The 60,857-nt window shown below is 41.0% G+C and overlaps 9 protein-coding genes and 2 pseudogenes across 11 annotated transcripts; 9 read left to right on the forward strand and 2 right to left on the reverse strand.

Moving 5' to 3' along the window:
• Nucleotides 1–3,810: 3,810 nt before the first annotated feature.
• LOC148153952 (E3 ubiquitin-protein ligase TRIM21-like) lies at nucleotides 3,811–8,667 on the forward strand (annotated as a pseudogene). The gene is made up of 2 exons (XR_015766218.1): nucleotides 3,811–4,124; nucleotides 6,311–8,667. The product of XR_015766218.1 is annotated as an E3 ubiquitin-protein ligase TRIM21-like (transcript).
• A 2,470-nt stretch (nucleotides 8,668–11,137) lies between these two features.
• Nucleotides 11,138–11,897, forward strand: LOC106912758 (histone H1 pseudogene; annotated as a pseudogene).
• A 496-nt stretch (nucleotides 11,898–12,393) lies between these two features.
• Nucleotides 12,394–13,497, forward strand: LOC106913369 (histone H4). The gene has a single exon (XM_014980052.2). It carries the CDS (start codon nucleotides 12,424–12,426, stop codon nucleotides 12,733–12,735), a length of 312 nt encoding a protein of 103 aa, XP_014835538.2. The 5' UTR covers nucleotides 12,394–12,423; the 3' UTR covers nucleotides 12,736–13,497.
• Nucleotides 13,498–13,836: 339 nt separating this feature from the next.
• Nucleotides 13,837–14,503, forward strand: LOC148153953 (histone H2B 1/2-like). The gene has a single exon (XM_088016094.1). The coding sequence runs from the start codon at nucleotides 13,868–13,870 to the stop codon at nucleotides 14,240–14,242; it is 375 nt and encodes a 124-aa protein (XP_087872220.1). The 5' UTR covers nucleotides 13,837–13,867; the 3' UTR covers nucleotides 14,243–14,503.
• Nucleotides 14,504–15,595: 1,092 nt separating this feature from the next.
• Nucleotides 15,596–16,052, reverse strand: LOC148153954 (histone H2A-like). Its single transcript, XM_088016090.1, has one exon. The coding sequence runs from the start codon at nucleotides 16,020–16,022 to the stop codon at nucleotides 15,636–15,638; it is 387 nt and encodes a 128-aa protein (XP_087872216.1). The 5' UTR covers nucleotides 16,023–16,052; the 3' UTR covers nucleotides 15,596–15,635.
• Nucleotides 16,053–16,355: 303 nt separating this feature from the next.
• On the forward strand, nucleotides 16,356–16,830 carry LOC148153955 (histone H3). The gene has a single exon (XM_088016091.1). The coding sequence runs from the start codon at nucleotides 16,383–16,385 to the stop codon at nucleotides 16,791–16,793; it is 411 nt and encodes a 136-aa protein (XP_087872217.1). The 5' UTR covers nucleotides 16,356–16,382; the 3' UTR covers nucleotides 16,794–16,830.
• A 177-nt stretch (nucleotides 16,831–17,007) lies between these two features.
• LOC106913287 (histone H2B 1/2-like) lies at nucleotides 17,008–17,833 on the reverse strand. Its single transcript, XM_014979994.2, has one exon. The coding sequence runs from the start codon at nucleotides 17,809–17,811 to the stop codon at nucleotides 17,437–17,439; it is 375 nt and encodes a 124-aa protein (XP_014835480.2). The 5' UTR covers nucleotides 17,812–17,833; the 3' UTR covers nucleotides 17,008–17,436.
• Nucleotides 17,834–22,874: 5,041 nt separating this feature from the next.
• LOC106912504 (uncharacterized) lies at nucleotides 22,875–31,130 on the forward strand. Of its 2 annotated transcripts, none has more exons than XM_088016082.1 (12): nucleotides 22,875–23,185; nucleotides 24,792–25,266; nucleotides 25,343–25,581; nucleotides 25,727–25,770; nucleotides 25,874–26,223; nucleotides 26,884–26,979; nucleotides 27,057–27,378; nucleotides 27,460–28,222; nucleotides 28,308–28,514; nucleotides 29,273–29,574; nucleotides 29,722–30,191; nucleotides 30,284–31,130. In XM_088016082.1, exons 2-12 carry the CDS (start codon nucleotides 24,794–24,796, stop codon nucleotides 30,783–30,785), a joined length of 3,768 nt encoding a protein of 1,255 aa, XP_087872208.1. In that variant the 5' UTR covers nucleotides 22,875–23,185; nucleotides 24,792–24,793; the 3' UTR covers nucleotides 30,786–31,130. The 2 variants fall into 2 exon arrangements, with proteins under 2 accessions (XP_087872208.1, XP_087872209.1); XM_088016083.1 differs by having other exon boundaries at nucleotides 22,875–23,181.
• Nucleotides 31,131–32,153: 1,023 nt separating this feature from the next.
• On the forward strand, nucleotides 32,154–42,768 carry LOC106912505 (uncharacterized). The gene is made up of 12 exons (XM_088016084.1): nucleotides 32,154–32,844; nucleotides 33,555–33,760; nucleotides 33,849–33,991; nucleotides 34,078–34,172; nucleotides 35,010–35,356; nucleotides 36,433–36,528; nucleotides 36,606–36,927; nucleotides 37,009–37,771; nucleotides 37,863–38,069; nucleotides 39,628–39,929; nucleotides 40,074–40,519; nucleotides 40,625–42,768. Exons 2-12 carry the CDS (start codon nucleotides 33,633–33,635, stop codon nucleotides 41,106–41,108), a joined length of 3,333 nt encoding a protein of 1,110 aa, XP_087872210.1. The 5' UTR covers nucleotides 32,154–32,844; nucleotides 33,555–33,632; the 3' UTR covers nucleotides 41,109–42,768.
• Nucleotides 42,769–43,027: 259 nt separating this feature from the next.
• Nucleotides 43,028–54,640, forward strand: LOC106910206 (uncharacterized). Its single transcript, XM_014976789.2, has 8 exons — nucleotides 43,028–43,407; nucleotides 45,034–45,696; nucleotides 47,504–47,612; nucleotides 49,279–49,374; nucleotides 51,718–51,951; nucleotides 52,205–52,227; nucleotides 53,300–53,445; nucleotides 53,531–54,640. Exons 2-8 carry the CDS (start codon nucleotides 45,068–45,070, stop codon nucleotides 53,842–53,844), a joined length of 1,551 nt encoding a protein of 516 aa, XP_014832275.2. The 5' UTR covers nucleotides 43,028–43,407; nucleotides 45,034–45,067; the 3' UTR covers nucleotides 53,845–54,640.
• Nucleotides 54,641–55,562: 922 nt separating this feature from the next.
• Nucleotides 55,563–59,262, forward strand: mrpl48 (mitochondrial ribosomal protein L48). Its single transcript, XM_014976794.2, has 8 exons — nucleotides 55,563–55,759; nucleotides 56,008–56,060; nucleotides 56,154–56,185; nucleotides 56,264–56,349; nucleotides 56,899–57,068; nucleotides 57,773–57,875; nucleotides 57,965–58,054; nucleotides 59,030–59,262. The coding sequence occupies exons 1-8, from the start codon at nucleotides 55,739–55,741 to the stop codon at nucleotides 59,105–59,107; spliced, it is 633 nt and encodes a 210-aa protein (XP_014832280.1). The 5' UTR covers nucleotides 55,563–55,738; the 3' UTR covers nucleotides 59,108–59,262.
• Nucleotides 59,263–60,857: the final 1,595 nt, after the last annotated feature.

The raw sequence follows: 60,857 nt of genomic DNA on the forward strand, positions 1-60,857 counted from the left end.
AGCACCCGGAGTGAACCCACACCTACACGGGGGGACATTCCCACCGTGCAGTCCTGTCTTTTTAATATTAAATATCCAATTAACAACAACAGCAGCTCTTTTTTCAATTCCTTTAGTTTCTACAGAATTTGAAACTACAGGAACTGGAAAAAGAGTTGCTGACCTGTTACATCTTAAGGTTTTTCAATGGATTTTCCATCCATTGAAAAATCTTACAGTGGATGAACTTGTTATTGAACGTGGGGGAAGCCGGAGCACCCGGAGTGAACCCACACCTACACGGCTCTTTTTTCAATTCCCGCCAATTACCCAAAACACACGTGGCCCCACCCCCTTTTAAATCTAATGTATTGAGACGTAAGTTGATCTCTGTGCTGTTTTGACTTAACGCCTGTCTTTGAATTGGCGCAGACATGTTGGAGTCAAAGCCTTTTTGATTCTCCTCCACAGCGAGATATTCTTTCTGGGGCGCTCTTCTTGTTCAGACACATTCTTCTGTTCAGCTGACTCTTCAGCTCCTTGAAGTTCTGATTCCTCAGGTGTTGTTTGGATTATGTCTTCCTTTACTGTGACCTTCATCTGTGGAGGAGATGTTCTTTGTTCCTCCGTTAGGCCATTCTCCCATTCTGTGGACACTGCATGAACTTTACTTGTTACATCTTCTGAAGTTATGCAAAGGTTTGTGACTATTTTTTCACAAACTGTCTGAGGGATCTCAAAATCAGTATTTGGTGTCTCAATGTTTGTCTCATCCTGCTGGTCCCCATTTTGTTGTATTCCCATTTCGTCTTCAGTCGGCTGCTGTAGTTTGTCAATCACTGTTTTGTTTTCACAAATCTCAATTATGATGGTGGCTCCCTGATCCTTGACTATTTCCGGTATTGAAACTTCTTCTTCCATGTTTTCTCCAAGAACTTGATCATTATTGGTTGTTTCCTGTTCAGAGGCAGCTTTCAATGCTGCCTTTCTCTTCTTCTTATTCTTATATTTTTTTGATTGTTTCTTCATTTCATTAACGCCATTTTGTTGTCTTTCAGACATCATGTCCTCTTCCGAGATTTGCTGGGGACTGCAGATTGTTGTTTCAATCATATGAATATTTTTGACTGTGGCTGTCTGATCCCCACCTGTTTCTGGTACAGAAGCTTCTTTTTCACAGTTTTGTCCAGAAACGTTGTCCTTGTTGGGGTTTTCCAAATCAGATGCAGCTTTCATTGCAGCCTTTCTCTTGGTCCTCCATTTAGCTTTCCTTGATGGCTTTTTGTTATCTTGCTCGTCCCCATTTGGTTGGTTTTCAGACATGTTATTTTCCTCAGTGATCTGCTGTTCTTTAACAATCACAGTTTCTTTTGCATGAATCTCATTTTTGATGGTGCCTGTCTGATCCCCAACCGTTTCTGGTGCTGAAATGTGTTGTTCTTCACCATTTGATTCAGAAAGCTTTTCTTTACAGATGGTTTCCAATTCAATCATTCCATGGACTGGAAACCGATAGCCGGTTTCCAGCACATCCATTTCTGTTTGAGTTGATGTCGTCCGACTGACTGGTTTCACTTGACATTTGCTTTCCAGCACATCCATTTCTGTTTGAGTTGATGTCGTCCGACTGACTGGTTTCACTTGACATTTGGTGTCCAGCACATCCATTTCTGTTTGAGTTGATGTCGTCCGACTGACTGGTTTCACTTGACATTTGGTTTCCAGCACATCCATTTCTGTTTGCGTTGAAATTGTTCGACAGTGTGGTTTTAACTGGTAGCTGGTTTCCCGTATATCCCTCGCTATTTGTACTGAACCAGATCGAGTATGGACGGTTTTCTGCCATGAGCAGTCTTGGGAATCTTCCTGAATTTGAACAGAAGTCTTGCTTTGGCTTCTCTCTGAGAGTCCTTTCCTCGTCACCTCTTTCTGCTGTCTGAGTTTAGCACTCAGTTTACGATTAATATCGAAGAGCTCATCAAGTTGTTTCATTAAATATTTCTGTACTTTTATATATTCCAATTCAGAGGCTTTAAATTTGGCTTCACAGTTACATTTTCCTTGACTTGTCTTTGCAGAGGAGTGGGGCAAATTTTGAATTTCTCTTAAACACTCTCCTTTAACATTTAATGATGTTTGATTTTGTTCTTGTGCTGGCTTTGACACTTTTTGAGTTTCAGTATTCTCAGCAATAAAACTTATATCCATGTGAGGTTCAGATTTGGGGAGCACTTTCCAAAATGACTTTTTTCTGCTGGGCAAAGCTGCCTGATAACTATTTTCAGTGAAAAATGTAAGATCTATAGAAGCGTCTGACTCTGGGAACGATTTCCAAAGCAATGGCTTCTTCTTGCTGCGCTTAGTTTTTGAAATCTCTTTCTCCACTTTTTGATCCTCTCTCTGTTGTGGTTTGGAGATTGATTTCTTTTCAGTCACCAGCTGTTTTGTGGAAATGACAGGGTCCTCTTTGCGAATCTCCTTTAAGGAATCTTCCAGATTACCTTCTTCTTCAGGGGGAGAAATGTCTTGCTTATTAACGTTTTCACCACAAGACTTAAAGGACTTCTGTGCTATATTGATAGTTTCCTGCAGTCCAGAGATCTGTACTTTTTCGGTAACTGGTGAATCGTCTTCCGTTCCAGTACCTCCTTCAGCTGAAGTCCTTAGATCAGCAGGGGCATATTTCTCCATCCAGACTTGAAACGGTATCTTTTTCTTTTTGTTGCGCCTTGTCTTTGGTGGCTGTTCTTCAGACTTGGAGAGCTGTTCCTTCTCTGCTGTATTGCTTGTCTCCTGCACTCTAGTGGTGGTCAGTGAAGAGTCCTGCTGTTCCATATTTTCATCAGGTATCTTTAGGTCCTTAGGAGCTTGCAACTCCAACCAGACTGCAAATGGGATCTTCTTCTTGTGCTTGGGTCGCTGGGGAATCTGTAATTCCCTTTCAATGTCCTCGAATGTAACCTCTTCTACTCCAGGCTGATCAGAATGCATTGTGGCTTTTGCTTGTTTCCGGTTCAACAATAAATCCCTTGTCTAGAAACTCGGTAAAGATTTCACGTTAAGTTTCAAAAGAAATGTGCACCAAACAAGTTGAAAATCTAACTTTAAACTGCTAAGCAAATTCTCAATAGAAACTATTAACAACAGCTGCTAACAGGTTGTGATGAAAGTAGATCACTGTTCGGAGCTTTTATAATCGCTGGTGATGTCAGAATTCTGCCTTTGAAGTTATATTGTGATGTCACAGTGTCATTTGAAATTCAGAGCGGGCATGTCTTATGGATGTTTTACTAACACAACGGATGCGCGCGCAAAGGGCCAGCGAGCTTTTAAACTGTCACTGGTTTCCATAGTTACAAGCCATTACCTTGTTGTTTTGACGTTGGCTAGCATGTTGTCAGCGTAGCTAGCCTGGGCTACTATGACTGTTTAAAATTGAGTGAGAAAATAAGACCACTACCAAATTGACATTAATGAACGGGATACTATAAATGGCTAAGAGTTGTATGGTGGTTAGAATTTTATGCTCTTATTTTGAAGAATGGTATATTGTTATACGTGTGCATTGTGACATGCTGCACTTCCTTGGGTCTAGTTGTTTTGTTTTTTTCTGAGAGAAAAAAAAACGTTTTAATTTGAAGAACGTTTATGTATAACTTAGAGAGAAGTGCACTAAAATAACTTTTGGATTTTTGTTTCTTTTTCAAAGCTGAGTTCACTGTCCTCGAAAAGAAAACTATCAATAGTTTATAAGAAAATGCGTAATTTTATTTCACTATGTTTCTTTTGTACCTTTTCTGTCTTTACCTGGCTTTTTTGGGGGGGTTTTCTTCAGTTCTCTTGCTGTAGTTTAGGTGCAGGATTCATCTATCAAGGAAATTGTTTTGTTAACTTTTCAACAAAAATCTTTTGTTTTATTATTATTGAAAATGGACTAATATAACCGTGTATCACTTTAAGAGCTCAGGAAGTCGTCTGAGTAATGTTTGCTGTGATTGGTTCAATCTAATTTCAAGCTGCCAATAGCCGTCGTTGCTGTAAGAGCACATGTTCAGTGTTAGATGAACAGAAAGTTGACGAAGTAATCGTTGGAGACCGTTCAGAGCTTTTTGTTCAAGAGACTGGGAGCGTGCAAATGAATAAATGTAAGTTTTGTTAGTATTTAAACAGGATTTGTATATATGTGCAACTTAAATACATATATATGACAATTTAAAAACTTAAGATTATGATATGTGGTTTATTTGTGGTCTCTTGCTGCCATCTGCTGGACAAACCAGAGGATTTTGTGAAGAAAGATCTATGGTCAACAACCTATTAACTGCCCCTAGAAACTTCTCACACATACAACGGTTCTTCTATATATTTGTTGAACCACAGCCACGCCCAGTGGCCACACCATAACACACCGAATATTTTATGACTCTTACAATACAATCAACGTAATTTTTTTTTTTATAAATTGAACAAACAGAGGGAAAAGACTGACAAACCAGGTACATTATGCAGGACATTTCTGTTGAGTTTGTCCCTGTGTCCAGCAGCAGACTTAAATTATTTGGACAAGACATTGCTGTGATTTATTCAAAATGAAGTTATGCTGTAAAGATGACATGGGAACAGAACATGCATTCTTAAAAATCCTGAATTAAAAAATATATATCTGAAGGGTTCTGTGGTTATATTAGGTTATGTATTAACTTTTTTGTGAATTGATTGTGGTAATCTCTTAAATCTTGATTTATTTGTATAGCACATTTCAGCAACAAAGCAGTTCAAAGTGCTTTACCTGATGAAACACAAACATAAAACCTCATAAAAACAACAGTTACCATCTTAGAAACTAGTAACAGACATTACATTTTGTCGAGTGCCATCATCAAAATCATTAACACCAACTAAGAAAAGCGATCTCCATTAAGTTGAAGATAATATTCTGTCGGATCATGTTTTTAATGTAATGCAATAACCATGAGAGCTAAAATAAACCATTAAAGTACAGGAGGAGCAAAAGCTGAAGGTCAAGTTTAAGAGTCACATTCCTGAAATGACTGAGTGACGACAAAACAATCACTCTGTCATTTTAGTCGTCAAGAAGAATACGTTTCAAGTCAATCTCTTCTTTGTTAAAAACTCACTTTAAAACTGGTAAGTACAACTAACATTATTCACTGTTTTAGAACAACCAGCATCAACACAAAGGTTTGTTGTCTTACTTTTAGACTAAAACTAGAGATCTTCCAATCAGAATTGTACTTTAAATCGGTTAAGAAAGCAACTGTGATATTCTGTCAATGTCTCACCTGAAACATGTAAAGCTTTATCATTACACCATACATACAGTCTTTAATAAACTCTGCTCTAGTTTTTGTTTTGATGCTCAGCAGTTATGCTAACTTTAGCATATTGGCTATTGCATTTTTTTCTCCAGCAGCAGAAACTGCTCTAACAATGTAAGATTTAACTGATGAATGTTTTAGCTATCAACAAACTTATGGCTCACAAACTATGATACAGATTCATCTAAACTAATAGTTCAAAACATGTTTTGCATCCCTTTGACAGTAAGTCTGAAATTCCTAGGCCAGCACCTGCTAACGGGAGTTTAGTTTCATCAGGGACTCCTGACACCTATTGTTTAAAAATACTGTGATCATGAAGTTACTTCCATTAATATTTCCCTTATCTTTAGTAGACAGATGTCACATCATTAGCTAATAGGAAGTTAAATGATTAATCTGAGTATTTAATGGCTAAATCTTAAAATATGCGTTTCTTTTAGCTGTCTTTCAGACAGCTCAAGCTAAAAACATTTATATGAGTGGGATTCATCTCTCTTAGTAGAAATAAAAAAATCTACTATTTCATAATGGATGCTGTTGCATTTAGTGCTGCTTTGTTTAGCTGGACAGTGTCTGTGTTTCTACGTAAAGTCATGTGGATTGAGCCTGTTTGTATCAACCCTCCATGTCTACTGTGACTCATCAGTACCCTTCAGCTCCATGTTCACATTAGTTGTGAATGTTCAAAGTCTTAAAGGTGTTTGACAATTAGTCACGCAAACTCCATATTAGCTGACAGGTGTAATTTTAGTGTACATCTGGTTAGCTTGTTTAGCATTCAACACCTTGACGGATGGATGTATCTGATTGTCGAAAAAACTGAAGGCGGTAGGACTTCTTTCTACCACATTTAATAAAATAATCACCCTCCACAGAACCTTAAATCAATAAAACCAAATCAACTGTTTAAGTGTAATAAAACTGAATTTCAGGTTGTATACAGTAGATCATTGTTAATCTTTATTTATTATTTTTTTTACACACTGCAGACATGTTCGCTGGCCAAACCTCTCAACTTATGGATCAGTTTCAGTGCTCCATCTGTCTGGATGTGTTCATCCATCCAGTCAGCACACCGTGTGGACACAACTTTTGCAAACAATGTATCGACAGACATTGGGACAGTAGCATTCTGTTCAACTGCCCGGTGTGCAAGGAGCATTTTCCCACCAGACCTCGACTGAGCATCAACACCTTTATCCAGAATCTGATTGCTCAGATCAGCAGATCTGAGCAACAAGCTATACAGCCAGGAGACGTTCCCTGCGATGTCTGCACTGAAACCAAGCTAAAGGCGGTGAAGTTCTGCCTTGTGTGCTTGGCTTCTTACTATGAGACTCATCTGGAGCCCCATTTGACGGCATCGCGTCTGAAAAGGCATCAGCTCATGGAACCTGTGGAGGACTTGGAAGAAAGGATATGCGCACAGCACAGTAAACTGCTGGAGCTCTTCTGTCTGACGGACAACACATGCATCTGTTCTCTCTGCTCAATTTTAGACCACAAGTCTCATGAGTTCATTCCTCTAGGTGAGGAATGTGACAAAAAGAAAGCGGAGCTGGGGAGGACGGAAGCTGAAATTCAGCATGATCCAGACTAAGCAAGAGAAGATTCAGGAAATTGAAAAGTCTGTGAGGATAAGTAAGGAGGCAGCAGACAGAGAGAAAGCAGAAGATGTTCGGATTTTCACTGCCCTCAAGAGGTCTGTTGAAAAAGGCTTTGAAAAGCTTGTAACGGAAATCGAAGACAAACAGAACTCTGCAGAGAAGCTGGCTGAAGTTGTGATCAAGGATCTGAAACAGCAAATCTCTGATCTGATGCAGAGGAGCTCTGAGGTGAAGCAGCTCTTGTGCTATGAGGACCACCTCCAGTTTATTCAAAGGTTCTCCTCCCTAAACTTTGCACCACCCACTAGAGAGTGGGAGCATGCCGACGTCAAACCGCTATCATATGACAGGACTGTTGTGAACGCTGTGGCACAGCTGGAGGGCACTCTTAGGACGAAGATGATTACGTTTCAGTTGAAGTGGATCCAACAGTACGCTGTGGACGTGACTCTTGATCCGGACACATCACATCCTAGACTCATCCTGTCTAATGATGGAAAACGAGTGAGTCACGGTGATTTGAAGAAGAATCTTCCGGAATACCCAGATAGATTCTCTTACTGTGTTTGCATTTTAGGAAAGCAGAGTTTCTCTTCAGGTAGATTTTACTTTGAGGTTCGGGTTAAAGGAAAAACTGACTGGGACTTTGGAGTGGCCCGGGAGTCGGTCAACAGGAAGGGAGATCTCATAGCTTGTCCTCAACATGGCTACTACACAATAAGTTTGAGAAATGGAAATGAGTATACAGCTGGTAGTGTACCTTCTGTCCGTCTCTGTCCTCAGCCTGGTCCAGAGAGGGTGGGGGTGTTTGTGGATTACGATCAGGGTCTGGTCTCCTTTGGTCTTAATGTAGAGCCTAGAGTCCTCATCTACTCCTTTACTGGATGTTGCTTTACAGAGAAACTCTATCCTTTCTTCAGTCCCTGTAAGAATGACGGTGGTAAAAATTCTGGACCTCTGGTCATCTGTCCTGTCAATCCTACAACTGTTGATTTTTTAGATTTTGGAGATAATGTTCCATGAATAATGAAACTATTTCTGAATAGCTTCAGTGTATGTTTTCCATTTCTGGTGACAGATCCTTATTTCACCTTTCTTCCAGGTTGAAAGTCTGGGTGTCATCCTCAAATACATCCTTCCAGTCCCACTTAAAAATCACTTACTCCCATTTATGTATCATACATCCATACCTGCCTCTCTACTGGCATTCTGATCCATTCTTTAGTCACAACCCTCCCTTTGTTTTGGTTTACCTGACAAATCCTCCCACAGATTGCAACTAGTCCTAAAACTCTGCTGCCCACATTATTTCCAGAACCCTCTCCATCATCTTATCCCTGTCCCGTAGGAAATCCATTTGTAAGTTACGTATGATTTATATCATATATCATTATGCATATAGCGTTGCTAGTCTGTATCATTGGATCTAGTTCCTTCAGCTTTGAACAGGCATATTCATCTCATCCTTGGGTTTGAAAAGACCTCAATGATGTACTCTGTAGTTGTTTCTGTAATATTTTGACCATTGTGTTTGACCACGGCGATTTATTTTCCTGTCTTCCATAAACTGACCTTGAGTGTCCTTTCTGTTGAGTTGCTTGTATTAGATACAGTCTAACCTGTTATAATTTTTTTAAATCTTTGTAAAAGAGGAAAACTATTTATAGATCTTTATGACACATTCAAAACCCGTGTATGACAAAAGGAAAGAGTTTGTTTTCTTTTAATAAAGGAAAATATTCAGGATTGATGTGTCTCTATATGTAACACTTGTAGATGTGCATGTGTCTGATTTCCTTTACGGCTCTTTACTTTAGTTACAGAAAATACCTGCCAGTCAGATAATCTTGCTTACTGTAACTGGTTGGATTTTATCTGCCCAGAATGCCTTGATCTCATTGATAGCATTGCTTCAAATGGACGACTTAGTTAGCCAATAATATTTTGTTTTACTTACTACTTCAGTGCAGTCTAGCTAGCAGACGACAATACTTGTTTGTCATCAATTATTTGTCTCCTATGTTCACATGAATTTCCTGTGTTTTTCTCGGATGGATGGGATTTCCTACTTCCCTTTGTTCCTCCACAGCAGATTCCACACAAAAGATCTGAAAGGATGTAATGATAGTTCAAAATTAACATATGAATAAAACAAGAAAAGAAAAACTGTTAACAAAGACTAAAATATTAAGAGTGTAGGACGACTTAACTCTGGTTTGTATTGCATGGTTGTAATGGTTTTGACAAAGAAATATATGTTATTATGAGGATAATTTTATAACAACAAAATGATACTACTATGACAGATTTCTAAATGTGGTTAAAAGGTAATTACAATTTCAAACTCTAAACACTAGGTGTCACCAGAGGGCCTTGATCATACTAACGTTACAGGTAAAATGTTAGTAAGTTAAATATGTTACATTTTAATGCATGTGAAAGAATTTGAATATTGTGGAAAAAATTGACTTTTTGTCACTTCGTTCTGAAAGTAAAACTCATATATTACGTAGATTCATTCCACACAGAGTAAATATTTTAAATCTTTTTTTGTGCAATTTTAATGATTATGGGTTACAAATAAATAAAACCTCAATTTAGTGTCTCCAAAAGTTATACTATGAGATAGGGTCAATAAAAGTGAACATTTTTCATTAATTGATCTTTTAAACACAAATGTCACTTCATTTCTATGCACTCAATACTTGGTCGGGCCTCTTTTTGCACAAACTGCTACAGTGGTATCACACTCATTTTCATTTTGGGATTCATCAAGATCATGAATGCCGTCAAAGTTCTATTAAAGAACCATAAATAGGTTTCATAAGCCATGAGGTAAAAATAATGGGATTTAAGGGGGTTATCAGTTTTACAGTGTACCAGTGACCTCTTCCTGGTTGTAAAGTCACCGATCTCCACCATCTTCATCTTTAGTTTGTGTAAATTCTTACGGTTAGTAAATGTGTTCATCAGACAGAATAGCATAACCATATCAGAGGATCCTGGTACGATGAATGATGAGAACTCTCCCACAATAGCTGTGAAGATAAACAGAATAATAAATATAAAACTGAACTTTAGTGTAGCAGTAATGTGCTGTTTAAACTGTCCGATCCTCTCATGTTCCGAATCGATACATTGATCATCAGTCATCATACATCCTATTGGTTCATTTTGTGATTTTTACATACAGTGAAATGATCTTAGTCTAACTTTCAAAATATAGATGGTCAGAGATTCTATCAAATGGTTTTTCAAATGTTTTAGTGTTATTATATTTGAATGTACATTTAAATGTGTCATATTTATTGAAACATCTTGAAGGTTAATTATATGACTACTTATGTTCCAGAAACCACTGTGTTGATGAAGACACCCTATGGAACTGAGGACATGAAAAAATGAGGGGTTCTAACAGCAACTATATGATTACCTGAATGAATATGATTTTGGTTTCATCAAAATAAAAGTAATTTTAATTTTCTTAAATGTCCTGATTTTAGAATATAGTATATTAGTCATGACCTCGTGAAAGAAAATCTGTCTGCAAGTTAATTCAAAAACTATGTTTAAAAGGGGAGTGAGAGGTCGTGCGAATGTGTAAGGTAACAAAAAAGATGTTTATTTGCTGATGAGGACTAGCCATGATATTGTTTTTCGTTGCATCTGCTGCTGAATCCATATTTAGCGCAGATGGGACGTTTATTCCAGCGGATCTTCTGGGAGCAGTCCGCCTCAAGCAGCGGGGAAGCGGTGTGTTTACATCCGCGGAAAACGCTCCTCTTAAAAATCACTGGATCGCTTCAGCGCAACGTTTTCACCGTGATTATGTCTCTTCATTTGTCTGCTATTAGAAACGTAATTATTACATGCAACTTAAGATAGTTTGGGATGTTTTTGGAGGCGAAATTCGAAGAAAACTCCCAGCGAGAGGCACAACGAAGGTGAGAATCTGGCCGCTTTAAAGGCTCCTGGAACAAAGGAAAAACATGATGGGTGTCAAACATGAGCTCAGTCTGAAGAATGGAGACTTTTATATCTGCTTTAGTAACTTTGGTCTTGTAAGATGTTTGTTTTCGGAGTATTTTGAGACTAAATGTTGGCGGAGAAAACACAAAGTGGAGCCGCTGTTCGAGGCGGCAGCAGAGCAGCGGACCGAGTTGTCTCTTCACGGTTCTCATGTGTGTTATAAGTCCCGCCTCCCGCTCTGAGCTCGGTACGTTCAGAGGAACAACCCAGTCCGACAGACATGGCAGAGGAAGCTCCAGCAGCCGCGCCGGCCAAGGCTCCGGCCAAAGCCCCGAAGAAGAAGTCCGCTCCCCGGCCCAAGAAGGACGGACCCAGCCTCCCGAAACTCATCGTGGACGCCGTGGCCGAGTCCAAGGAGCGCAAGGGGATGTCCCTGGCGGCCCTCAAGAAGGTGCTGGCCGGGAAAGGAGTGGACGTGAGCAAGGCCAACAAGCGCATCAACACCGCGGTCACCAAGCTGGTCACCAAAGGGACCCTGAGCCAGACTAAGGGCACGGGTGCCTCCGGCTCCTTCAAGCTCGCCAAGAAGGAGCCCAAAGCCGCTAAACCGGCCAAGAAGGTGGTGAAGAAGAAGGCTCCCGTCAAGGCCAAGAAGCCCGCCGCCAAGAAGAGCGCAGCGGCCAAGAAACCCGCCGCAAAGAAACCCGCAGCGGCAGCCAAGAAGTCCCCGAAGAAGGCTCCGGCCAAGAAAGCGGCCAAGAAACCCGCCAAGAGCCCCAAGAAGGCCGCGCCCAAGAAGCCCAAGGCCGCCGCCGTCAAGAAGCCCAAGGCCGCAGCCAAGAAAAGTCCAGCAAAGAAACCTGCAGCCAAGAAGGCCGCAGCCAAGAAGGCCAAGAAGTAAACAGCTGCTTCAGCCCCGCATTTCACTGACCAAAGGCTCTTTTAAGAGCCAACACACATTCTACTGAAGAGCTCCTCCTTTCATTAGAAAGTCTCAGCAACTTAAAAAATCAATGCCACCTTTTACATCTGTTACATAAACACCATGTATTTTCATTAACTGTTTATAGAGCCTTATGTAATTTTCCCGCTTTTTTCCTAGTGGTTATCTCATTTCAAGCGTGTGTCGGCCGCAACAGACACAAAGCACTCAGCGTTTTGACTGAGGCGGAAGAGCATACTCCCAAAGAAACTGCTATATGGGAGAGTTCCAGAACACTGTTGGAATTAATTATATCCAGTAATTATTTTAATGGTGCTATATAATATAACACAATGTCTGATATAAATTTAAATATGATAAAAGTGAGATTAGTCAGTGGAGAGAGGTATTTTTAGATTTTTTCCATGTGTGCGGATTTAAAATCCGCTTCAAGCTGAGATAAATAAACCACAGTCTGTCATAGTCTTGTAGGAGGAGCTGCTGAGATCGGCTCCTCATAGGTCCGCAGCTCACACATAAAGCCCGACACTCCGCGGCTCGGGCTCACATTCATCTTTGTGTTTGCACAGAAGAACAAGACAAAATGAGCGGCAGAGGAAAGGGAGGCAAAGGACTCGGTAAAGGAGGCGCCAAGCGTCACCGTAAGGTTCTCCGTGATAACATCCAGGGAATCACCAAGCCCGCGATCCGCCGTCTGGCTCGCCGCGGGGGAGTCAAGCGTATTTCCGGTCTCATCTACGAGGAGACCCGCGGTGTGCTCAAGGTCTTCCTGGAGAACGTCATCCGTGACGCCGTCACCTACACCGAGCACGCTAAGAGGAAGACCGTCACCGCCATGGACGTGGTGTACGCTCTCAAGAGGCAGGGCCGCACTCTGTACGGCTTCGGAGGTTAAACGGTGAACTCTACTTACTAAACCAAAGGCCCTTTTCAGGGCCGCCCACTTATCGGTTAATGAGCTGAATTTCTGTGTGATACAACATGTGTAAAGGTAATCTAGAAAATCTAAAGAAATGAAGTTTACTTCTGTCTCAACCTGCATAACAAAACATAAGAAATTAAAATAGCTTGTTCACACTGTGTAAAGTGTTTTGCTTCCACATATTCTTACGGAAGTTTTGAGGGGTTAAACTGGCAACACATGAACTCATTGTTTCATCAGTAGATGACAAGTAAATTCACGGGGAGGTACTTGGGCTAAGTTATCAAAAGTGGGGTTTATGTGAACTTGAATGTATGCTTCTCTTGAAAATGTAGAGGAAAAACTGTGTGAGTCTTAAAAAAACAGCCTAGTTGTTACAAGTTATTGGGGAATTAATTTCTTCTGGAATTTTTATTTTTCAGTTTTATTATGGAAGAACCCTAAAGAAATATATTTGAAAGAATTAATCGTATGTAAAGTATGACAATGAAAAACTGACTTCTGTTATATTTTTTTTCACCCTTTTCATTTTTTATCCAGGGTTAAATCTTTCTTTTTGTAGGCCAGGCATTTTGTTCTGTTTTAAATTTGAAAAGATTAAGTGAAATTGAAAGGTTACTCACTGTTTCTAAACAAAAAATGATCTGCATGTTTTATTGTCAAATGAGTTTTTAGTGGTTTTTGCTCTGTGGTTTTTAATGAGAATTTATTAAATGGTTATTTTGTAAAAGTGAAGGGTAACAGCATTTCTTTTCATCTATGAGAAATACACTATTTTGACAGTATTTGTCTCTAAAGAAACCTTGGAAAAAGTTTCTGTGGTTCAACAAATGTGGACAGAATAAGCAATAAATAACAAAAAGCAGTGATGAAGTGTCTGCTTTTATGGTTTCACTTTTAAGGAGAACGTTGGCGATTCCCGCCCTTTGTCTCGACTGCGCGCAACATTTGAAAAACCACGTGGCTTCAATTCAAATACCTCCTGATTTACTGAGCCATCCAATCACAGCCAGGAAATGCAACAGCTCAATTTCCATACAGCATGTATAACATCAGCGGTTCCTGTTCAGCAACACATTCGTCGCTGTAAGTTTCCAGAGACAACATGCCCGAACCCGCAAAGTCTGCGCCCAAGAAGGGCTCCAAGAAAGCGGTCACCAAGACCGCCGGCAAAGGAGGCAAGAAGAAGAGAAGGACAAGGAAGGAGAGCTACGCCATCTACGTCTACAAGGTGCTCAAGCAAGTCCACCCCGACACCGGGATCTCCTCCAAGGCCATGAGCATCATGAACTCCTTCGTCAACGACATCTTTGAGCGCATCGCCTCCGAGGCCTCCCGTCTGGCTCACTACAACAAGCGCTCCACCATCACCTCCAGGGAGATCCAGACCGCTGTGCGCCTCCTGCTGCCCGGTGAGCTGGCCAAGCACGCCGTGTCCGAGGGAACCAAGGCTGTTACCAAGTACACCAGCTCCAAGTAAACGGCTCTGCTGTTTACACACAAACCCAACGGCTCTTTTAAGAGCCACTCACTACATCTGAAGAGCCTTAATTCCTAATGTTGGTACTAGAGCTTAATATTATTTTTACAGATTGCCTACTGTAAAAACAGTAGGCAATCTGTTTTACCTGGTCTATAAAGTGTGCTCCTGTCTTTACGGTTGGATTTAATTAAAAATGTAACCTAGAAATGGACATTGCATGCACATCAACATGAATCTAACAAATCGATACTGAAACCTGACATTTGACCCTTTAATGTTCATTTGATGTGCTTGGTGTGTGAACATATGTAAAGCTTTCAGGCAAAAGTATTTCATACCAAATATGCCAACATTTATGTTGTGCATAATCTGAAGGATAAGATCAGCTGAGAAAAAAGACTATCACCAGATTGCTCCCATGCTCCATTTGCACTAGGGGGTGCTATAGCTCCCCCTAGTGCAAATGGACCATAGAACCCCCAAGAAAATATAAGTCGAAGCTTCAGCACAACACGTGATTTATCATATTTTTAAAGAATCTGAGTCGTTTCTCAACTGAGGTAAAAGTGTTGGATGCAAATTGTTTTTAGATGGAAAAAAAATGATAGACGCAATGCACAGCCACAGGCTGATCTCTACCAGAGTTGGCAAAAGAACCAATTTTGGTGTGCCACCCTAAAATTTTCACTGGTCCAATCTGAATATCACTATGAAAGATGTCTGGCGATGCCACAGATTATTTCAGCTTTTGCTGCTGATCAGATTCTCCTGGTTGTATAGCACATTTTTTCCTGTTGCATTTATTACTGGGCATAACAGCATATTCTTTCCAGCTATAGCCAGACAGCAGCAGTCAAAAAAAAGACTGCCATTGTCAGAAAAATAAAAAAAGTTTTTAAAATGTGTTTAAAATATTCATAATGAGCTGTAAGAGAACATCTGGTTGAAGATTAAAGATAATTTAGAAGATTAAATTACTATGGGTCTGTTCAGCAGATTTCTTGGCAGTATTCTGTTCATTTGTTTGTTAAATATTACAGAAACACAAGAATGTCTCCTTTCATAACAGAATAGATAAAATTAAGGAAGTATAACATTGAATTGAAGAGGATTTGTCATGAAACATTACTATTTGCAAATATATGGGACTGGAGATGAGAACTCATTAAGGGCCATTTTGGTCATTTTGAAATTCCCATCACTGCAAAGCAGCTTGATTTTCCATTGTAAAGTACTTTAAAACACCGTTGGCCGAAGTGATGTACACCCGAAACCGATCAGGACAGAAAAATGTGCTAAAGAATGAGGATTTGATGCTCTCATGATGTAATGAGTGTGTGGCTCTTAAAAGAGCCGTTGTGTTTGTTGCTGAGCAGCAGCAGCAGCAGGTTTACTTGGTCTTGGCGGCCTTCTCTGTCTTCTTGGGCAGCAGCACCGCCTGGATGTTGGGCAGCACTCCACCCTGAGCGATGGTGACTCCACCCAGCAGCTTGTTGAGCTCCTCGTCGTTGCGGACGGCCAGCTGCAGGTGACGGGGGATGATGCGGGTCTTCTTGTTGTCGCGGGCGGCGTTCCCAGCCAGCTCCAGGATCTCAGCGGTCAGATACTCGAGCACAGCGGCCAGGTAGACGGGGGCTCCGGCACCGACCCGCTCCGCGTAGTTGCCTTTGCGCAGCAGCCTGTGAACACGGCCCACTGGGAACTGGAGTCCGGCTCTAGAGGAGCGGGTCTTGGCCTTAGCTCTGGCTTTTCCTCCGGTCTTTCCGCGGCCACTCATTTTCTTATCGTTTGTTCCTGGAGAATGAAACTCAAGAAATGAGAAGCAGCGGCTGAAAGCTGCTTTATATGTCCGCGGAGAGGCGCGGGACGATGCTGGCGACCAACCAGAAAAGCTTCCAGCAGAGCGGGACGGAGAGGCGGACTTTTTTAAACGCGCCTTCCTCCAATGAGCGGCGGACATTAAGCCGGGAGGAGACGCCTCTGGGCGGCGCCGAGCTCCAGGAGGAGCCGCTAACCAACCAGGATCCGGAGCGGAGCCGCAGCGTCACAGAGTGACGCCCAGAGCCTCGGCTTAAGAGCAGCGGAGCCTCGTCGGTTTGCATCATTTCTCTCCTGATCGTGATCAGAGAACAGAAGCATGGCCAGAACCAAGCAGACCGCCCGTAAATCCACCGGAGGCAAAGCCCCCAGGAAGCAGCTGGCCACCAAGGCGGCCAGGAAGAGCGCTCCGGCTACCGGCGGCGTGAAGAAGCCTCACCGTTACAGGCCCGGTACCGTGGCTCTGAGAGAGATCCGTCGCTACCAGAAGTCGACGGAGCTGCTGATCCGCAAGCTGCCCTTCCAGCGTCTGGTCCGAGAGATCGCTCAGGACTTCAAGACCGACCTGCGCTTCCAGAGCTCCGCCGTCATGGCTCTGCAGGAGGCCAGCGAGGCCTACCTGGTGGGTCTGTTCGAGGACACCAACCTGTGCGCCATCCACGCCAAGAGGGTCACCATCATGCCCAAAGACATCCAGCTGGCCCGCCGCATCCGCGGAGAGAGAGCTTAGAGGCTGCAGCTCCAACTAACACACAACGGCTCTTTTAAGAGCCACACACCTTCATTAAGAGCTCTTCCTGTTGCGTCTTAGACTTAATTTTTTCTGTTTGTACAAATCTAAAAATGTATTCATAAACAAAATAAGCAGTTTTATCCCATACTATCACCACTGCCCATGAAAACAGAATATCCATAATTTGTGTGAATCTTATTTGTCCTGCAGATTTAATTTTTTTGGCCTTCTCAGTTTAAGGTCTTCAGTTTATTTTTGGGCCCCTCTTCATATTAAGCACAGCATGTTCCCAAAACAAAATGGATTTTTACAATTATAGGTTTATCAAAATACTAACTCCAAACAAGTGGATTAATACCGTCATAAATAGGTTTATTTTGCATACAATGCAGAAATGAACAAGGCTCAAATGTTAACAGAATATTTTAGATTCATGTTCCTGCAATGTCCATTTCTAGGACTTTTTTAGTTAAATCCAACTGTAAAGACAGGGGCACATTTTGTAGACCAGGTAAAACTAGTAGGTAATCTGTAAAAATAATATTAAGCTCTAGTACCAACATTAGGAATTAAGGCTCTTCAGATGTAGTGAGTGGCTCTTAAAAGAGCCGTTGGGTTTGTGTGTAAACAGCAGAGCCGTTTACTTGGAGCTGGTGTACTTGGTAACAGCCTTGGTTCCCTCGGACACGGCGTGCTTGGCCAGCTCACCGGGCAGCAGGAGGCGCACAGCGGTCTGGATCTCCCTGGAGGTGATGGTGGAGCGCTTGTTGTAGTGAGCCAGACGGGAGGCCTCGGAGGCGATGCGCTCAAAGATGTCGTTGACGAAGGAGTTCATGATGCTCATGGCCTTGGAGGAGATCCCGGTGTCGGGGTGGACTTGCTTGAGCACCTTGTAGACGTAGATGGCGTAGCTCTCCTTCCTTGTCCTTCTCTTCTTCTTGCCTCCTTTGCCGGCGGTCTTGGTGACCGCTTTCTTGGAGCCCTTCTTGGGCGCAGACTTTGCGGGTTCGGGCATATTGTCTCTGGAAACTTGCAGCGACGAATGAGTTGCTGAACAGGAACCGCTGATGTTATACATGCTGTATGGAAATTGAGCCGTACCGTCCCGTGGCTGTGATTGGATGAGGCGCTCAGTGGAGGTGGACTTTGTTGTAGTCGCTCCCTGTCGGTTAATAGCGGGAGAAGGAAAGGCGGGAATCCCGCAGCTCCCCGTTTGTTACTTAATGTAACAAAGTAATAAACACCATTGATACATTTTAACCATTTGAATCGTTATTTTTCGCTTTTGAACACTTTTCTCTTTTTTTATGAAAAACACTTTTGTTTCATTATAAAATACAAGTGCAGGATGTACAGTATGGTCCTTTGAAAACTGATCAATATTGTGAGTGATTATGTCCATGCAGCTTAACTTAAATTATTAAATACAGTTTAACCTTTACTTTTATACATGAAAAAGGTACCTTATGTCATGCTACTTCATGAGACCTTAGTGATCACATTTTTTAAATCTATTTTGGGTCCACGGCTGCTGCGGTTCAAAAGAACTCATGATTAGAATAATACAGTAATTTTGCTCTCCGCCGTTTTCCTCCAGTGAGTGACATATCACATTTCAGAGACTTGTGACAAAATAAGTTTATCATTGATATTCACACAGAATAAAGTTTGACACAAGTTAATCACGTTTTGACCAATCCACTGGATCGGATCAAACGAAGCTCAGATTATTCCAAAGCAGCAAAGCAGAAATTTACAATCATTTATCTTTGGTGATGAGTTTCAAGTCCAGGCTGGCTTGGCACGTTGATTTCACCTGTCATCTAATCACGGATTATTACAGATTGTGGCTATATGATTACCGTATTTTCCGCACTATAAGACGCACCTAAAAACCTTCAATTTCCTCAAAAGCCGACAGTGCGCCTTATAATCCGGTGCGCCTTATATATGGACAAATATTGAGCCACAACAGGTCCAGCAACGGACTTTACCACAGGGGCCGCGTTTCATTGGCTAATGCCCATTTTAGGTCACAGTGCAGCTACCACGTGCGTGACCGTCTCACAAACACAAGCTACAGTAGTAAACATATGCTAATGTACATTCAAAACCATGAATGCCGACTTACCCAGCCTTGCAAGAACAATAGGCATCAGTGATCTTGTCCACAGCTATATTTATGCTGAGGGTGTGAGGATCTGCTGTTTTCCTCATCTATCGGTAGCTTTTAGCTGTGACGCGCACAATGTTGGAGGCATCCAGTGGCTCAAACACCTTGATGTCGTCCAAAAAAGATGACATGAACTTGTTGGTTCCCCTGTCCATTGTCGTGGCTGATATGTTGTGAAAATCCGGCAGAAATGCTACGCTAATTAACTCAGATCGAAATGAAAGACGTCATGTTTACAGACATGCAGTAGGCTGCTTACGTAGTTGGTCCACTACGGTAAGCAGCCGCCTACTTCTTTTTCCCCCTAGAAGAAGTGGTGCGCGGTGCATGCTGGGATAGTTGTCAGAACACTGGTTTGTTAATAAAGTTTGATAATACATTTAAAGGGGGGGAGGGGCAGGGGAAGAGAGACAGAGACTGCAGCGGCAGCGTGTCGGTTGGTCTGTGTTACCCAGAAAGCAGTTGGGCATAATATCGCAACACCAACACCGTGAGTGAAACAACGGCTGGGCCAGCCTACTATATAAAGTACTCGGGGACCATTTCTTTATTAATGTGGATGTGTAATAATAGAGTATGAAGCGTCTATTCTATGCGCCTTATAATGCGGTGCGCCTAATGTATGAAAAAAGTCCTAAAATAGGCCATTCATTGAAGGTGCGCCTTATAATCCGGTGCGCCTTATAGTGCGGAAAATACGGTACATTTGAACTGCCACTGACCAAAGGTATAACCAGATTTATATAAACCATTCCATGCTGAGATCAGTAACTCAGAGATATTCCTTCTTCTTAAAGACGTCTCCATCAGGCTGCTGTCTCCATTTCAAGGTGGTTACACTCGGCCCATTCTCATTCAGTCTGTCCTGCAGCTGGTGAAGGAAGTATGGGTTTGGGAGATTAGTGTTCCAAAGAAATGTAATTTTTTTTTTTTTTTTTAATTTCCAAAAATGACCTTTTTCAGGATGTTTGCCCTCAGAAGCGGATCATTCAGATTGACAGAGTCCTCAGTCTTCAATCTCAGTTTCACAACCTGTTTCATCTATACTTTTTAAACAAGATGAAAGAAAGAAAAATAAAGCTGCAGCTCATGTTGTCCTACATGCATATCAATAAGGGAAAACCACTTAAACACTTACCTGGGAGGCTGTGGCAAACAAATGAACTTTTTTTTTCACCTGTGCGAAAACTCCAATCACCTTTATTCCATGTCACACCACAAAGTACTCAGTTGGAGCCTATTATTTTTAAAACATCTGCCCACTTGCTGTAGACAAAGCTGCTCCTATCAGACCAGTACAAATTTGGATCTCTAAATAGGCCAGTCCATGCTATGGTCCCACTAGGCACCAGACTTCGAGCTCTCTGGTTTTCTGTGTCGTTCCTGATGGTAACCAGGTCTCTGAAGTTCTGCCTGCAGTACGTCTGAGCATCGGACCAGGATCTGGGTTCATTGACCAGAACATATTCAGGATTCTCCTGTGTGCCTGCAGTATAGGATGAAAACGAGCAGCATTTGCACATTTTATGATGAAGTCTTTGTCAATACTGAAATGTAGTAGTTGTATATCATTACCGTTGTAGCAGATAAATGGGTATGAGAAGCTGCAGGAATCATCCCAACATTTTCCACTGTGTGTTTCTCTCTGCAGTCGGCCTGAGCTTCGCTCCAGGTGAAAGATCCAGAGACAAAGTGATACTGACGCTGGATGCATGTGGAAAGGATGAACCTCTCTATTAGGAATAAAACATAAAACATTCCTCATAAACTCTCAAGGTCTTATTCCACCAATGTAACTTTTTCCACAGCATTAAAGCAATTACAACCCATTTAACCCCACCAGCAACAATTTTTGGTAGGACATTTTTTTTGAACTTCTGGAAGCTCTAAAAGAAATTTGACTTTTGGCAGCTAATTGAAGTTTTTAAATAAAAATAATAGTGTCTATTCTAAGCAATATCAATTTCATGTAGCTAGTGTGAAAGGTCACATGACCAGACCTCTTTATTTCCTGCCTGTAATGCTGGAGGCAAATGTCAGTCACAAAGCTGTCCAAGAGGAAGTCAGCAAAATATTTAAATAAACAAATATAAATAAAATATTTTGAAGTGTCTTCTACTGATATATAAAGAAAATTGTATCCCTTGATTCATCTGTTGATCGTAAGAAGAGTAACAACTGTTGCTACTAGCATAATACATAGCACTGTGCTATGTCTAAATGGTTTGCCTGTTTATTCTATATAGATTGCTGTTTCCCCATAGCTTAAATTATCAGATATTTTAGACCTTCTAGACCTAAAGGAACCTCAAAAAGATGTCTCCTACATCAGTCATTCCCACAGTTGAACCCCTCCCCCAAGTTCAAAGGTCACTTGGTTAGCACATTGAGACAATGACATCTGCAGGGTGTGGCATTGAATATATGTACCTAAAATATTTCTGAACACTCTTATAACTGTTCTTTGTTATAAAAGTTTATGCATGTCATAATTTTTCTTATTTTTTTTCTATGTGTAAATTGGCCAGATTTGTGTAATTTAGACTATGCAGTTTCCTGCCGGCAACAATTGTTGCAGAGTATAAAGCCTAAATTTTCACTTAACATAACCAACATAAAATGTACCTACCTGAGAGAAAGAAGACCAACAAGATCCTCTACATCGTCATTCTGCTCTGTAGAGAGCAGGGGCAAAACTCTGATTTTGTTGCACAAAAAATAAAAAATATGCAAACATTTCTGACGCGTTCGGCGTATAGGAATACAGACATGCAATGGTTGTAGGCAAACATGGAAATGCTTACAGGGGCCTTTGTTCAGCGTTCCGGATATTAATGTTATGACATGATGCCTAAGCAAATTATTTTTAAACATTAATCTTCAGTAATCATAAGTGTCTGCAGGCAGGAGGCCGTCAGGCTGAGCTTCTACCAGCTGCAGACTGGAGGAGGATAGAAGGAGAACAATCGCCAGATTGTTCCTGCATGTTCAAATCTGACCACCTTCCGTATTTTTGTCTCTGTGTGACAGATCCCAGAATGTCAAAGCATGTTGCAGATTTTCCTCCATTTTCCCTCCACTGTTTTTCTGAAAGGCTTTTACAACCAACATAGCCACTTCTCCTGAGTTTGTTTCTGTAGCGTGGCCACTGAGTTTCTATGCAGTGGCCATAGAAACAGCATAGAGACTTCCTTCAGTTCGCCTCCAAAAGAAGTCCAGTTTTCTTGTACTTGACTTGAGCATTTAGGAATGTCTCAAAATGACTGATTGCAGTTGAGTGGTTGCTCTATGAATTTGAAAATACGGTCATGTATTTTTCACACAAAGTATGTCAGGATTTGTGCAAAATGTGCATGGGAGATTGTTTTTTTTTTTTTAAACATGGTTTAGTCACTACAGAATACAGAGCTTCAATCCATTAAGAACATTTGGGATTTTGCAACTCTGGACAGAAATAAATGCTGTCATTGTGAAAACACAGCAAGCGCATCCCATAATCAAGTCTGGAGGAAGTACAATGAAGAAATTGAAGCAGGTCAGTGTTTTTTTTATTTTATTTTATTTTATTTTTTTTATTGAGTGTGCAGTGCAAAATGCAGAAATTTGAGCATCTATAGGAGTTGAAACAAGAGATAAAGGATGAATATTTTATGTTTGTCTTCAAGAAAAAACATGAAAAAATAAAATCTGCAAATGGTCAGGTAAAGTCCAAACAGAAGTACTTAGGGGGCCTTTATGAGAAATTGTGATTATTATGTATATTTCTACCTTCAAAAAGAAGTACTATTATTTGGACATAGATGCTGCCCAAGTAAAAGTAAAAAAAAATGTGCCTAACTCTTCACAATATTTTTTCTTTTTGTGTATGTATCCAATTATTTCGGAGAAGTGTTAAAAATCTAGCGCACAGTTAGCAAACTAAATAGTGGCTAAACAAAGAAAGATGCTACAAAATAAAAGCTTCAGCGGTGGTCACGTGACAAACTTAGCTCACGTGCTTTCTGTTGTGGAGGTTTTCCAGGTGTTTTGCGACAAAACGTCGCTGTTAGGTTGTGTCATTAGGAGAAGTTGTGCAGTGTTGTTTGTTGGTCTCATTTAGCTCTCCATATATAGTATAGTGTAAATGTAGTACCTTTTACGCCCTGACGTCATAGGGACGAGTCTTTGAGATTGTTGAATTTCTCCGCGGGAGAACTGAGCAGCGCTACAGCAGTAGGTAGTTTTTTTTTTGCGTAATTTTCACACACAAAAAAGTAATACTTCTATTCGTGGTTCTCTCAAAAGCATTAGCCGAAGTTTCTGGGAGAATGTCTTTGGAACAGTCGTCGGTTGTTTCACTTTTTCGCTTAATGAAAATTGTGTGAGAGTGAGTTTTTTTTTTTAATTGAGCTGTTTTGCGAATGGAGTTAGGCGTGAACTGGTTTTTCCAAACTGAAATTCCCACCATCTGCACTGAGACGAGGGGACATTTTAGGACACAACTGGTCTTCGTAGTGAGCACATCCAAGCCTTTCCTCTCATATAGCTGCTGCTTCAACATATTACACTATATAAAACGGCTTTGCAACTTATGGCTCTTCTGCAGTTGCTGCTAATAGTTTTTCCATGAAAATTAAAAGCAACCAGTTAAGCTTTTCAAATACATATAGAATAAAACATAAAAGTTTTTAACAGTTTTTCCCCCAAAAAAATTCTAGCAGTATTTGCAAAGATTGATACTAAAAGTAACAGTCATATGTTCTAGATATATTTTCCTTGTCATGTGTGTTTTTTTAATGGTATCCATGTGCTTTAAAAAATTCTTTCATGTTTACCTTCACTTCACATCCTAAAAATAAGAAATTTCAAAAGTCATGTGACATTTGCAGCTCTGAACAAGTTTTATTTGGCTGTCCTGAGCAAAATGGCAAACGTTGCCGTCTCTAAGAGCAGACTCAAGACCCATCTTTTTAACTGTATTTCCTTAATTGAATAATTTCTGCTTAGTTTGTGCATTTTCCATGCAGTTGTGAGTTTTTCCATGTGTGGTTAACTGTTTTTATTGATCTCTACAGCACTTTGAGCTGCTTTTAGTATGAATGGTGCTTTATAAATAAAATTGATTGATTGACTTAGGTTGCAAAGGTTGCAGAGCAATGCTATAGAAGTTGGCTGACTCATAAAAAAAGTTTGTTATTGTACACTTTTTTCATAGTTGCACTTTAGAAAGGGATTCTTTGGTAAAGAACTTTCAGTCATTGTTTTAGTTTTATAATTGTTGAGTAGGGCTTTGTCAAAAGGCACACAGGACATGAGTAGACTTCAAACTGTTTATTTTAAACATTATTTGCCTCACTGCATCATAAATGGAGAACCTAAGGAGTACTAACAAAATGTTCTCAAAACTATTCACTTAAGTTTTTTTTTTTTTTTTATGTTTTGCATGCATTTGTTTAATTAAAACCTGGTTGTGTGTTCATGTAAGTGTTGTATTTATCTGTATATCTCATTAGTTTCTTTGTTGCATACTGGCTCAACAAAGTTCCTTTGGAAAAAAAAGAAAGAATGTTTGGAAAGGAAATGGAACTGCTTTAAAACAAGAGCATTAATGTAAAGTGTCTACTTGAAAAACAGTTGATAACTGAAACTTCAATACAAACGTCAAACTTTATTCAACTGAAAGTTTGCAAAGCAACCAAGAGAATTAGAACTGATCCAGAAAATGAATTTAATGGAAGCTAAATGTGTTTTCAAAGATGGCAAAAACACTAAGCAAAAAATTAGCTTCACTATTAGCACATTGTGTGTCTAACTCCATCTTTTTTTTTTTCCCCTCCCCACAGATATGAATGCACCTCAGTTGTCCCTCCGGCCTGCTAGCCCTCAGAAGCAGGTTCAAGTGAGCCATGCGGCTGGTAAGGCAGCCCAGCCACAGACACCGGAGTCGCTGGTGCAGGTCGCGTCACAAACACACGAAGGCGTTGACCATCGCTCTATGCTCGGAAAGTTGAAGGTGCAGTTTGGTGTGTACAAGGGAAAGACTTTCAGCTGGCTTTTAAACAATGACCGGGACTACATGGTGAAGGTTCTGGCAAGCCATGAGGCGGAGCAAGAGTGCGACAAAAGCACCACCTTGCTCCAGAGATACAAGGACGTCCTGCTGAGGTACGCTCGTTTGTTCCCAGAAGTGACCGCCGCCATATCTGCCAAGAGGCGGGCAGAGATGGAGGCCGTGGGCCACCAGGTGGTTGGTTTCGGCACATACAGTTCCCTCACCTACAGGGAGCTGTATGAGAGCAGAGAGCAAAAAATACGCAGGTGGGAGCATTCCTGTCATGACTGCTGCACAATCTGTGGTTTGCATTGCTAAAACGTCTCCATCTCCGTGTCTCAGCTACAGGAACTTGATTAGGAGGCTACGGGTTCGGAATGTCAACTCTCAGTTTAGTAAGCTAAAACAGTACGTCCTCAGTATGGACATGGACTGTACTCCTGCTCAATCCACTTCCTGCTCACTGATGTGCACCACCAACGCAGATGTCCAGTCCAACACCACCTTAAGGATTTTATCAGTATCATCGTTGTCCCCTCAGTGCCAGGATACCAATCTGGGGAGCGCCACGGTTCCTTACGGTAAGGTTTAAGACCAGGGTGATTTTAATGTTCCTCAGGGATGAGGAACATCCCTGAGGAATGCTGGCTAAGTGCTGGCTAAGCTGCTTCTAATGTGGTCACGGTTTGATCTTAACAACCACGTTTGACTGTGTGTGGTTCACAGCATCCAGCACCACTCCTGGTCCTCCATCACATCCCACAGCTCAGGTTGGTGGTGTTATTTCAAAGCAGAATCAGGTAGTTCAGCTGCCAGAATTCCTGCTCTCTCTTTCTAAAGTTTGGAGCTTTGTTGCTGATGCTGTGTTTCCAGATGTTCCCGTTGGAGTCCTTCAGGATTAGCCTTCCTCCTGAGCAGAGAGAGTGGATAAGCACGGTCCTGTTCTCTACGGGTGCAACAGGAAAGTGTGTTCTCTCTGAACAACTGCAGTTGTGGTACAACCCACCCGGTCCGTCCCTTACCTACAGCCAGCGTCCCACCTCGCCCAATGACTTCTTTCAGCGCCGCTTCTTCCTGTGGGCTCCAGTCAGGATGTGGCAGTACAGGCTCAAGTGTCCAAGCTGCTCACACAATCTGACGAGCTGCAGCCTGTATAAGACTGTTCACAGAGTTCTGGACCTGGACGGCTGGTATTACATGGGCACGGAGTACCTGGAGTGCATGTAAATATAAATCCTGATTCATAATGATCAGCAGTGCGCAATGCTAACTAGCTAGTTGTGCTAACTGTGAAGCACTAACCATAAACATTCGGTTATGTTGACACCCAACATGTGTCACGAGGAGAATGTGAGGAGGCTCTAAAGCATTTCATATATGCTATGTTTTGCATTTAATTGTTTAATTAACAACCATGGTTGTCAATGTATGCGTTTTCTTCTGTACACCCTCAATTGTTGCATTCTTGCCAGTTCTTCTTTTCTATAATGACGGAGCTCAAGGTACTTGACAGCTTTACAATAAAATTTATAAAAAATAAAAAAAAACGTTAGGAGAGGAAGTGAAACTGCTGTGCAAATGGACTTTATAATAAGAGCATGAATATAAACTTCTAGCTACTTGTAAAATTCTTAATAGTTCAACAAAATCTTTACTGAACTGACAGTTTACTAAACAGCCAAGTAAATCAGTGCTTTAGAATTTATCTTGAAACATTTATTTAGGGGTGGAAGCTAAGTACGCTAAGCATTTTCAATTATGAAACAAAAACTCCGCCAGCAGCGCGTTAGCAAAAGTGTGCACACCACTGATGATTAACACGTTGCAGCATAGGTTCCAAACAGATGAGGCAGGATTTTAGTGGGCTCTGTTTGGCTTCACAGGTTTTGTGGGAAGAAGCTGGCCGCCTGGTGCAGGAGTGTAAGAGAGCAGCTGGAGTTGGGTCACCAGATTCTCTTCCCTGCCGTGTTGACATACAGGTACACATGAAGAGCCCAGAACCACTGTCAATACAACCTGGTGTTAGGAATGATGATTTTGATGTTTTGCGCTGCAGGTTGTGGTGCGACAAAAGGGTTCTCAGTCAGATGACGGGGCCGTCGCCATGGAGAAGAGCTAAGCAGCTGTGTTCCTTCCTGGATGAGAGCCACAGAGAGGACTGGACGGCTAGGTGCCTGCTTTACCTTCAGACTTGTCTTCAGTTTGAATCACCAGGAGCACGTTTGCCTCCTCCTCCCGACCCGCCCAACATGCAGCCTGTTCCCACCACTGGTCACCTGCTGTCTGTCTATGCCAGAGACACCTTCAACCGGATGGAGGAGCTTCAGGCTGGTGTGACGTCCATCTTTGGCTCGGTTCTAAAAATAAAGTCCACAAAGGTGAGTTTAGCTTTATTTGATAGCGCCTAGTTAATGTTAAGGAACATGTATTGATGGATGGACGCCATCTATCCCATGCAGGTCACAAAGAAGCTGGCTGGATCAGATTCTGTAATGTCCCAGTGGATGAGCAGCGTGGGGAACGAGTTGGGCCAGGTTCTGATCTGCGTCCTGACTGCGGCGGAGGGCAGCGGGCTGCAGGACATGGCCAGAGGCCTACAGAACCGCTACAGCCAGACTGGCCACAGTCCTCCTGAGGTCCTCTATGTGGACCGGGGATGCTGCTGGGAGGAGAGAGAAGCCGCCGCTGGTCTGTTCTCCTCGTGGCCACAGCTACAGGTCAGACTGGATCCATGGCATTTCATCCGCAGACTGGCGTCTGGAGTCACTACAGAGAGCCACCCGCTCTACACTGACTTCATGCGGCAGATCTCTGCCTCCATCTTTATGTGGGACCAGCAGGAAGTGTCATGTTTGAGGACAGCCAAGCAGGCAGAGCGGTCCAGGTGGAGCTCTGTGTTCACTACCAAGGAAATGGCTCTGCACTGTCGGCGTCACACCCGTGGGGCAGAGGAGACCCTCCGTCTCCTCACCGAGACCATTGAGGCCTTCATGGGAGTGACGGACAGCATGAACAACCCCCTGCTGGACAAGGAGCGGATGGAGAACATCTGGAGATTGGAAAAGAAGCACGTGGCCTGCCTCCAGGATCCTCCAGGTGTTCAGCTGTACTCAAGGATCGGACAGTTGACCAAAGGAGGGGTGGACCTCCCCATCTATCGCTGCGCCCGGGGCTGCAAGTCGCTCGAGTCATTCTATGTTTACCTGGACAAGTTTATTCCAGGTAGAAGACGGCACACAACTTGCTCCTGCTTGTTCTCCAATTCTGCCACTCTGGTGTTAAGACCTCTTTCTACTTTCTTTTGCAGACACTTCTGCCAATGACTGTCATTTTCAGATGTACCTGTTGCAGGCGCTAATGCGCTGGAACCAGGACCAGACTTGGGTGGCAGCAGGTGAAGGGAGTACCATGGGTATGAACTCTACAGAGCTGAAGAAGCAGAAACTCAACCAACTGAGACAGCATTTGCTGGGAGAAACGCTGTCTGAGACGACCAAACCTCTGCTGTATACAGGTAACACTGAGCAGCAGAGATGGAACAATGCCAGAGGTTAACATTACCTGTAATCTTATAGATTTGACTTGCGTTGGGGATGTGGCTGGGTTTGTGTAGGTCAGGTGCATGGGTGATTTTTGTGCATGTTGTACGATAATGTCCTGCAGGTTATTACCGAACCTCAAAAATACCTGCTCATAGCATTTAGCAGTCACAATATGTGAAATGCAAATAATCACCCAACCAGAACACTAATAATAAAACATAATTTACTAAAGCCTCCAAGCACATCATTTGCCTCAAGGAATTTTAAAAATCAGGAGATATATAAAAGGGAGTAGAAAAGAAATCTTCATTTTTGGCCAAATACTTGTAGATTGTACGGAAACTTGTACAATAACAAATTTCTCCCGGTTGAGAGCAATAGATTGTGTCATAACACATGTCGTCGTTGACACACGGTGGATTTTAGCGCCCTAGCTTTTGCTAAAAACCATGTGTGTAAAGTACTTTAGCATTATCGGAACGTTAATGCTAAAGTGCTTTATGGTTGGTGCAGCAAACTTTTTGCTTGGCAATGCCCAGCAGCTGCTTTAAAGAAAAATAATCACTTCCATGTCAAACACAAGGTTTTATAATATTAATAGTGCCTGATTTCTAAATAATTTCCAAAAAAAACTGTTTAACGGGTTTTCCACGCTTGTTGGCAGCATCCTGCATTGAACATTTGGATACATTGGAAACTTAAATTCACTGTTTTGTACTTTTCTTCAAAGGGGAACTGATGGGGATAAATTACCTGTACAGTCAAACTGGTCGAAAGCTGCGTGGGTTTCCAGATGACCCAGAGGAGCCAGACTGTTCAGAGATTAAGTTGCCGGATGAAGTCATGTCTGAGGAAGACTGGCCTCTGAATGTCTTACACAAGGATGTGGATGAGGGCTTCGATGAGGTGACTGAGGCCTGTTTCAACCCTTTGCTTAAGCCATCTCTACTTCAGCAGTCCAGTGCACCTCAGAAACCACCTGTGTCTGATTCTCAGTTGGAGCCTGTCCAGGAAGCACCTGGTCTCCAGGAAGTAAGCGTACTTTTCAGCTGGATGCTTTTCGGATTCAAATAATTTTTTCTCTTGTATTTGTCGATAATGGCAATAACTTCTTAAGGTTATTCTCTGCCACTCTGTCCAACTGGAGCTCATGAATGAAACCTCATACCTTCTTTTCAGGAGGCGGTGGGACCTGACGTGGCCCCTGGGTACCAACATGTGGTCCGATTGGCTCACAGGCTAATAACGTTTGCCAGAAAGGGCTACATCACCAATGTTGAAGTCAAAGAGATCATACATCTCTGGATGAACCTCTCGGAGGACGATAAGCGACCCGTAGCTTGTCCCTCTAAAGAAAAAGATTCCCCGACTAGGGGTAGGGGTCGAAGGCCTGCTGCCAGCTGTGTCACAGGAACAGACGGCACTATGTCCCTTTTACCCGACGCCAGCCGCCTGGTGGAGGCCATCTTTAAAGAACTCTCCATCCTGCACCCAACCTTGCAGAGGATCATGGGTGTGGTAATATACCGATGGTCCCTGGTTTTGAGGCACTATAACTCTATTAGAAACGTGGTAATGAGCCATCCAACCCTCCGATCCAGGACCACCCTCAATCTGTTTGCAATCAACCAGGTGACCGCTGCTCAGTGGTACGATTAGCATTTCTCCGCATTTCATTGTCATTTATCTCATAAAATGACTACTTGTGATGTGGGTCAACTGCTCTATTTTTACTTCCCAGGCACAAGAGATTTATGCCCAGAGACAAGATGACCACCCCCGTGGTTGCTGTGGCCCCACTAGAGGTTACGGTAACATCAGTGGAGTCCTCGCCGGTTGGCCAGGAGCCCCAGATGGACTCGAGCATCTTCTCTGTCAATCAGAACCTACTGGTGTCTGCAAAAGACCCTGAAGTGGCACCGTCACACACCTCTCCTGCTCCATCTACCAGCATCTCCATGGTGGGGGATGCTGAAGTCCCCGACTTCACCACACATACCCCACAGTCCACGGCTTCGAAAAAGAAAGCACATCTGCCGGAGGTGGAAGTTGCAGCAAAGTGGGGGCAGATGCTGAAAGTGAAATCTGTCTGCATCAATTTCTGCAGGAGCTGTGGGGATCGGAAAATTAAGGAGACGGGTCACAGGATTCTGAGAATTGCAGATGGGAAGAGGCTGAACTATTGTCCCCGGGCAGCAAAGGGAAAGAGTCCAGAGGAATGGCTGGCCTCTCTGCGATTGTAATAGGGGTTGTTGAACTTTTCAATACTTAAGTCAACACGCATTCACCTGAAAATCTATAGAAACGGAGCCGTTTTCATCTCCCTACGTTGGCACACAGCTTCACACAGGACATTTAACTGCCTTCCTTCTCTTGCCACAGCTCACTTGGGCAATAAAGGATGGTTGAAACTTGAGCAACAAGGCAATTATCTCCAAACATGTTTTAGTTAAAAATTTAAAGTGCGATAAGGATGTTTTGAGTTATTTTTGCTTTTTTCGGCAGAGACACAGGAAAAGCCACACAATGTTGATGATTCCTGATGCTAGCAGTGCTGAAATTAATAAACTTGACTGTGATGATGTAAAGTTTCTATACTTTCAACAACTGTATTAACCATGCCAGAGGGCAAAAGCTAATGGGGAACCCACGGCGTACTCTCCCGCCTTCCTGTAGTTTAACACCAAGGTTACCAGAAACGGAGAACTCCAAAAGAACTGCTGCTAAATAGATCTGCATGAAACAGATATTTGTTTACATTAAATGAATATTGGCTTATATCAGAAACATATGCCCTAATATTGGTGAAAACTGACAAATATCAACTGCAAGGAACCCACAATTTTCTGACTTTTTTTGCTATTACAAAATGTTTCCACTACTCTGTGTACTCTTATTAGCATCTAAGCTAATAAGAGTACAGCAGACTTATCTTCTGGTAGGTTCACGATGCTTGAATTTTAACATTCTACCACATTTCCTTCCAGCAATACTTTCTGATTTATATCCTATACTCACACTGATATTGCACTGACAATTGACATTTATTTTGTGAAGCTATGTTAAGAAAACAGTTTTAAAATGGCTTGTTCAGCTAAATTGAAGGTACATACTTCAGGATTTCTATGGACTCTTGGAAAAAATATGGAATTGCATTATTGTATTTTCTCAGGTCTGAGTGAGTAAAAAAATCCAAAAATAAGTGGACAGACAAAAACGTTTTAATTTCCAGACTTCATTCAAGTGTTAATGTCATTCATTCTGTATTTTTCCATCAGATGTTCTGCCTCCCTTCCTTAGTGTCGATTTCAATAAGTTTATGATATAAAAATGTAGATTTGGACATTTGCTCTTCTTTGACTTCAATTTTTGCTAATATTAGTTTTACAGGTCTTTTTTTCCATCATTAAAATTTGAAAATGTGAACCTGATTGTATGTTTTTGTTTGTGATTAAATAACTTTTATAAATTAAATCAGATATTACATTTCACTAAATCCTTTTACTCCTACTACTTTAGTAATCTTTTTTATTTTAAAGTTGCCTTTTACTTTCAATTTAGAATAAAATATTCTGAAATAGCGTTCTTTAGAACATTTTCTGGCTGCTTTATCCACCGCTGGTTGAGAGTAATATAAGTTGTAGTTTGACCAATAGCTCTAATAGGGCCATTAAGGTTTCTGAAAACCTATAAAGAAATACCTGAGTAACTGGAACTAATTACTCCGTGGTTGTCGATCCAAACGTGTGGCTATAATTATTATTATTATTTTTTTTTTTATTTAATTTTTTTTTTTTTTTTGGGGGGGGCCTGGGGGGACGGGCGTTGTGACGTATTCTAAAGTGTGAATTGCTGGCTGTGGAGGCGAGTTACTTAAAGATCTGTTGATTATGACAAAAATAATCACTGTAAAATATACTGAAATAGATGCCTAAACAAACTCTTGCAGAATACACGTTATGAACAAACAGTTATTATTTTCATGCTTGAATTGTCGTGCATGTTACGACTATTTAAAAAATAAATAAATAAAAAAGAGTAACAATATAGTCAACGAGTGAAATAATCGCCATTCTCAAGCTGGGTCACGTGACAGAAAAACGTCACGTGGTCGTGCAGGGGCGCTTTTCCAGGCGTTTTAAGTGATTTCTTTCAAAGCCGCAGTTTTTAATTGAGTCAGTCGTGCAAAAGTTGTGCATTCTTACTTGCTGGTCTCAGCTGGCTTTGTCATTAGGTAAACTCAATATCATTTACACCAAGAAAATGCATTAAGGAACGTCTGTGGATGGGACTCTTGGCGCAGTAAGTAGCCATTGTGGCGTGAGTTTTTCGTTAAAACTTCATTTATTGTTCGTTTTTCTTTTGAAAATGTTAGCCGTTTTGTCAGGGACTGTCTATGGAACCTTAGCCGACCGTGTCATATTTTATTACGAGGTGAAAAAAAGTGTCAGAGCGTGGTTTATGTTAAAAACGCTATTTTGTCAATGGAGTTCGGCGAAGCAGCGAAACCTAATGATGTTTTCTAAGTTAAATAAGTGTTTATTATTAAATGTATTTTATTCACCATGACAATTCTAGCTTTTATTTTTATTTATTTTTTTATAACATCTGCAGCTCGTGCCTTGCACAGTAAGAATATGTTATGCTGCCTTCGAGTTGCTTCGGAAATTGGATATTTGACTTGAGCATTCGCCGTTAAACAACGTTTTGGTGCTATTTTCTATCATTTTTGTTACATTCATATTGAATACCAATCTCCGAGTCCTACTATTTCAATTGAAATTCTGATTTTTAGAACATTCTTGTTGACCTCAGAATATTTTCTCTTGGAAGGAGAACATTATGCGAGGTTCACACTGTATGAATTAATGATGTAGAGCTCCCCCTATTGTTAATTTTTGTCACTGAGCCACTGTAAATAACTCACTGTGATTTATTCCCAGCTACCCCCCCACCCCCCTCATTACAGAATGTACACACCTCGGTTTTTACTCTTGCCTGTTGGTTCTCAGATTCAGCTTCATGTGAGCTATTCTGCTGGTGGGGGCGCTCAGCAGCTCAACACAGAGACAACTGAGAATCAGCCTCCCATGACACCCAAGCCACAGGTTGTGCTGCAGGACATGGAGGCTTTGGGTAACCGGCTGGTAGGTTTTGGCACACACAGTTCGCTCACCTACAGGGAGCTGTATGAGAGCAGAGAGCAAAAAATACGCAGGTGGGACCATTTCTAGTATTTGCTGCAAAAATGGCTGCGCAATCAGTGGTTTTGTATTTGATAAGAGGTCTGTGTCTCTGTCTCTTAGCTACAGGGAACTCCTTAGGAGGCTCCGGGTTCGGAAAGCCGATTCTCAGCTCGGAAAGCTGAAACAGTATGTCCTCACAATGGACAGAGTGCAAAGGTCTGGTTCTGCCCTGTCCAGCAAAACCTCCAGAGAGTTGGTTTCAGGTGATGTGAGTTGAAGTTACTAGCAAGTTTTATCACAGTGTCAGACTTCACAGTAACAACCATGTTTTACTGCGTGTGCTTCACAGCATCTAGTACAACTCGCCCTCCTCCATCACATCCCACAGCGCAGCCCCCTTCAGCTGCTGCACGTCGTGTTAGGATCATCTGTCCTGCAGCACAGGTTGGTTTTCTTCTTTTGGGGGGTCGTTTTTAAAGCAAATGTGTTGTAGATCTTCAACCAGACTTTCTGATTACTTTGTAAAATTATGGATTTTGTTATGTTTTTTTTTCCCCATGTCTGAGAAAGGAAGGAAAAAAATAAGAAATGTTTGTATTTCCTTCTAAGTTTCATCCATCCTTACACATACCATTATTTTCTTTTTCCTTCCATCCTTTCAGTCCTTCATGTATTAATTCATCCATATTTTCATTCATGCTTGTTCTTTATGTGTTATAACAATGTTTATAATAGTTTTGGGGTTTTCTTAATAGCTTAGTTTTATCTCATTGTGACTTTTTATCTAATTGAGACAGTTTTAATTAGTTTTCAGAGTGTCCCTGCTTGTTATTAGTAAATATTATTTAGTTTTAGTTTAGATTTTTATTAGTCGTTATTGTTTTTTTTTTTTTTTTGTACTTTGGTTAATTTTAGCTGCAGAATTCAAAAAGGCCAAAGTGTTGTGCTCGTGTGTATATATAAATTGGATAATGACTACTCAACAGAAAATACTATTTTCAAAAAATGTATTCTTATTGTTGGACAATAATTGGATATTGTTCAACAGTAACTGTCCACAAAAGTGGCTAGTCCGCCATTAATCACAAGCTTAATATGGACTGCCGTAATCTGTCAATAGCTGATTACATAAACTGTTTGTGTGTGGGGAAAAATATACATTTTCACATCAGTTCAAAAGGCTAATAATTGGTTACAACAAGATTTAATTTTGCTGTTCATGCTATCCTTTATATAGGTTCAATAATGTACCGTGGAATTGAATTTGTTGCCTTCTTACAGACGTCCAGTGAGTCGCTGCCAATTAGCCTTCCTCCGGAGCAGAGGGCCTGGCTAAGCAAGGTCCTCTTCACCAGGGATGCCACAGGAAAATTCATCCTGTCAAACAATCTCCAGTTGTGGTACAACCCACCCGGTCCGTCCCTTGCCTACAGCCAGCGTCCCACCTCGCCCAATGACTTCTTTCAGCGCCGCTTCTTCCTGTGGGCTCCAGTCAGGATGTGGCAGTACAGGCTCAAGTGTCCAAGCTGCTCACACAATCTGACGAGCTGCAGCCTGTATAAGACTGTTCACAGAGTTCTGGACCTGGACGGCTGGTATTACATGGGCACGGAGTACCTGGAGTGCATGTAAATATAAATCCTGATTCATAATTATCAGCAGTGAGCAACGCCAACTAGCTAGTATGATTAGCTAAAGCACTAATTATAAAAATTAGTTCCACTAAGGCGCTAAATTCAGTTATGTTGATAACCACCATGTGTCATAAGGAGAACGTGAGGAGGCTCTGAAAAGTTTTGTGCTAATTTTATTTATCTAGTTAACACTCGTGGTGGTTTGTTCACATACCTCTGGTGTTCTTCTGTATATCCTCATTGGTTTGTCTGTTGTTCACTTGCCAATTTCTTGCTAAAGTTTCCTAACAAAAAAATTGCAAGAAGAGGAAGTGAAACTGCGGATTTCACAATAAGAGCATGGATATTAACTTCTAACTACTTGAATTCTTAAGTTGATTAAGAACTGGAACACAAATGTCAAACTTTATTCGACTGCTAATTCACTAAACAGCCGAGTAAATTAGTGCTTTAGAATTGACCAGGAAAAATGTATATAGGGGAAGCTAAGTGGACCAAGTGTTTTCATAGTTAGCTCAAGCGCTAAATATGAACTAGCTCGACTATTGACACGTTATCAAAAGTGTGTCCACCACTGATAATGATCAACATTCCAGCATCATACGTTCCAAACAAATGAGGCAGGATTTTAGTGGGCTCTGTTTGGCTTGCCAGTTCTTCTTTTCTATAATGACGGAGCTCAAGGTACTTGACAGTTTTATTATATTTAATTTATTTAAAAAAAAAAAAAACGTTAGGAGAGGAAGTGAAACTGCTGTGCAAATGGACTTCATAATAAGAGCATAAATATAAACTTCTAGATACTTGTAAAATTCTTAATAGTTCAACAAAATCTTTACTGAACTGACAGTTTACTAAACAGCCAAGTAAATCAGTGCTTTAGAATTTATCTTGAAACATTTATTTTGGGGTGGAAGCTAAGCACGCTAAGCATTTTCAATTATGAAACAAAAACTCCGCCAGCAGCGCGTTAGCAAAAGTGTGCACACCACTGATGATGATTAACACGTTGCAGCATAGGTTCCAAACAGATGAGGCAGGATTTTAGTGGGCTCTGTTTGGCTTCACAGGTTTTGTGGGAAGAAGCTGGCCGCCTGGTGCAGGAGTGTAAGAGAGCAGCTGGAGTTGGGTCACCAGATTCTCTTCCCTGCCGTGTTGACATACAGGTACACATGAAGAGCCCAGAACCACTGTCAATACAACCTGGTGTTAGGAATGATGATTTTGATGTTTTGCGCTGCAGGTTGTGGTGCGACAAAAGGGTTCTCAGTCAGATGACGGGGCCGTCGCCATGGAGAAGAGCTAAGCAGCTGTGTTCCTTCCTGGATGAGAGCCACAGAGAGGACTGGACGGCTAGGTGCCTGCTTTACCTTCAGACTTGTCTTCAGTTTGAATCATCAGGAGCACGTTTGCCTCCTCCTCCCGACCCGCCCAACATGCAGCCTGTTCCCACCACTGGTCACCTGCTGTCTGCCTACGCCAGAGACACCTTCAACCGGATGGAGGAGCTTCAGGCTGGTGTGACGTCCATCTTTGGCTCTGTTCTAAAAATAAAGTCCACAAAGGTGAGTTTAGCTTTATTTGATAGCGCCTAGTTAATGTTAATGAACATGTATTGATGGATGGACGCCATCTATCCCATGCAGGTCACAAAGAAGCTGGCTGGATCAGATTCTGTAATGTCCCAGTGGATGAGCAGCGTGGGGAACGAGTTGGGCCAGGTTCTGATCTGCGTCCTGACTGCGGCGGAGGGCAGCGGGCTGCAGGACATGGCCAGAGGCCTACAGAACCGCTACAGCCAGACTGGCCACAGTCCTCCTGAGGTCCTCTATGTGGACCGGGGATGCTGCTGGGAGGAGAGAGAAGCCGCCGCTGGTCTGTTCTCCTCGTGGCCACAGCTACAGGTCAGACTGGATCCATGGCATTTCATCCGCAGACTGGCGTCTGGAGTCACTACAGAGAGCCACCCGCTCTACACTGACTTCATGCGGCAGATCTCTGCCTCCATCTTTATGTGGGACCAGCAGGAAGTGTCCCGTTTGAGGACAGCCAAGCAGGCAGAGCGGTCCAGGTGGAGCTCTGTGTTCACTACCAAGGAAATGGCTCTGCACTGTCGGCGTCACACCCGTGGGGGAGAGGAGACCCTCCGTCTCCTCACCGAGACCATTGAGGCCTTCATGGGAGTGACGGACAGCATGAACAACCCCCTGCTGGACAAGGAGCGGATGGAGAACATCTGGAGATTGGAAAAGAAGCACGTGGCCTGCCTCCAGGATCCTCCAGGTGTTCAGCTGTACTCAAGGATCGGACAGTTGACCAAAGGAGGGGTGGACCTCCCCATCTATCGCTGCGCCCGGGGCTGCAAGTTGCTCGAGTCATTCCACCTACACTTGAACAAGTTCATTCCAGGTATTGGACAGCAGACAGGCTTCTCCTGCTTCTGCTCACAGACCAATTCTGCCACTCTGGTGTTAAGACCTCTTTCTACTTTCTTTTGCAGACACTTCTGCCAATGACTGTCATTTTCAGATGTACCTGTTGCAGGCGCTAACGTGCTGGAACCAGGACCAGACTCGGGTGGCAGCAGGTGAAGGGAGTACCATGGGTATGAACTCTACAGATCTGAAGAAGCAGAAACTCAACCAACTGAGACAGCATTTGCTGGGAGAAACGCTGCCTGAGACGACCAAACCACTGCTGTATACAGGTAACACTGAGCAGCAGAGATGGAATGTAACAAAAGTGTGTTGGGGTTCATTTTACTGGTGGTGATCTACCATGTTAAAAGGTCAGTGTGTCATGCTATTGAGTGTGGCAACTTGCACAGACAATCTTCACAGAAAGTGTTGAATACTTATTTTCCAAAGACTGATAAACATACAAACTGTCTACCACATGTCTATATACAATAAACAATCAAAAAATAAATGATGTCACATTCCTCTAGCTTCATAGCAAAGATGTACCTCAGATAATGAGACCAGCAGTGAACAACACACTTCCGCTAATTCACTAATGACGGAGTTAATTTTTCCTTTGGCATTTCTGCTAATGTTGAAAACATGTAGCTCCCTTAGCTTCCTCTGTACTTGGGTGTTTTGTAAACTATCATGTGAATAAAATTTGACATTGGTGAATTTTTTTTAATCGCCTTTTAAGAATTCTTTGAGTAGCTTGACATTTATATTCATGCTCTTATTTCAAAGTGGGTGAAGACTGTTTGTCTATGTAGCAGGTTTTTTTTCTTCTTTTTCTCGTGTTTATAGAGCTTTTTTCAAAGCTATGTGTTATTTAGCTGTTTTGAATGCAGAAGAAAAGTAAAACAGCAATGCAGAGACCAGTGGTGGGCACACTTCTGCCAATCCCCACATGTGCTAATAGCCAAGCTAATTTTTCATTTAGCATTTTCGCTAAGTTTGAAAAGGTTTAGCACAGTAAGCTGGCCTCAAAATAATCTTTTTCAAGATAAAACGTAAAGCCCTAGTTTCTGCCAGTTTTTTTAAACTTCTGAATGAATACACTGAAGTTTTGGTTATTGACTGTTTAAGAATACTTCAAATAGTTTGACTTTTATATTCATGCTGTTATTTTGAAGTGGGTGAAGACTGTTTACACAGCTTTTCCATTTCTTCTCTTCATGTTCTCCACCCGTGATGTGGCACACCAAATGACATTTATTATATACCCAGAATCCATTGCTGCACTGTAAATGATTTAAACTCCACTGATGTCTTGCCTGCTTTCTGGCCAAATCACTTCTAAGGTCAATTAGGTAAAATCAGCAACAGTTATCAATACTCAACTATAAATCTGAACCTTTATGTGAAAGGTCTGTTCCAAAGAATCACGTCCTGAAGCACAACCTAACAGGTAGGTTTGCAATAACAAATAAGCCCCTGTTGAGGGCAATAGACTGTAACACATGTGTCATTGACACATGGTTGAATTTAGCTCTTTAGCTTCTGTTAAATATCATGTTGGTATAGCACTTTATCATTTTTGGAACTAATGTCTATGATAAGAGCTTTAGGGTTAGTGCGACTAACTTTTTACGTGGCAATGCCCAATACCAGATTGACTTCCATGGCAAAGACAAGGTTTTATTGTAAACTTAATTTCCTTCGAAATTCCAATGTTTCAGCAATGAAAAGACCAACCTCACCCTATGTAGAATAATTTGCCCTAAAACCTTGTTGCCAACAACTAGCGTCAAGCAGTTAAATTCACTGGGAACTTAATACTTTGTACTTTTTTTTCTTCCTCAGGGGAACTCATCGGGATAAACTATCTGCATGCTCAGACAGGTCGCAAGCTGCGAGTGTTTGCTGATGATCCAGAGGAGCCAGACGGTTCAGAGATTAAGTTGGTGGATGAAGTCATGTCTGAGGAAGACAGGCTTCAGGATGTTTTACTTGAGGATGTGGACGAGGGCTTCGATGAGGTGACAGAGGCCTTCTTGGACACTTCATTTCAGAAGACCAGTGCACCTCAGAAGCCACCTCTGTCTGATTCGTACTTCAATGATTCCTACTTCGAGCTTGTCCGGGATACTGCTAGTGACGAGGGGGTATGCGTTTTCTTTTCAGCTCTTACTGCAGACGCTTTTTCTTTTGTATTTAGATTGCATATAATGCCAATACTTTCTTTAAGATTTTCTTCACAACTCTGCCCAACTGGAGTTCATGAATGAAGCCTCATACTTGCTTTTCAGGAGACTGTGGGTCCAGACGGAGCCCCTGGGTACCAACATGTGGTCCGACTGGCTCGCAGGCTAGTGGACCTCGAAATGAAGGGCAAACTCTGTGATGAAGAAGTGGAACATATCCTACAACTCTGGCAAAACCTCTCGGAGAAAGATAAGCAGCCCTCCTGCAATATAGCTGCCCCGTCTACAGGCTCCACTTCCAGCCGCGCCACAAGGACAGAAAACATTTCCTCCTTGTCACCTGACTCCAGCCGCCTGGTAGAGACCATCTTCAGGGAGCTGTCCACCCTGTACGGAAGCGACAAGAGGATCATGGGTGTGGTGATAAACCGGTGGTCCCTGGTTTTGCGTCACTATAATGCCATCAGAAACATGGTAGTTAACCATCCGATTCTCAAAACCAAGACCACCCTCAATCTGTTTGCAATCAACCAAGTGGCCATTTCTCAATGGTACGATTAGCATTCTTTTCCACCACTTTGGCATTTATCTCATAAAATGAGTGTTTGTGATTAGCAATGTGGGTCGACACTAACTGTTCTCCTTTTACCCTGCAGGCACAAGAGGTTAATGGCTAGAGAGGATATATCTACCCCTCTGTTAACATCAGGGGAGTCCTTCACAGTCGCCCAGGAGCCCCAGCTTGACCCCGGCTCTTCCTCTGTTGTTTGGAACTTACTGGTGACTACAGGAGAGCCTAAAGAGGCACTGTCACAAACCTCTCCTGCCCCTGCTCCTTCCACCAGCACCTCCATGGTTGGGGCTGCTGTTCTTCCTGGGTTAATCAACATCTCCACACGTACCCCGACGCCCATAGCCCCAAAACGGAAAATGGATCAGCAGCAGGTGGAAGTTCCACCGACAACTACCTGTATTCCAGAACAGAGAGCTGTCTCCTTCAGATGTTGCACGAGCTGTGGGAAGCGGAGAATTTGGGATACAGGTCACAGAGTTCTGAGAGCTGCCAATGGGAAGAGGCTGAGCTACTGTCCTGTGGCAGCCAACGGAAAGGGCCCAGAGGAGTGGCTGGCCTCTCTGTAAAGAGCTTCGCTTGTGTTGAGCTTGTTGACACTTTTGATATTTTAGTGTAATACAGTACTGTTGACACACATTTGCCCTAGAAACAATAGAAACTGCCAACTTGGGGGAGATAAAAACAGCTCAAACAACTTCACAGAGTAACACTGCGGACACTTGACACCTTCCATTTTCTTGCAACACCCCACTTGTTCAATGGCTGACAGTCAAACATGCTGCTGCTACGTTGAAACCTCAGTACAAGACAACCATCTCCAGAAAAATATATTTTTAGTTGAATAGGTAAAATGTGATAATTATGTTTTGAGCCATTTTGAAACAGGAAAAGTTAAAGGATGGTTGCTGATTCTTTTAGCTAAACTGATTAGCACTACAAAGTTGTGGATGATGAGGTCTTAAAAAAGGTCAAGTCAGTAAGGTTACCATAACTACTAGAGTATTAAACATGCCAAAGGGATTCTCCCTCCTAACTGTGGTTTATCACTAACATTTCCAGACACGCAGAACCTCAGTAAAACTGCTCCTGATTTTATCTGCATAGAACAGTTCCTTGTTCACACTGTTAAAGAAATATTGCCTGACAGTATCAAGAACATATATAATTGTAATACTATTACTAAAAACTTTGATATTGACTTCAATGAACCCACATTTTTTTGACCTTTGCAAAATGTTCCCACTACTTTATGTAAACTTGAACATCTCTGCCAATAAGGACACAACTAGTAGTTGGGGGAGGGGGGTCAGTCCAACTGGTCATCCAGTAAGTCCGTGACACTTGAATTGTAACATCATAACCAAATATTTCTTTTAAATTATGATGTTGCACACACTCTGACATTACAATGAGGATCAGCATTATTATGTGTTGTAGCTTTGAATAAGTATTTAAAAAGAAAATGAAGTGTGGGGGGAAAAAATCAAGCGTGCCTTTCTCCTCTTTGGTATCCTAATTTTATACAATTTTTTTTTTAATGACTACTCTGAGCAAAAATGGACTGTAGTAATGTAATTTTTTTCTGAGTAAAATCCTTGATTACCTATTAAGAACTTGTCCTAGATGTTCTAGATGTGAATTGCTGGTGTTTTATTTTAAATCCGTCAGTGTGATGGTTTAAAACAGAATGTCATTGGTTTCTTGGATATCCCATTCAAAAATGGTGTGAAAATGTTCCTTTTCTTTGAAATTTTCTATGGCAAATAAAATGCCATTTGAGTGTCGAGCTGAAATTGTGCTATTGTGACAACACTTTTTAGTGTGGTGTATTATATAACTGTGCATTTATTGCTTTCACTTGCCTGAACCAATCTTTTGGTTTCATTAAAGTACAAAATGGATAGTAGACTACTGGTGTCCCAAGTCTGTCCTTGAAGGCCGGTGTTCTGACTGGCATATAACACCTGCATCCTGCATGTTTTAGTTCTCTCCTGCTGGTAGTAACAACCTTATGTCAATGTTCTTCTTAGGCCTTCTAATGAGCCATAATTTGATCCAGATGTATTAAAACATGCAGGATGTTGGCCCTTGAGGACAGACTTTAGACACCACTGAGGAATAAAACATAATATAAACGCTTTTTTATACCTTGGGTACCAGGCACATTTTATGACTGTTGGAAATTACGCTATTTGATCAAAACGAAGTAAAGTATAACTACACAGGTATATGTTCTACTGTTTTCTTACTATTATCAGTCTTTTAAAACACTTCAGGGGAACAAAAGTGACGCGCAAAAATTGTAAAAAAAAATCAACAGAAGCAAAACATATGAAGTCATTTGTTTCTGATTATTGTTACAAAGTTTTAAAAAGTTAAAACAACGACCTACACAAAAGCTTCTGAATTTTTTTTTCTGGAAATAATAAAATTGTAAAAACGAATCAACTGATTGTTTGTTGCTTAGATTTCCGAGGGACCCTGAATGCGTCCTTTTCCCCGCATCACCCTGCTCTCTGCTCTGCTTTAGTTTCAGTTCGATGTCCGTCCGTTTGTCTGAGTGCAGGTGTGCGCGTGGACTCGCCGTTTCCCGTTAAATACCGAAAACTCCAGATGGGAAAGCCGACCATCCAGTGACCGGAGCTTTTACTGGGATAATACCCTAGTGTTTGGGGACTTTATGTGAGACGAAAGGGGAAAGAATCGAGTTTTGGCGTTAACGTATTAGCCACAGCACGACAGGTGAACCGCGGCTTTCAGATTTCAGACGTTAGCCTCACCGAGAAAGAGACATCTATTGCTCTGGAAACCAGGAGTCCAGCTTTGCTTGGAAGCCAGGCTGCATAAACCACATACATTATAGAGGTATGAAGCCGGGATTGCTTGTTTTTGACTTGTTTTGTTTTAGCTTATCTCGGTCTCAACAGCGGCACTAATGGAGATTAGTGGAGCAGGTGCAGAGAGTGGGCTAATTATCGGTTGACTCTGAAAGCGTCGTTACGACTAAATTTTGACACGTTTAACGGGTTGGTTTCGACTAAATAAAGCCATGGCCTGCATTATCAGGTGGACAATCACCAACTAATGTAGAAATATGTTGGAGAACACCAATTAGTTTTCATCTAAAGTGAAAAACAACCAGCAGGTTCCAGCTTATCTCCAGGTCATAGCCTTCAGGCATAGCGGCGGCTGTTTACACTAAAGCTATCTCGGCTGGCATCAAAATAAAGGTTTTAAAACGGGATTTATTTAGTCGTATGTGTTTTTAATTTTTTCTTTTTTCAAAGAAAGTGAAAATGAATTGGGTGAACAACTAAAACTTGAGGTAAAACTAATTTAAGTAAATCCGTTTATTTTTAAATCAAAGGAAATCTTTTTTTTCTCACTTTGGTTGAACCACTACGTTTGTTTAATTGTGCAAACAAATTAATTTCAATTTTTAAATCCCAGTTGATCTCTTAGTCATTTCATGGTTTATCTCCTGGTGGTTAAAATGTATTGTTACCCACAAAGTGGTAAATAAATGCTTAAAAACAATAAATTATGTGGCTGATTTTCAGGTACAAATGGACATTAAACACGGTTTCAGTGGCCCGAAAGTTTAAGATGAAACCAAGGCTCTGTCATCAACAGGAATAAGAAAAAAATGATAGAAGAGAAATCCTGGGATTGTTTGTAATATCAACAGGAAATCCTCAAACACTGATGCCAAATCAAGCAAAATGGCTGCTGCAGACTCTCTGACTGGAGAGTTAAATATTGTTCTATTACCATTAAACCGCCAACCCACATGACCAAAATGTACTCACTTTATTTACGGTAGAATCAGCATGTTTTTTTGGTAACTACGTGTAGTTGGATTGTTTTTCCTTGCTAAGAAAATTCTTGGAGTTTGGAAGGGATTGAGAAATCAGCAGAAACTCTGGAATATCTGGATCGACATTTTAAGTTGATGCTGAAGAATTGTTGGAGTCAGAATTCATGAAATGTTTGAAAATGGTAACAAACCACACAAGTGATGAAACAGGAGGATTAATGTAATTTTTGTTGGCCTGCATTCATCTTACCAGTAATTTGGCGAGCTACATCAATAAATCCAGTTTATCAGGTATGCAACACGTGGCTCATTAAGGCAAGATGAGGCAGGTGTTTAATAACTTTCAGTTCAAAAATGCTTTGTTTATCCCATACGGAAACTTAAAGGTAACTCGTATCATCCAAGTACCCTCAAAGAGTCATTTGCTTTTGCCACTCATTTTTTAAAGGAGCACAGCAGAGAGACAGTGGAGTTGGCAATATCTTCAGGGAAATCTTAAAAAAAAAAAAAAAAATCAGTAAAAGGTTCAAAAATCTCAATGCCTTTTGAAGAATCTGTAATCAGAATAGATCTTTGCAATCCATGGTCTCCATGATCTGAATTCCTCTTTCCCCGTCTTCTTCGGAGTCTTTCTTTGACCTCTTCCCTCATCCAACTTCTTCCTCTGCCTGCAGGTCTCTCCTCGAGGTCCGCTGCCTGAAAAGCGCCATGGCCTCCGCCCACTCGGAACAGTGCAGCGTCCTGCAGGACGAGCTCACCTGCCCGGTGTGCCTCGACGTGTACCGGGATCCCCGCCTGCTCCCCTGCGGACACAACTTCTGCAAGATCTGCCTCGACCGGCTGAGGCGGCAGGCGGAGCGAGGCCACGTCCGCTGTCCGGAGTGCCGGGAAAACCACCAGAGCGGCACCAACTTCCAGAAAAACTTCAAGCTAGCCAACATCGCCGACGACTACCTCCGCAGGCGGAGGGCCATGACGGCGGCCGCCTCCGCTTTAAAGTCCCAGGAACCGCTTTCGTTCTCTGCAGCACAGCTAGCCAAGACCATCTTCGCCGTTCAGTGCGACTACTGCCCCGCAGCAGCCGCCGGCGCCTCAGGATTCAGCTCCTTTGGGGACAAGTCCTCTACTAGTGCTTGTCTTTCTCAGGAAGGCAAAGACAAGCAGGACGCCGCTTCGTCAACGCTGGCGGTCAAGACGTGCCTGAAGTGCGAGGTGTCCATGTGCCAGGAGCACCTGAAGCCGCACCTGGAGCTGCCGGCGTTCCGGGAGCATGTTCTCGCAGACCCAATGCTGGACTTCTGGAAGAGGAAGTGCCTGGATCACGACGAAGTCTACAGGTAGGAGGCAGATGTTACAGCCTATGCGCTCTTCTTCTTCTAAGCTCTTAATTTTATGATGAAACTGCAAAAAAATTGTAGACAATTCCCTTCTAATCATAAAACAAAAAGAGCAATAAATTGATTTCAGAATTTCCCCAGAAAACCTGCAAAGCCCGGTGCTAGGAGCGTAAAGGCAGTCTACCAGCATGTTTGTGCTAAAAATTGTTAGAAATTTGGAGGAGCACGAACAGGTGTCAGCTTGTGAGGTCAATTTGCAGGCACAGGGTGTGGACCCCTCCAATGTGTCAACCATAAACCTAACTTAATCCATCTTTATTTTAAATAGGGTTTTTTATGTGACAGTGACATTAAACAAACAACGCTTAGTCCTGTGGCGGTGAAAGTAAAGCCTGGTGTCCCGCCAGTGTGTTTATAATACACTTGGGGAAAACACTGGATTTTATCCATGAATTGAATTTTGGGTATTTTGAATATTTTGTTTTTGGGGCAAAAAAGAAATATATATATATATATATATATACCATAAATGGTTTCCTAGTATTTTCATACTTCTGAGTGACGCCCACATCACCATCTTGTTTGACAAGTGTGTTACACAGCTTCCATTTATTTGGAATATAAGGCTTACGCTAACTTATTGTCAATGTTACAATAAAATACAGTTGAAATAATACAAGATTGAAGTCTTAACATTACGAGAATGAAGTAATTGTATGAGAACTCAACACAAAAAAATAATTATCCAAGCTTTTTTCTAATTTTCAGACGTTCTTCCGGTCTTTATCCTGTTAATGTTATTATGACTATATTTTCTTAAACATAAATTCTTGTAGTCAAGCCCTAATAGTTTATTGTACATCTCATAGAAGGGGTGATTGAAATAATCAACATTTTTAAAAATAATTTCAGCTTTTTTTTTCTTCTTAAGAGAAGAAAGTGAATCAGTATGGAGGAAAAAAATGTAGATTTTATTTTATTTTTGAGCCATATCACCCAGCTCCAACATATGTTCTCCAACACAGTTTCCCATGGTTACGTGTTATGTAACCATGAGAAACTACTTATATGTTTCAGCTTTTCAATATTCATTTTGGCGGCAGCAGATAAATGGTGACATTGGACTTGATCTTCAGTTCAATGAATAATTCAAAATGAAATGGGTTGAACCAGATGAAGATGAAGTCCAGCCTGTTTGTGAAGCAGATGCTTATATTCTCATTTTTACAGTTCAGTTTTCTGTTAAGAAATGGATCATCTGTAATGTTATAGTTGGTGCCATGTTGTAGTTTGAGAAAGTGATTTCTCAGGGAGCCAGGCGGCGTCCAGAATGAAGTTGTTTTGTGTTACTGTCTCACCTAAACCTACAGACCTTCTGACAAATAAACAGAAAACCTGCTGCAAATTCTCACTTTTATAATAACAGCAAACATATCTGCTGCAGTGGTTGGAGCTTATTTTCTAAGACTCAACTGATCAGTTCAGGTTCTTCCATTCTTTTTTAATGAGATGACAAGAAACAAGTTCAGTTTTTATAAGTTGTTTATTTTTATGACAATAAAGGAAACAGAATCAGAAGAATTTAATGTTTCCCAGTCTGAACAAAGTTACTAATGGTTCAATAATGGCAGATTTTCACGTAAGGATCAGAGTAATGATGCCATATGTTAAGAGTCTTAATGTTTTATCTATGATTGCAACTTTTCTACAGAAATGTTGCTTCTCCCACACAGTAATCAGATTTTAAGATTTACTTGATCTGAACCAAGTGTCTGTTTTCTATATTTTATTTCCTGTTATTCTCCAGATATTACTGCATGGATGACAAGATGTGTGTTTGCAACGCCTGCACCATAGAGGGAGGACACTCAGGACACACCATCAAGACCCTGAAGAACACCATGAAGGATCTGAAGGTACCAACAGAACCTCCTAGGAGTTTTATCCCATCTGCTACTTCTGCTGACTTCAAGTCCATCACAATCACTTCATGCTGTTTCCAATACAACAACAATAATAACAAAAAGTCAGAATTAAAATCTACTGACTGCCTTAAGGTTTTGTCTCAAAAGAAAATAAACTGTTAAACATATTTATCAAATAATTGACCACTTATGTCAGCTGTAACCCCTGAAACTGATCTGTTGGTTGTGACCAGCAGCGCAGTGGCACTGAGTCATTGTTTCTAAGCCACCCAGAAATGAGGAAAAATGTCTGATTGGTTTTATTTAGTGCTGCACACTTCCTCCTCTCACTCTTTCAGCTGGAGTTTTAGGACGTGTAGAAAATATGAAAAAAACTCCTAACAATGTCTGTCACATTTGGTCTTATTTTGATCACATTAGTGGTACTAAGAGGTTTATATTGTTTGGAAAAGTAACTGGTTTGTTTTTATTGTCTCTCTGTCAGGATAATGATGGGAATATGTCATTTCCCCCCCACCTTATTTCTACAGGACATAAACCTGTTGATGCTCAATAAATTCAATGCTTTCTTTTTTACATTAATTTCTACTTGTATTACATATGTTTAATTTGTGGTTAAACACAACAGTTTGAGTAATTTACTTAACCATATTTTAGTTTTTGTCTCGCAGGCTTATTCAAATATTTCAAGGAAGGAAACTTTCACATTTAATTCAGTCTTAATTGAACTTTTGGTTCTTATTCTGTCTGATTTTGAAAAGATAAAGATAATGCTTTAAGGAAACCAAGTGTAGAAAATTAACCATTATCACGATGAGTAGATCACTAATCAGTGAGTAGATCACTAATCGGTGAGTAGATCACTAATCGGTGAGTAGATCACTAATCGGTGAGTAGATCACTAATCGGTGAGTAGATCACTCTACTAGTTCTCTAGTTCCGCTCTAAAAACTGAAAGCCAGTTTCTGCATTTAGTTGGTTTCTGATTAGAGGAGCCTACAAATTATAAGATTCAGTCATTACTCAGTTTTAGGTTAAAATTTTGAAGTCAGAGAAAATGTAGAAGGCTGAGTGTGAAAATATGTGAGATTTTGAAATAAAAAAATTCATAGAAGAGTTGAGACAAACTAGAAATCTGTTTATAAGCAGCAAGAATCAATTTTCTTTCAGATTTACTTCAACCAAGGCAAATATATAGAATCCACATGAATAAATAATAATAGTTAGAGAATGAAAGGACAGTCATGTGACTTTGTCCAGCTTCTCTGGGTGTTAAAGCCACTTCCTGTTCTTTGTTTCCTTTGAACAATGCCACATAGAGAGGAGATGCTTCCAGGCTACTGCTGTGGAGACAACAAGAAGCAGAAATGTCACGAACTCACCTAAAAGTGAAGCGTAATAAACCACCAAAAACCTGCAGACGTCACCTTGTCCCAAACATTGAAGACATTTACTTTTATTTCAGGACATAGTTTTGTTAAGGACACCATTTTATATCAGTTTCCTCACATGAATGTTTTAAGAGCTCCAGAGACCAAATTGAATTCTAATGATTATTTTTCTTCATGTAGGTATTGTCATCTTGCTGCTTGTATGACATGTTAGTCATTTCTGCAGTGTAACTTGAATTGAACCCCTTCATGTTGCTGTCCTCCAGAGCGCTATGGACAAACAGCTGTACAGGCTGGAGAGGAAGAACAGCCTGGCAGAGAGGAAGCTGCAGGAGCAGAAGGAGAAGGAGAGACAAAATAAGGTAAAACGCAACAATCCAACCTGTTCAGCTGGGTTTAACTCATCTATTAACTGCTGCTTTCATGACACCCCTGGTTTGGCATTATGTTCTCTGATAAATGACTTTAGATCACTTGGGAAACAAAATCAAGACACGTTACATTTGACATTTGATGTGTTAAAAATGTCATTTTCTTTTGCATCTTTTTTGCGGTGTTATGGACAGGACACTTTGGAGCGCGTCTGGTTCAGAAGCGCGTTCCAAACCTTTGGTTGACATGGCACCTTTAATTCCAGTCTCCAATACACACAGAACAGAAAACATTAAAGAGAATGCCATGTTGTGTTAATCCATTTATAGTCTAAACAGAGGAGCCGGCAGTCTATCTTGAGGAAATAAGGATGCAGAAGTTAAATAGATCATAACAAGCAAAGTGCGCTGCACAACCAATGAGGACGCAGACCCCGCCGCTGCAAGAATTAAACTTAACTCGCACTGTGGTTTTAACAAATGGAGCTGGAAGATGTTACCCTCTTGCGCCAAGGAGGAGAGCGGTGAATGTAAGATCTGTCTGCTTTGGGGAAGCAAAATCGCACAAAAAAATCCCTGTGGAAGCGCACATGTGGACTCCACACAGGGTGAAAAGGTCGCAGGGTTCAATTTATCGGTTTGGATCAGATGGATCCAACTGATGAACTAGTACAGATTTCTCTTCAGATGAAGACCAGCAGGACATTGTGAGGCACTGTGCTCCACTTAAGTTGAAGTGCTTAAGTGAAATTGTTTAATTTAATTTATTATAAGTTATTGGGGCCACAGTCAGTGGTTTTTGTCACTACAGAGGAAAAGTAAGATGCTTCCATCTGCCCTGTGTGTGATGGGATCTGGATTCACTGTCCAACTAGGTGAATATTAACTAAACTGCATAAAAAAATGCAGTTGAACAGACTATGTTAACATGATTATAATTAGGGCTGTTGTAAACGAATATTTTAGTAATCGAGTAATCTATCGATTATTCTTACGATTAATCGAGTAATCGGATAAAAAAAATAATAATAAAATGAAATATTGGTAAATCTGGCATAATACCGGTGTTACTATCAGATATCAATATCAGTCCAATTTTTCATATTTGAGCATCCCTAACAGTTGCTTTTTTGTAGTTTAGAAAACTAACCTGTAACAATAATAGCTCACTTTCTAAGTTAACCAGAAGAAAAGTTATAGAAAAATCTGAAATTATATTGAATTTAATAACAAAGAGGCAGGCTCACAAATGTGCTTATAAAAAATGTCTACAATCCAGCTTTTAGTTTATGTATTCATCTTCAGTGAGTTTAATAGATTAATTAAACTCACCTTGCCACCTAACCTATCACGCTTTGGGTTTGAAAATACGGGAAATGCCGCCTGGAGTGGGAGGAGAGGGCGAATGAACGAACGTAAGATGGGGTGGAGGGGAGGAAATAGACCAGCGGACTGACGAACCGTTAGACCGGGGAACGAACACGGGGGAAGCAATACGGGATATTTACCACACCTTCACTGGTCACACTCAGAAACTCATCTACCAGCCATGTACGATGCGCTCCGCCACCCGTTTCTTCAGACCGGGATATGAAATTTATTGTGCGGTTCGTCGGTAAAGCTACATTTACACGGTAAGCATCAGCTACTCAGCCGCCCGCCCTGTTCAGGCTATCCGCTCACCTCAGCGCTCTTCCCGCCGTTCGCTTTCAACCAGCAGCCCCGGAGGAGAAATGCTGCCGTACTCCAGGCATTCCCCCAGTCATTTTAAGGATGCTTATTGGTTCCCCAAGAACGATAAAAAGTCGGGCATTATCATCAATCAATAAAATCCCCACGGGCCAATCTTGAAGATTGGACTTTATGCCGCTGAGACTTAGCTTTTGTCAACAACTCAGAGGCGGAAGTGAGAGCTCCGCGCAACGCAAATGAAGTCCCGGCCGGAACACGGTGCGCCAACTAATAAAACATAAATTAACGAAGCTTCGAGGCAGGTAAATTTTCCTCGAGGAATTTTAGTAATCGAGGTACTCGAATCATTCGAGGAATCGTTTCAGCCCTAATTATAATTAGAAATTGATGGGTAAAAATCGTACATGCCGGATTTTTTTAATGCCGTCCATTAAAATGATAGACATCAAAAAAAGTCTAGTGTGACCTCTGTCTCCAATGTTCCTTCAATTAGATTAAACATGAGCTTCATTTAGTAACTTTTATCATGGAATTTTGTGTTTTGTAATATCAGAGTGACGTCATTAATGACAGTATTTTGTGCGTTTTTCCCTCTGAAACTGAGTTTGTACCTCTGTCCTTCCTGCATGGTGTTTCATCCAGAAGTTCAAGGAGGACGCAGAGCAGTGCCTGACGCTCCTGGAGGACGAGATGAAGACCAGAGTGCAGCGCTTCATCCTCACACTGAGAGAATTCACTCGCACCCAGTGCGAGATCAACGGCTCGGCCATTCAGAAGAACATCTCCAGGATCTGTCAGGACCAGACGCGCCTTGACGAGGTGCGCTGCAGCATCGAAAGCCTCGTGCAGGAGAGCGACCCGTTCCGCTTTGTGGAGGTAAGCACTTCTCGCTGCTAATGGTGCGTTGTACACCAGCTTGTTCCGATGCAATACCTGCTGGTAATGATTTTATATTTGAGCCTACTAAATGTTAAAACAGTTGGCTTGGAGAAAAAGTGATCTTTATTTGAATTTAAAACTGTAATGAAAAGCTAAGACCCATTTAAATTAATTTTCTGTATTGATTAGCATAACTTGTGCCTAACTTTGTTCATGTTATATGTTTCTGAATGTTTTGTCTTGATTTCAGGCATATAAAACCACAGGAAAACAGTAAGTACCAATTTCATCTTTATCATTTATTGATGGATTTTTAATTTGATCTGTTTGATGTCATACAATGGAATTGTTTTTGTACTTTCAAACTAAATACAAGGAACTATGGAGATCTTTTTGTAGCTGTGGTCTTCATATATTCTATGAGGTGATGGACTTTGTCTATCACTCCGAAAACTTGTATTTCTTTCACAACCTGATTTGACGCGTTTAGTTAATGTGTAGACTTATCGATATCTTCATTAAATATCAGTAAGCATGTTTTATTTCTAAAATATCTTCCAGATAAAAATCAGTTCTCTACAAGAAAACAACAGAGCAATAAAATGACCAGAATTTCAAGTTAAACTTAAAACAGTGAAACTTCATATCTCCATTACACAAGTCTGTATCTGTCTTGAGTCTCAATAGTGTAATGATGCTCCTGCAGCTCTTTCTACAGATCTGATGCTGTGGCTTTTACAGTTTCATCTCCAGCTATTATTGGCTGCCAAGGATATTTTTTGGACGTGTCAAAATTCCAAGGCAGTAGAATTGTAACTCTTCAATGTGTAAATATACTGCACATGTGTACGTGTGTACATGTGCAGTATATTCAGTCTTATTCAGATGTTTTTGTGTCGTTTCCTTCAGTGGTTCTTGGTACAGCGCCACCACAGGCGAGAAGAGGAACAGGATTTTCAATTAGTTCAGTTCATTTGACATTACAGTGTGAAAGAAAACCACACCAGCTGAAAATGTAATAAATGTTACAACTTTGGTCAAACAGAGTCTGGTGTGAAAACACTCTAAGATTCAGACTTGTGTTGCGGTTAAGTGGCAAAAACAAGACTTTAGACTTGGAGTAGATTCAGTCTCATGGATGTCCTCTCCAAAACAGGAATACTTTATGAACCTGCCAGGACTTAATTTAATCAGGATAATGACGGCGTTTGTGTTCGACTTGAATTGTTTTTAGCTCTGTGTATTGGTGCCACCACGCTACTCAGGATCTATAAATCACCTTTAAACAGACTTTACCTGTAACTATTACTGTAACTCCTTACTGTAACTATTTTCTTTATGACAGGTGCCGTAGACAGCTTAGGAAAAATATGTTCTACCCCGAGTACGTCGAAATGGAGACGGAGATCCTTGGAATAAGGATGGAGGAGGAAATGACCAAATTTCTTGACGATCTACCTTGTCACATCGTCGCTGCCATCAACTCCTTATGTGAGTTTTTATTTTATTTTTCAAACGTTCAGAACATTCCACACATGCAGAAAATCACATTGCTCTGAACCCTACCGACCCTCAGGTAGTCTTTCTGACCACGAGGAGGAGGAGGAACATGAGGACAATGAGGAAGAGGTGGCCGAGGATGAGGACGATGATGATGAAGACGAACTGGAGGACAGCAGCGAAGAGGAAATGAGGAGCGACGAAGAGGAAGAAGAAGCGCACGACGACCTGGCCGACGACCACTTAAGCCTATGGGAGGATGACGAAGGGGAGGAGGAGGAGGAAGGAGAAGAGGAAGAGGAGGAAGGGGATGACGATGAAGATGAAGATGAAGACAATGAGGATGTAGAGGAAGAGGAGGAGGACGATGAGGAAGAGCGAGGGGTTTAAGTGAAGCGATTAGCTGTGGTAGGACCAGATGTTTGAACGTTTCCTCCCGCTGGATCCACTTGAAGCTAACTTCACTGACAGCCCAACGCTAAACTGTGATGCTACCGCTAAGCTACATCAAAGTGCTTTATATGAGAGATTCACTGTAGATAAAAACCCGGCTCACATCAAAAACATGAATGTACCATGACATAATATGTACCAAACCTTTGCATGGCTGCACTGCTCCATTTTCTATCACTTTGATAAATATTTTACTAAATCCAATATATTTCCCTGCAGAGGCATAGAAAGGCAACCGTAGTCTTGCCTGATAAGAAATGAATGTTTATTCATTTGAAGAAAAAGCATTCAATTTCTTACTTTCACTTCACTTTGTCAGCATGTTTGGTTTCTCAAGGAAAAGCGAACACAAAACATCTGGCCTGGTGTTTGAACAAGCTGTGTGTGTGGTGCTGTTTTATGCATTACAAGTTAAAGTGTGTGTGTGTGTGGCAGCGAGGGGAAGTATTGCAATGTGATACGTTTACATTAGATGGTAGAAAAAGTAAGGCTTTAAAAGCAGTGCTTGCATTGTATAAAGAATTGTCAAATGTTTCTATGCACACTTCAAATGTGAATTTTAAAGGAGCAGTTTTAGCTCGTATGAAATTTTGCACTTTAACATTCAGATATTTCAGGCAGAACAGAACATCTTTTTACTAAAGATTGATTTTTTTTCTGATTGTGACTGTAAGGGGCCAAAATAAGATAAGATGTGCATATTATTAATAAAGTCTGAATTGAATATTTCAAATGATGTTGCTTGTCTGACTCGGAGCATCAAGATCACTCAACAGAAATGTCTTTTTTTTTTTCAAATGCTGTCGGCTAGCAAAAATCATTTATTTGGACTCCTGAACATAAATTAGACTTCATTTTAGTTTTTCTGGTAATTCTGAGTTTTGGATGCAACATTTTCTTTGTTTTTTAAAAGAATTATTGTAATAATAAGAGATTCGTTCATATTAACTAATGGATAAATTGTTGCCACTTCTTTCTTAGATTTTTTTTTTATATTGTTTATTTCCTTTTAACTTCTTCCAATTTCTTTTTAAAGTCTGTTTGGCTGTGAACACAACAGTTTGACCTCAGTCTCATGAAATAAGCCTAGATTTTGCTATGATTTTTATCATAGCAAACTGATGTTTTCATCAGAAAACATCAGTTTTCTGATGTTTTCTGAAAACTGATGTTTTCAGAAAACATCAGTTTTTCTGATGAAAAACTGATGTTTTTCATCAGAAAACATCAGTGTAGTCTGTCAATAACTGAATGAGCGCATACGTTTTATTTAGGATATTATTAAATATTTATTTCTTATTAGGATCTGACTGTCGGTGGTCAGGAGCAGCCCAGTTCCTGACTACGAGTGGATTGAATGTGTTTAATGGCTAATAAGTTAGCCATTAAACACAGTAGTTCACTTAAAAAGAGGGAGTCAGATCTATTACACACAAATTATGGTAAATAAGGGGTTGCTTTGTATTCATTTTGATCGACTAACAGCTAATGAAACCTCAAAATGTAAATACAGAAATATTAGTTTGCAGTCATCAGGGAGACTGCTGAGTTGATAGACAGGATTCATGAATACTTATATTTTTACTTATACGTATGAATTGCTGGATAAAACACTATGACGGAGGAACGATACAACACCGGAACGCTTGTAGTTGTCACTCTAATCGACGGACCGAAAATACGACGTTCCGACTTCCTGTGTGTGTTTCCGTTCTCAGCAAGTGTAAAAATGCGTGTTTAGAAGATTTTTTTGTGTGTTTTTGCTAGTTTAGCTGAGGTTGTTAGTTTTACTGTGACTCACGCGGCGTGTTTTCAACACAGTGCAGACACAATGAACCACATATTCCGCAAGGTAAGGCTAATTGGGAGCTTTTTGTGCTAGCTGTTAGCTTTTAACTGGAGGTCATAATGGAGCGGAGCTCTGCTGTTTAATACCAAAAACTATGTTTATGGCACCTATGTTGCTCTTTTATGTTACGAATACACGTATGAGACGTTTTTGTAATTTTGTAAAATATAATTTATATATTGAAATATATCACCAACATTTCTAAAGTTGATATAAGGTGTTTGAAATCCCTCGTTTTTCATCCTTCCCAGTTGCAAGTGACTTTCCCACAGCAGGCATCTATCCTGAATCAGTCGTTATGCAGGTACTGTTATTTGATTTAATGGTTGACTCCCTCTGGTGCTTGAAAACTTTAACAGCAGTCACTATGTTTTTGATTGTCCTGTAATCTTTGCAGAGCCACACCGTCCATTCAGCATCCGGTGTGGTGTGAGTACAAAACCTTAGAGGTGTTGCTTCTCCATAATGTTTATGTCAACATGCTTTTGAGTTTTTGTTTTGTTTCAGGTACTGCAGCTATAAATGAAAGACAGTACAGAGATATGCCAACACACGGGATTGGACGGTGGAGGCATTTGTTACTCAAACAGGCAGTAAGTCTCCAAAGTTTGATACAAAGTTAATCATATTAAAATACAATCACACACTGTGTTTTATCATTTATCAGGTAATATTTGAGGCTTTATCTCTGAGATCCGAGTGAGGTTTTAGCTTTCTTTGTGGCCACATGGTCTACAGTCAGTGGGTAGATCTTAAAGTTGAGGAGGAATGTTTTCCCTCCTCAACAGATAAAACTTTTTTGGTTTTATCTGTTTTTATCTGATTAACACTCATCAATATTTTTCAACTTTTGTCAAATGTCCTCATCAAAATCATCAAAAATGTTGATCAATGTTTTCACTACTAATCAAAGGCTACTCTAATCTGGTGGGTTTGTAGCATTGATTTCAAGGCTCTCGGTGTTTCAGCATCTCTTAGGTTTGTATGCCAAATCATTCTTTTCCCAAATCTTCCTGAAGTGTAGAAGCTGCCTAACAATTATGCACATCTCGATTGGTTGTTGATCGTCTTAGGCCACACCATGTTTCATTATAAAACACCTGATATACTTTACTTTATGAAGGCTTTTTTTTGTTGTTCAGCCCAAGAAGAAGAAAGACAGAAACCAGCAAAAAGAGCTTGTTTCAGCGACTGATACGGCGTACGGGACTCTGAACGTGACGGTGTCCGGGTACGACATGACCGTGGTGGAGCATTACTCCCAGTACATCCACAACTTCTGCAACCGGCTCAACATCAAAGTGGCAGAAAGGTGACGATCAGCAGGAGAAAGCTGCAGTGTAGCAACAGTCTCAGGATAGTCATCACGAATATGAAAGCCATCTCAAAAACATAAGTTTGAATTGATCATGGATTTCCTCCCAAGAACACAGAGATTTTATACAGGACTTGTACAGTCCCCTCCAAGAGTGTTGAACATTTTGAGTTTGGGTGTGGTTTAGTTTAACATTCATGGAAAAACCTTACATAACCTTGTTTTAGAGCAGAAAGTACGGCGGCCCCTGTAAGAAAGGCTTACAGTATTCAATTATGCTGCATGCACTGATCAGCACATTATTGCGAAGGAATGCAAAAGAAAAAAAAAAATTCCCATGTCCCCTGAAGGGCTCGTTAAATTTGCAATCAACTCACAGTTATTTATTAGCATGAAAAAAATGCATGGATCTGTTGATTTAGCGTGAATTCCTGCAAAAAATTGACATTAAGTGGATAACTCTGCAATTTAAGCCCCAAATGAGGTAATTTAAAGATAGGTATATATTTCTAAAGCAGTGGTAAACAGATGTCCATCTAAAGTTTATGTCTAAACCAAATAAATTGGCTGAATCTGGAGCACAGATATAGAATTGACTGCCTTATGAATTAAACTGTTAAATAAGTTGCTGTGTACATTTTAAATAGTGAATCAAACGTAAACAAAAGCAGTAATATTTTTCTTATGTCCTCGACTCACAGCTACGCTTTGCCAACCAAGAGCACAGAAGTGTTGCTAATGCAAGAACAAGGCAACAAAACGTACGTGGACGCCGTCCTGAAGACCCACCGGCGCGTCGTCCAGGTCTTTCTAAAAGTCCCCTAAGCTGCAGGTTTGATTAGGTTCTGGAGAACGTTGTGGAAGCTGACGGAACGTGTTGTTTCTGTGTTTAGTTGAGTAGTTTGAACGCCTCGCTGTGTCCCGTCTTCATGGACGTTATTCTGAAGAACCAACCAGAAGGAGTTCAGCTCTCGGTGCAGGAGGTGAGTCAGATCTGATCCTGGATATTACAGCGTGTTGGTGTGATTGGGATTCATTTGTTGTCTTATAGTTTTGGACTTTTGTAAAGTGCATTTTCATGGCATTTATTGTGACATAGTACTTCATAAGTAAATCAAAGTGTTTTTCCTAAAAATAAACACACCGAATAATTAAAAGCCCAAAATCAAGACGACTTGTGTGCAACAATGAGTACAGATAAACCTCTGACAAGATCCATACAGCCCCGTTTAAGTCCAACCAACAATGATTGATGGCGCTTAGACCCTCCCCCTGGCTCTGATTAGTTGTTCCTGACTGGTTTTATTTCTGTAGATTTATGTAGTTTCAGACCATTCTGTCACAACATAGTGACAGTTTTTCTGTAAAAGTTGCAAACTGCAGTTTTAATAAGAACTACTCCTAATGAATTGATTCATTTTTCATAGTTCACCACCTAATCATTCACAGCAAAGTTTGTGTTCATTTATCCTGCTTTCTCATAAGGTAAAAGGAAAAGAATGACTTAATTTCCAAAATCGCTGCACTAATCCACATTTTATTGCTTTAATAGTTTGACTGAACAGCAGTCTAATATATTATGTTTGTAACTTCGGTCATCCCTGAAGATGAAATAAAAAAATCTTAATATAGTAAGTCCAAAGCACACTTTGCTCCCAATGCTTATTTTAAGTTAATTGGCACATGGTATGAAGGGAGCGTTTACTACTACTATCATGATTTAGTGACCCTTAAAATGTTTTCTTAGTGAATTTTGAAGATTTTCTCTTCAGTTACCTGCTGTGTTTAAATCTAGTTCACTTGTGCTAGATTTAAACACAAAGCGAAAACAAATCACACGTTTTCTGTCTGCCGTTACTACAGGTTAATGAAACAAACTGGTTTAATGCAGTAAAAAAAAAACACCATCTAACTGTACCAGTAATATTCTACTTTTAACCCCTCTCTTTCCACCGCAGCACACGGAGGCGGATTATCAAACACGCTTTAAGGCGCGTCCAGAGCTGGAGGGGCTCGTCGCTCAGATCAACCATTAGGATGTTCTCAAGGTTCCTCTGAAACTTTATTTCCACAAAATGAGCAAAACCTGTTTGTTTAAAATGGATTTATACCCATCTGTCCTACTGTTGCTATTTTTCTTGTTTCCAAAAACCTGTTTGAAATAAATAAATCATAATTTAAAAAAAAAAAACACATTTTCCTCATCCTCTTTCAAAAAAACTTTCCTTCAATTTGCCTTTTCCATTTAATTGGGATTTATGTGTTAATATAGAAATGCTGTAGGATTGAATTGTATATAAGACATTTGGTTTATATGTGGGGCATTATGGGATTGCTGGATTAAATTGTATATACTGCATTAATAATTATTCTTTGTTGCCAATCTATTATTAGTTTATTTATTAGGGCTTTTGTTTGTGCTGGTAAGTAATTTTTTGTTAGTTATTCCTTCATCTCGAGGAACGTTTGTCTGACAAGGTGAAGATTATGTACATTTGTACATTTCTTCATGAAATAACTGCTATAATACTAATATGACTAAACTGGTTAATAACTCCTGGATGGAAATTGAAACTTTGTTGTTGGCAGGGGAGACTGCAGAAAAGTGTGTCAGTCATTGATGGTAAAACTCCCCCCACCGCAAAACTGACATTATATGAGGCCATTAATGAGCATGTACTCAAACAGTTTTGTTCAGTTCAGATTTTTTTGTATGTCCAACAGTTGGTGAGTGAAAGACATTAAGAGACCAATTTGCCTACACACTTTTCATAAATGGTATAAAAAACCAGAGAACCTGGAGAAAAACTTTACATCCAATTATCCAATTGATAATTGTTACCGTCCCTAATCTTGAACAGTCAAGTGGAGAGGAACAACTTCCTTGAAGACTCTCCAGCTTAGAGAGACGTCATATTCTATGACCAGTTAAAAATTAAGACGACTAAGACAGAAAATACAGAAACACTAGGGCTGGGAGACATTGTATGAGGCCATTTAAGGAGTGTGCTAAAAAGAAACACATTAAGAATCTGTTCACAGATAAGTTCATTCTTTGTGAACAGTCAGTGAGTGAGACATAAGAGATCAATTAACCTAATCACTTTTTTTTTCCCTGAAGGAAAAACCAGAACACCCGGAGAAAACCTATGTATTTAGTTTAAAGAGTGTGTCTGTCATGAAATGCGGGTGATGGTGGTGAGAGAGAACACAGCAGACCCAGTTAGGAGATAAGTGATGGTTTTCATGATGAACAAAACAAAACAGTCCAGGGAACAGGCAGCACAGTTGAGCGGAAGGCTAATGCTAATCACTGGTAGCAACTGATCAAACAAGACTGACACGAGAGCTGAAGACGGCAGAGGACAGGAACGACGGTTCCACTGGGACGACTAGGATCCGACAAAAGCACAGAGACAACAGGTGGCATAAATATGCAGGGAGTAATCTCAGAACGAGACACCTGGGAACAATCAAGGGGGAAGACAGGACAGCACAGAGACTCGCAAGAAACAGAACCTAAAATAAACACAGAGAAAAATCAAATCCCCACAGTGTCCATTTGAAGAGTGTCTCCAACAGTTAGTGAGCAAGAGACAAAGGTAAACTTAAGACACCAGTTAGCCTAATCACTTTTTTCCCTGAATGGTAGGAAAAACCGGAACGCCCGGAGAAAACCTATGCATTTAGTTTAGAGTGTGTACCGTAGAAAGAAACAAGAGTTCAATACAGGTAGGGATACAAGTTATTAATTAATGAGTTAATCTAAAGTTGATTAGATTAAAA

This window comes from Poecilia mexicana, unplaced genomic scaffold, assembly GCF_051168715.1.
Source record: "Poecilia mexicana isolate PSO_F unplaced genomic scaffold, ASM5116871v1 scaffold_18, whole genome shotgun sequence".
Taxonomy (NCBI): domain Eukaryota; kingdom Metazoa; phylum Chordata; class Actinopteri; order Cyprinodontiformes; family Poeciliidae; genus Poecilia; species Poecilia mexicana.

Bases quoted from the DNA above. Each gene is read 5' to 3' on its own strand.
- LOC106912505 (XM_088016084.1), top strand. From the start codon at position 33,633: ATGACACCCAAGCCACAGGTTGTGCTGCAGGACATGGAGGCTTTGGGT. The intron at 33,992-34,077 runs GTGATGTGAGTT...TGTGCTTCACAG, and splicing joins CTCCAGAGAGTTGGTTTCAG to CATCTAGTACAACTCGCCCT. The intron at 40,520-40,624 runs GTACGATTAGCA...TTTACCCTGCAG, and splicing joins CAAGTGGCCATTTCTCAATG to GCACAAGAGGTTAATGGCTA.
- LOC148153955 (XM_088016091.1), top strand. From the start codon at position 16,383: ATGGCCAGAACCAAGCAGACCGCCCGTAAATCCACCGGAGGCAAAGCC.
- LOC106910206 (XM_014976789.2), top strand. From the start codon at position 45,068: ATGGCCTCCGCCCACTCGGAACAGTGCAGCGTCCTGCAGGACGAGCTC. The intron at 47,613-49,278 runs GTACCAACAGAA...GCTGTCCTCCAG, and splicing joins ACACCATGAAGGATCTGAAG to AGCGCTATGGACAAACAGCT. The intron at 51,952-52,204 runs GTAAGCACTTCT...TCTTGATTTCAG, and splicing joins ACCCGTTCCGCTTTGTGGAG to GCATATAAAACCACAGGAAA.
- mrpl48 (XM_014976794.2), top strand. From the start codon at position 55,739: ATGAACCACATATTCCGCAAG. The intron at 56,186-56,263 runs GTGAGTACAAAA...GTTTTGTTTCAG, and splicing joins CATTCAGCATCCGGTGTGGT to GTACTGCAGCTATAAATGAA. The intron at 58,055-59,029 runs GTGAGTCAGATC...TTTCCACCGCAG, and splicing joins TTCAGCTCTCGGTGCAGGAG to CACACGGAGGCGGATTATCA.
- LOC106912504 (XM_088016082.1), top strand. From the start codon at position 24,794: ATGAATGCACCTCAGTTGTCCCTCCGGCCTGCTAGCCCTCAGAAGCAG. The intron at 25,582-25,726 runs GTAAGGTTTAAG...TGTGGTTCACAG, and splicing joins GAGCGCCACGGTTCCTTACG to CATCCAGCACCACTCCTGGT. The intron at 26,980-27,056 runs GTACACATGAAG...TTTGCGCTGCAG, and splicing joins CCTGCCGTGTTGACATACAG to GTTGTGGTGCGACAAAAGGG.
- LOC148153954 (XM_088016090.1), bottom strand. From the start codon at position 16,022: ATGAGTGGCCGCGGAAAGACCGGAGGAAAAGCCAGAGCTAAGGCCAAG.
- LOC148153953 (XM_088016094.1), top strand. From the start codon at position 13,868: ATGCCCGAACCCGCAAAGTCTGCGCCCAAGAAGGGCTCCAAGAAAGCG.
- LOC106913369 (XM_014980052.2), top strand. From the start codon at position 12,424: ATGAGCGGCAGAGGAAAGGGAGGCAAAGGACTCGGTAAAGGAGGCGCC.
- LOC106913287 (XM_014979994.2), bottom strand. From the start codon at position 17,811: ATGCCCGAACCCGCAAAGTCTGCGCCCAAGAAGGGCTCCAAGAAAGCG.